At 46.2% G+C, this 71,557-nt stretch overlaps 5 protein-coding genes and 3 pseudogenes across 5 annotated transcripts; 4 read left to right on the forward strand and 4 right to left on the reverse strand.

Annotated features, from left to right (window-relative positions):
* Positions 1 to 6,379: 6,379 nt before the first annotated feature.
* Positions 6,380 to 7,630, reverse strand: LOC136547936 (uncharacterized). The gene has a single exon (XM_066539617.1). It carries the CDS (start codon positions 7,628 to 7,630, stop codon positions 6,557 to 6,559), a length of 1,074 nt encoding a protein of 357 aa, XP_066395714.1. The 3' UTR covers positions 6,380 to 6,556.
* A 2,516-nt stretch (positions 7,631 to 10,146) lies between these two features.
* On the forward strand, positions 10,147 to 10,800 carry LOC136547937 (uncharacterized). The gene has a single exon (XM_066539618.1). It carries the CDS (start codon positions 10,147 to 10,149, stop codon positions 10,798 to 10,800), a length of 654 nt encoding a protein of 217 aa, XP_066395715.1.
* Positions 10,801 to 21,510: 10,710 nt separating this feature from the next.
* On the reverse strand, positions 21,511 to 22,185 carry LOC136550829 (uncharacterized; annotated as a pseudogene).
* A 5,030-nt stretch (positions 22,186 to 27,215) lies between these two features.
* LOC136550830 (uncharacterized) lies at positions 27,216 to 31,102 on the forward strand. Its single transcript, XM_066542423.1, has 6 exons — positions 27,216 to 27,554; positions 28,171 to 28,406; positions 29,290 to 29,514; positions 29,598 to 29,688; positions 30,140 to 30,383; positions 30,499 to 31,102. Exons 1-6 carry the CDS (start codon positions 27,328 to 27,330, stop codon positions 30,862 to 30,864), a joined length of 1,389 nt encoding a protein of 462 aa, XP_066398520.1. The 5' UTR covers positions 27,216 to 27,327; the 3' UTR covers positions 30,865 to 31,102.
* Positions 31,103 to 32,151: 1,049 nt separating this feature from the next.
* On the reverse strand, positions 32,152 to 35,048 carry LOC136547938 (uncharacterized). The gene is made up of 4 exons (XM_066539619.1): positions 35,006 to 35,048; positions 33,952 to 34,158; positions 33,366 to 33,395; positions 32,152 to 33,251 (listed from the first exon to the last, which is right to left on the reverse strand). Exons 1-4 carry the CDS (start codon positions 35,046 to 35,048, stop codon positions 32,152 to 32,154), a joined length of 1,380 nt encoding a protein of 459 aa, XP_066395716.1.
* Positions 35,049 to 41,109: 6,061 nt separating this feature from the next.
* LOC136547939 (nuclear ribonuclease Z-like) lies at positions 41,110 to 44,054 on the forward strand (annotated as a pseudogene).
* A 2,478-nt stretch (positions 44,055 to 46,532) lies between these two features.
* Positions 46,533 to 46,979, reverse strand: LOC136547940 (uncharacterized). The gene has a single exon (XM_066539620.1). It carries the CDS (start codon positions 46,977 to 46,979, stop codon positions 46,533 to 46,535), a length of 447 nt encoding a protein of 148 aa, XP_066395717.1.
* A 22,057-nt stretch (positions 46,980 to 69,036) lies between these two features.
* The window catches only part of LOC136547941 (tRNase Z TRZ1-like), a 3,350-nt pseudogene continuing 829 nt past the window's right edge, over positions 69,037 to 71,557 (forward strand).

Below are 71,557 nucleotides of genomic sequence, written 5' to 3' on the forward strand. Positions count from 1 at the left end.
TATTTGCTTAATCACACGATCTGGGTTGTGATGTTAATTTACCGAGGTCCTGCATGACACTCGGCGGACTACCGGGTTTATATAAGTGAGAGTATGCGCGTGTCAACATGTTAAGCGGGGACAGCCGTATTTGATCTTGTATAAATTGGGCAGTTCTGTCACACTTTGAATTGACAGTTTTGTGTGAGGTGAGGTTCACTCAAGTCCTTTGCTGGTACTAGGTTGCAACAAGCATCCCACTGTTTGAAGCATATAAGTCACACTTCTATGCCTTTCATGAGTGTTTAGGGATAACCCAGGGCCCATAGACTGTGACCAGCAGTCTGACTCATATAGGTGTACTTCTCAAAAGATGTTATGTAGGACAACATCTCATCTTTATAAGACTCTCGAAATACATTAAGGTAAACACCATCCTGCCTTACAGAAAGAAAGATATGCATCAGAGATAGGTTCATAGGGAACTTTCCTCTCAATCTACTTATAGCTTGTTTCACCACTCTACTTCACGGGATCTCTGATCACATAGAGCAGGTTACCACTATAGTAGACTTTCACGTGGGTCTCATACCCATCTCTCTCGATGCACTTTCTATCACATTTCGTGATAGTCCCTTAGTGAATTGATCTGCCAGATTATTCGACGTGTGGACATAGTCCAACGTTATAACTCCAGAGGTTTTCAACTTTCTAACAGTCTTTAATCTTCTTTTAACATGCCTTGTGGACTTCATGTTATTCCTGGAACTGTTGACCTTTGTAATCACAATTTGGTTGTCACAGTTCATTGAAATAGCCGGTATTGGTTTTTTAACTACTGGTAAATCCAACAGGAAATCACGAAGCCACTCGGCCTCAGCTCCAGCAGTATCCAATGCAGTGAGTTCTGCTTCCATTGTAGACTTCGTTAAGATAGTCTGCTTGCAAGACTTCCAGGAAACAGCGCCACCTGCAAGCAGAAACACATGTCCGCTCATGGCATACAGCTCATCAGCATCAGAAATCCAGTTGGCATCACAATAGCCTTCCAGCACTTTTGGATGTCCAGTATAATGAATACCATAAGTCATAGTACCTTTCAGATAACACAGCACTCTCTCAAGAGCACGTCAGTGATCATCTCCCGGGTTTGACACAAACTGGCTCAGCTTGCTCACAGCATATGAGATGTCAGGCCTTGTCGCACTCGCAAGGTACATGAGTGAGCCAATGATCTGGGAGTATGTCAGTTGATCTCTTGCTATTCTTTGATTTTTCCTCAATAGCACGCTAGGATCATAAGGCGTGGGAGCAGGATCATAGTCACTAAAACCAAAGCGACTTAATACCTTTTCCACATAGTGGGACTGTAACAGAGTTACCCCACCATCACCTTCTCTAATAAGCTTGATGTTTAAAATAACATTAGCTTCTCCCAAATCTTTCATTTCAAAATTGCTCGACAGAAGTTTCTTTACTTCCATAATCACATTGAGATTTGATCCAAAGATCAGGATGTCATCAACATATAGGCACAGTATAATAGCTTCACCCCCACCATATCGATAATACACACACGTGTCAGCTTCATTCACAGAGAAACCATTAGATGTTAAAGTATTATCAAACCTTTCATGCCATTGCTTAGGTGCTTGTTTTAGGCCATATAATGATTTTAACAACCTGCACACCTTGTTCCCTTGACCATCCGCAATGAACCCTTCTGGCTGATCCATATAGATCTCCTCTTCTAACTCTCTATTCAGGAAAGCTGTCTTAACATCCATCTGATGAATGATAAGACCATAAGAGGCAGCCACGGCAATTAAGGTGCGAATTGTAGTCAATCGAGCAACTAGTGAATAGGTGTCAAAGAAATCTTCACCCTCTTTTTGAGTATATCCTTTGGCCACAAGCCTTGCCTTGTACCTCTCAATTGTACCATCAGGCCTAAGCTTTTTCTTGAAAATCCATTTGCAACCTATAGGTTGACAACCATAAGGACGGTCAACGACCTCCCAAGTTCCATTAGACATAATAGAATCCATCTCACTCCTTACTGCTTCCTTCCACAAGTCAGCATCAGGAGAAGAATATGCCTCTCTAATGGTGGTTGGTATGTCTTCCACAAGGTACACTAAATAGTCATCACCAAAGGATTTTGCAACCCTCTGTCTCTTGCTCTTTCGAGTGACTATAGTGTCATCTTCCTCAGGGATGTGCACATGAGAATCTTCAGCATGATCTGTTGGAATAGACAGTTCATGTTTATGGGGAATTATAGTCTCATGACTTGTTTCACTAGGTGTATTCTTTATTGGAAATTCATTCTCAAAGAATGTAGCGTCTCTAGATTCCATGATTGTATCAACATACATATCAGGAACTTCATATTTTATAATTAAGAACCTATAACCAATGCTGTGAAATGCATAACCAAGGAAAATACAATCAACAGTTTTAGGCCAAGTTTACGCTTTTTGTTGATTGGCACGTTTACTTTAGCCAAGCAACCCCAAGTGCGCAAATATGAGAGATTTAATCTTCTCTTTTCCCATTCCTCAAATGGTGTGATCTCTTTATTCTTTGTTGGAACTCTATTCAGGACATGACATGCTGTCAAAATTGCCTCACCCCACCATTCCTTGGATAATCCCGCTGTACTCAACATGGCATTCACTAACTCTGTTAGAGTGCGGTTTTTCCTTTCAGCAATCCTATTGGATTGTGGTGAGAATGGCGGTGTCCTCTCATGAACAATACCATGTTCCACACAAAACTCATTGAAGACATTAGAGAAATATTCTCCACCTCTATCGGACCTTAACCACTTTATTTTTCTCTCAAGTTGGTTCTCAACTTCAGCTTTATAGGTCTTAAAATAATTAAACGCTTCATCTTTTGTTTTTAAGAGATACACATAGCAAAACCTGGTGGAGTCATCTATAAACGTGATGAAGTATCTTTTATTGCCTTTAGTCAAAATTCCATTCATTTCGCACAAATCAGAATGGACAAGTTCTAGAGGTGCTAAATTCCTCGCCTCAGCAGCCTTGTGAGGCTTGCAGGGTTGTTTTGATTCAACACATACATGGCACTTAGACTTTTTGACCAAATTAAATTTAGGAATTAAATTTAGATTTGCTAACCGCATAAGACAGCCAAAACTTGCATGACAGAAACGTGAATGCCATAAATCCGACTCATCAGAAATATTAACACAATTCACCATTTTATTACACACATCATGCATTGATAAGCGGAACAAGCCTCCGCAATCATATCCTTTACCAACGAAGGAACCATGTTTTGACACAACACATTTATTCGACTCTAGAACAATTTTGTAGCTATCTCGACATAGCATAGACGCACTAACAAGATTCTTCTTGATGGAGGGCACATGCTGCACGCTCTTCAATGGCACTGTCTTTCCCAAAGTAAACTTCAGAATGACCGTACCAACACCAAGAACATGAGCACGCGACCCATTTCCCATCAACAAGGCGCCAGACCTCTCGACCTGGTAGGAAGAAAATAGAGAAACATCAGCACACACATGAATATTTGCACCACTATCCATCCACCACTCAGGTGAATTACATACTGAAAGAACAAATGGTAAAGAATTACCATACCCAGTTGCTCCTTCTCCAGTATCAGTAGTGACAACATTTGCTGATTTCTTTTCCTGCTTGAACTTGCGCTCAGGACACTCACTTGCCTAGTGCTGTTCACTGCCACAAACAAAGCAGCCTCCATCTCTCTTGTTGTTGTTCTTCTTTTTAAACTGTGCTGTTTGAACAGGCTTAGTTGTGTTCTCTTGCTTGTTCTGGTTTTTCTTCTTTTTATACTTGCGGAATCCAGAGTTTCTCTTCTGTACCACATTAGCAGTAGAGGTCTCAACACTCTTTCCATTGTCTTTTGCTCTCGCTCTCTCCTCAACATCAAAAGTACCAATGAGCTCTTCAACGTTGAACTCCTGTCTCTTATGTTAGAGTGAGGTAGCAAAGTCCTTCCAAGAAGGTGGTAACTTGGCGATTATACCGCCAGCCACAAACTTGTCAGGTAAGACACATGGAAAGAGCTCAAGTTCCTTAGCTAGTGCCTAGCTAGTGCCTGAATCTCATGAGCCTGTTCCACTACAGATCGGTTCTCAACCATCTTGTAGTCATACAGCTGCTCCATGAGATACAGCTCGCTACCAGCATCGGTAACTCCAAACTTTCCCACAAGTGCATCCCATAGCTCTTTTCCTGTAGGAAGGATGATATAGCTTTTCTGGAATTTTGGATCAAGTGCGCTAATCACTGCACCTCGAAAGAGGTTGTCATCAGCCTTAAACTTAGCCTCATCCTCAGGAGGCAAGTTAGCAAGTTTGCCATCAGAGATGTGATAACATGACATTGCAGTGAGCCACAATTCCATCTTAGCTTTCCAAACCAAGAAGTTTTTACCATCAAAAGGATCAGGCTTTAACACAACAGCAAAACCTCTGATAGAAAAATGCCTATAATTAGGTTTTTGGATTATTAGATTAATAGGCAATTTCCATGTCATTTTAATTCCATAATTTAACAGCATGATGATGACATGTAAAGAAATATTAATCATTGAAATCATGATATCGATTATCTCCATGGTGAAAATACATGCTAGATCATGTATCATGTGAAACATATAAAAAACAGAAACATGTGAACTTGATTCATAAATCATAACAGAGAGAAACTGGCATGATATACATCTCAGATTTTCAACAAGCATAAGGCTACATATGAAGCAACATGACTGTAATGATAAAGCACATATATGGAGCATATATTTGACAGAAGCAAACTGGTAAAACTGAACATAGGGAACAAACTGAGAGAGGATGAAACGATCATACCCTCCCGTCCGTGATTCCGAAGTCGACATGCTATAGGAGAAGAATCCTCGACGAAGAAGACGAAGACTCTTGGGCAGTCGCGTAGACGCTCCCCAAAAACCTAATTGTCGATCCCCCGTGCAAGGTCTCGAACGACAAGGGCTTCGGAGGCACCTGCCCTCTCGCTCCTCCGTGCGCGCAGAGTTACGAGATGAGGAAAGCTATCGAACAACTGAACTCGTTTCTGGAATGTGTTCTCTCTTTTTAACTGGAGTTGGAAGAATAGCAAGGGAAGCCGAGAAGCCTCGGAGGCATGGAGGCATGCGCCGGGAAGACCAAGAGACTCAGGGAGATCAAGCGTCAGGTCGTGTGGGTGCTAAAAATTAACACACCACACCACGCCCGCCTGCCTGCCTGCCTGCCTCGCCACGCCACGCGCACGCGCGTGTGGCACGCCCTTGTCCGTTTCTCAACCTCTCAAATTAGAAGGATCCATTCCAATCATTTAAGTTGAGTCAACGTCCTTTTAACTTCCAATCCGGTACAAATAATAATACACACAATTACAAGCCATAGAGTTATTGATTTATTAGATATATAAATGGGCCTAGCCCATAATAAATCCAACAACACCTAAATAAAGAAGGGCCTTTTACGCCAGTGTCATTAAAAAAGATGGCCTAATCGTCAATGCCCCTACAAAGTTGGGTCTATCACTGTCGTCTCTGGGTTTGGAAACTTCTTTCGCCCAAGCCATTCCGTCCATTGTAGCTACTAACGGTGGGTAACGGAGGTGGAAAAAGACTTGAATGCCACTGGGGAGTAAGAGGATGACTGAAAACTTGTGTGTTTCTTCTATGCCACTCCCAGGACCTAGCCTCTTGGTGCCATCGCCCGCGCCATGCTCAAGAACCCCGGCATCCTGCTGCACGAGGCCACCAGCGCGCTCGACTCGAGTCGGAGAAGCTCGTGCAGGAGGTGCTGGACCGCTTCATGATCGGGCGCACCACCCTGCTATCAGATCACATACACAAGCACTTTTCATCTATTTAATTCACAGGAAAACAGATCATGGGAATGCATTTCCAACATTCTGCACCAGGCGATTCCGTACTGAAATTGAATTAAGGTGAAGAACGTACGGTATTGTTGGTTTCTAAATAAGTTACTAAAATCCATCACTGCAAGTTGGCATGTTGCAAAAAAGGGATACAAGGTAGCTAAGTTCACTATTCAGCCTGCTCGGCTGCCTTTTTTGCGGTGCTGCTGCTGCAGCTGTTGCTGTAAAATTCTGTACAATAAACTAACAAAAGGTGATGCACCGGAATATCTGCAGCCACAGCCATAGGAAAAATTGCATATGTTAGAACGAGAATACGAGGTACTATGTCATGGCCGTTTGCTAACTCCACCCCTTCACCCCCAAAAGGAAAAAGGAAGAATCGTAAGATTCAATGGTAAAACCAAGCAGCTTGGAACCGTAACAGCAAATGTAAGCACATTGAACCATCATAACAAAAATATTGCCCATACAAGATACAAGCTAACAATATGCTCTTTTTTTACTATTGTTCTCATGCAATATCTCATAAGAAATTTGCAGCATAACTAGGCAAGTTCCATATCACTAATTACAACAGAGGGAAGGAAACACAAACAGGTAAAGCACACATGATATAGGTGATTAGTTGATCAAGAAATCATTACTCAACCATCCGTAGTAGCAAATGGATCATGCGAAGGTCCCACATCGTGGCCAATGGTTCTCTGCACCAAGCGCTGCAAGTCAGCCATAACCTTGTGCTCCCGCTTCGACTTCTCCTCGTAGTTAAACATGGCCAACGCCCTCTTATCCTCAGCACTGTAAACCTGGTTTTCCTTCCTTATACGGATAGCATTCATCCTTTGGTGCCTACTGCCACTCATCACATACCCCAAATCCTCGAACTTCTGAATCTCTTCTGCAGACAGACCAACTTCACCACGTCGTGGGATACGCTTCCCTTGCTGAACATACTGTGCAATAGCATCACCTTCTCCAGGCCTCAATGCACCACCATAACTAATATGCCCATCCGCACGTGGAAGTGGCATTGGACCAACAGGCATATCATTCTCTAAGGCAGCCTTCTTCTGGGCCTCAAGCATTTCCTTGAACTTGATTGCTTCTGGATCAATTTCTGGAACTTTAGTTTCTTCAACTTCTTTTACATCATCAGGGGTGGCATCAGAAGGGACTGATTCTTCGGAATCAGATCGCATGCTCCGCTTCCTCTTCGAGCTCTTACTCTTTTTCTTACTATCCTCCTCCACTTCCTCCTCAGAGCTTTGCTCGGAGGCTGTATCCTGGCTCCTCCTCTTCTTCCTCCTGGAGCTCCTGCCCCTCTTCTTAGATCTATTATGCCTACGCGACCTCTTTTTGCTCCTATCCCTAGAATCCTCCGAATCATAAGAGCCCACAGAATCATCGTCGCTCTCGCTTTCATCCTCAATCTCAGAATTGTATGAGCGGTGGCGGTGGCGCCGATGGCTGCGCTTGCTACTACGGCGACTGTTTTTCCTCCCTTTCTTCTTCCTCTTAGAAGCTTCAGATTCGCTGGACTCAGACAGGCTATCAGACTTACCGGATTCGGACTCCGACGCATCCTTGCTCTCCTCCTCGCTAGCCTCCGGCGAGCCCTCCGGAGATGCCTTCTCCTCTTCCACGTCGCTGTAGCAGTAGTTCTCGTACCCGACGGCATGGTGGAGCAGGGATCGCACTCGCACCTGCTCAAGCACCATCCCGACGGGTGCTACGCGCGGATGCTGCAGCGGCTGACAGGCGGTGCCGCGCCCGGGCCGTCGTCGTCAAGGTGCTGCAGCGGCTGACAGGCGGTGCAGCGGCTGCAGCGGCTGACAGGCTGACAGAGGAGGAATCTAGCGAGATGGGGAGAGTGAGAGTGGTCAATACCGGTCAACACGGAGACCTGTTTTGTCTCTATACCCATGGGCAACTGGGTCATTTCTCATGCCCGACCCCACATGTCAGGCCTCCCAAACGAGAAAAAACAAGCGGAGAGGCGACGGAATGGCTTGGGCGAAAGAAATTTCCAAACCCAGGGACAGCAGTGATAGACTCAATTTTGTAGAGGCCTTGACGATTAGGCCATCTTTTTTAATGTCACTGACGTAAAAGGCTCAATAAAGAATTCAGTGACGTCCCAATCTCCTAGTGGAAAAGGGGACAAGCATGCAAGTCAATAGTGGAGTCGGATAGTGCACTGTGCAGATCACAGTAAAATGAATTGACGGTCACAAACTTTTCTGATAGTGTCTTCCTTATCCTCAAACTTTGAAAATGTATTTTTAATTAAATCCCCATAAATATGCAGCATATGCCTCAAAAACATGGAAATATGGGCCACTAATCCATGGGCTCAACACATCCGGTGGTCCATCCTTATCTCTCCACCCATATATAACTACTTAACTAGCCAAACACCATTTAGAGTCAACCTATTTTCCGTACCACCGTCTATGAATTTTGGACCTTAGGGTTTTTTTTTTTTTGAGTGGAGAATTTTGGACCTTAGGTGCACGTGTGGACCTTTGGTGGTTTGGGCTGTTGGCCCGGCTCGTTTGGTGTTCTGGGCAAGAGAGACACAGCACGTTTGGTTCACGGAATGACCTAAAAGGATTGTTAGGTTTGGCGAAGGGAACCAACCCGTCCATCATGAGATTGCACCCTCCGCTAGTATATTCACGGCATCAACTCGTTCCTCTAGAAATCATCGGATGAACCCACGCCGGACGTGCTGATGCCGGACGGAACGTAGACAGGGTGGGTCATAAAGATGACGGAGGAAGACGACGTCCGTTGTCGATTGACCGCGCCGCCGTGACGCACAGCGGTTGATCGCCGAAGTTGCGCTTCGCACCATCGTTTTCAAATCCGAGATTCCGAGGGCATGGGAAGAGAAGGATGTACGTAAATGAAGCTAGGTTTGCATTGGGGTGGGGTGCTCACGGTCATGGGTTGCAGGTTGCTTACCTTCGTTGTTTGCAGCTCAGAGTCGGAGGTGGAGCAGATCGGCCGGGCGGCCGGACTTGAGTTCAAAGCAGAGAGAAGTGAACCGCCCGGAGTGATGAGAGGCGAGCAATGGATCGGAGCTGCGCGGTGTTGGCCGGAGAAGATGGTTCGTCGTCGTCAGTGTGTGTGTGTGTTATATGCCAGTGAGACTCTCGTGACGACGTTTTTATCATCGCGTCAGTCGGCAATGGCTGACCTCACATATTCTCCCCACCTCTTTCTTCTCCTCCGATCCCCTTTCTTTCCAGGAAACGTCTTGACGACACGAGCAGACAGGCACAGTCCCATCCGCGTCCATGGAAGTCAACTGTCCTGCATACACGAGACCAGATGCATGCGCGCAGATGACGCATCTTGCTCTGTTCTATATAGCCGACAGCGCTGCTATGCCCAGCACCGTGTTTGTGGGATCGTTGGTCGGCTACAGTACAGGGCGTGCAATAATTTGGACTTGCGGCCGGCGTTGCGCGCTGGCCACATGCAGCTAGCGTCCCTGGATAAAGTTAAATTTGACCCTACAGGCATGTACTCCAAAACGTTTAGAGTATTACTGGATATGTAGAGTAAAAAAATGATGTTACGTCTCTCTCCTCCTTGGCACACATCCGTATGTGTATCTAAAATAGATATGCATAGGGCACATGTCCTCTTTTTTTTTCCGAAAACATCAGGCACATGTCTTTTAGGTCAAATAAATAGTGTGCAACATCCTTGTTGCACGCCGACGATATTCATTTCGATGCAAATCTGGATCCATATCCAAACGGCTAGCATGTCCGCATCACGTGATAATCATTCATTCGGACAACTCGAGGATCGATTGGCTTAGCGCCGGTTTCAACAGATTGACCATGAAGAATCTAGAAATGCTTCTCGGTAAGGAGCACGTCTGGGAGGGAACACTTGGGGCTGTTCTAGATCGGTAAGGACACCTTAAATGCCCAAATGTCATCGAGAAACTTGCAGAATACACTACCGGACACAGGAGATCTGACCGGCGAAGTCCCAAAAACACACGGCAAAGGGTTTGTCGAGTGTTACACTTGGCAAACGACACTCGGCAAACTTGTTAACGGCAAACGCTAGTTTGCCAAGTGTTTTCTGTCGGGCACTCGGCAAAGAAGTTGCCGAGTGCAAAAAAAACACTCAGCAAACTTTTTTTTTCAAAAAAAATAAAAAAAGGCACGTTGACACCACTGCCGCACCACCAGCACCGCCACCACCATCCATGCCACCGCCACCACGCCGGGGAAGAAGGGAGGGCCCCACCACGCCGCACCACCACCATCCACGCCGCTGCCACCACGCCGGGGAAGAAGGGAGGGCCCCACCACGCCGCACCCCCGCCGCGCGGGATCCCCGCCGCCACGCTGCCGGGGAAGGAGGGGGTGCCGGATCCGCGCCGCCATGCCGCCGGGGAAGGAGGGTAAGGAGCATCCACGCCGAATCCACGCCGCCAGGGAAGGAGGGGGCGCCAGATCCGCGCCGCCACGCCGCCGGGGAAGGAGGAAAGGAGCATCCACGCCGGATCCGCGCCGCCACGCCGCCAGGGAAGGAGGGGGCGCCGGATCCGTGCCGCCACGCCCCCGAGGAAGGAGGGAAGGAGCTGGATCCGGCGAGGGGGCGCTGGGAGAGGGAGAGGGTAGGGCGCCGCCGCGTCGGGAGAGGGAGGGGGCAGGGCGCCGCCGCGTCGGAAGAGGGAGGGGAGAGGGCGGCGCCGCGCTCGGGAGAGGAGGACCACGGCGCGCTCAGGAGAGGACCACCGCCACCACGCACGGAGAGAGGGAGGCGGGGCGGATTTGGGGGGCGTGCGGCGGATTTGGAGAGAGGGCGCGCGGCGGATTTGAAGAGAGGAGGCGCGCGGCGCACGGCGGATTTATAGTAAAATTTGTTTGCCGAGTGTTCTGGATCCGCACACTCGGCAAAGTTTTTTTTCATTTTTTTTCTTCTCCTTTGTTTTTAGAAAAAAAATTATTTCTTTGCCGAGTGTTTTTTTTAACACTCGGCAAACACCCTCTTTGCCGAGTGTTTTTTTTACACTCGGCAAACCGCATATTTGCCGAGTGTTTTTTTTTTTCCGAGTGTTTTTAGCGTAGCACTCGGCAAAGAACTTGTTCGCCGAGTGCCCGAGGGAATACACTCGACAAACATAAAAACACTCGGCAAATTTGAGGATTCCGGTAGTGATTACTGTATGATTATGATTGCATGCCTAACAAAGCAATTTTTCAACTTCAATCCATTTTTGACGGAAACTGAGTTTGTGAATGGCAATGTTGTCCTTTCGCATCCCATAAAATAATAGATGCAATATGAAAATAAGAACCAACACATACATGGGGACATATATATTGTGCGCTCTCCATCTGCCAAACCTTCTTGTTCTTGTTATGCAACGTGCCAACTTGCAAGGATTCAAGTTGCTGTGTATGTGGTTGTCGGTCTCGTTGGTTTGTTATAGGTTTTGGTTACCTCACCGTGTAGGGGAGGTGCTGCCGAAATTTACAATTGACATTATTATATTCCTTTGTTGCAGGAGAGGCTATTGCAAAGATCATTCTCCACCGTCCTCGACTCCTCACTTTGCAGGACAGCAAGGTGAGGCATCCTACACCTCTCTTTCTGTATGTTTGCCGAGTGCCCAGGATTTGACACTCGGCAAAGATGGCATGCACTACTGGATTCAGGTTCTTTGCCGAGTCTCGGCAAAGGCCAGATTGCACTCGGCAAAGCCTTTGCCGAGTGCGACACTCGGCAAAGAACACACGGTAAAAAACTGATCGGCAAAGCCCTCTTTGCCGAGTGTCTTTTATCGGGCACTCGGCAAAGGCTTTGCCGAGTGCCCCAGGGACACTCGGCAAAGAAAAGCGACCGTCACGGCTCCAGTCCCGTTGACGGTCACTTTGCCGAGTGTCAACCCTGCAGGCACTCGGCAAAGATTTTTTATTTTTTTAAAAAAAAATCTTTGCCGAGTGCTGACCCTTCAGGCACTCGGCAAAGAGTTTTTTTTTTACAAAATTTCTTTGCCGAGTGCCAACCTTCAGGCACTCTGCAAAGATTTTTTTTAATTTCTTTGCCGAGTGCCCTCTGCTAGGCACTCGGCAAAGTTTGAATTTTTTTTAAAAAAAAATTCTTTGCCGAGTGCCCTCTGCCGGCACTCAGCAAAGTTTGAATTCTTTGCCGAGTGTCATCTGTCCGGCACTCGGCAAAGTTTGAATTTTTTTTAAATTTCTTTGCCGAGTGCCCTATATCCGGCAGTCGGCAAAGTTTGAATTTTTTTTTAAAAAAATTCTTTGCCGAGTGCCCTCTGTGCGGCACTCGGCAAAGTTTGATTTTTTTTAAAAAAATTTCTTTGCCAAATGCCATAGCACTCGGCAAAGCTGGAAAAATGGTTTTCTGGACACCCATTTTTCCAGCTTTGCCGAGTGTTGTGACCATTGCACTCGGCAAAGGGGTCCTTTGCTGAGTGCAACACTCGGCAAAGTGACCCAAAACTGCAATTTTTTTTACATTCCATCATGACAAATAAATTCATACAAACATATATCACATATATATCTCATCCATCACATATATATCTCATCCATCACATATATATCTCATCCATCCACACATCCATCCGCACATATCATATCCATCACAATGTATATCACATATATAATAATAAGTGCTCAAGTCCATCCAAATAAATCCACAAGTTCATCAAAGTCCACAAGTGCATCACAAGTATATCACAAAGTGAACAATAAATGAAAAAAATACAACGTGCACTCATCTCGGCCAAGGCGACTGTGGTGAAGGCCCAGCTCCATCATTCGAAGGTGCATGAAGTGGATTATTCGAACCACCGTCAGATGGAGACTACACGAAAGAGAAATGATTGCATGTGAGGCAAGATTATTTGGATAGCTAATCTAGGAAGGTAGAGGTCATACAAGCAAAGCACAAGCGAAAGTAAAAAAACTTTCATACTCACAGGAGTAGCTGTAGCTGCAGGACGCGGATGCGGAGGTGGAACCAACAGCCCAGGTGGCAGAGAGAAGCCCACACGTTGCCCAAGTCCTTGTAGGAACTCTGTAATGTCCGTTAGCCTCTGCGCCTGGGCCTACCACTCGGCCCGCTCGGCCTCCAGCTGGGCCGCCATCCTCTGGTGCCCGGCCTCCAGCTCCATACATTGCCTCATTTCTTGTTCCAGGCCACCATCCTCTGGTGCCCGGCCTCCAGCTCCAGACATTGCCTCATTTCTTGTTCCAGATGGGCCTGCAATATTTCACTCCAATGTTTTCAGTAATGCAAAGCTAATTAAGGTGTGTAAAGATCAATGTGTGATGAGTAAAAAAGAAATAACCTTGAGTGCATCGACCCGGTGCTGTGCAGCAGTCGGCCATGTGCAAATGGCCGGGCTCTCGCTCGTGCTCCGTGCTCAGATCTGGGAGAGAGAGAGAGAGAGTAGAGGCCGTGTCGATGACGCCATCGCCAAGCCAGAACCGCCCATGCTTCTTGCCTTGCCCCGCCCTCATGACGGTCTCTGCATCAAAGTCCTGGGTGCTCGGATCGTGGTCTGGCCCATGGAGCGACCTCGCCACCTTAGTGTACTCACTGATGCAGGAGTGGACACTCGGGTTCATGTATGCCTCGGGTGGGTCCTCCAGGTTGAAGGAGACGTCGGACGTCGCCTTGCCCTTGTGGGCCATACACCATGCCTGGAAGTCCGAGCAAGCCTGGCCACTATGTGACACCGACTGGGAGAAAGACAGCACGATGATTAGAAATCAGGCAGAACTCAGCGTCACAATAGATAAATGAATTCGCATACCCATGCTTGTTTGTATCCGGCGAGGCTGCGACTGCCTTGATGGTGTGCTGGACCTTGCATCTGCAAACGACGGTCCTGGGCATCCCTGTGCATCTTGAGGTACTCCTCCGTGAACCACCAATCCACCATCATCACCCAGCACTCAGGATTCGCTTGGCACCACCAGGGAATCATCTACACGTCATCAAGTATTGGACATATAAGAAGATCAAATTAAACCAACTTAATCTCAAAACGAATCAATATTGATGTTCTTCATTTACCTCAAGGTACTGCTCCCGGGTCAGTTGCATCTCACTTGTGTCTTTCTTGGTTTTCCTCTCTCTAAGCTTCGGCCCATAGTAGGTTACAATGGCCTAGATGCGCACCTCGTGATGCATGTCGGAGACTAGTTTTTTACTAGCTTTGGTAGTCACCTGCTCCGCCCTAGCCTCAAATCCCTCCTCGCGTCTGTAATAAGTCTGCATACAAAAGCGATGTATCCATTCATTATTTCAAGAAAAGTCCAATAAATGCGACGTATTGAGCAATGTTGTGTGACAGAGACTTACCCAAAGCTCTGCCTTCACTCGCGCCGCCTTGTTGGGGTACTCTGCATCGGTGGCAATGGTGTAGTGGTCAAACGAGTAGGCCGGCTCCATCTTCGATGCATACATGACAATGTCGGGGAAGTGTTGCCTGCACAGAAGACCCAGGATGCCGTTGACTAGCCATGCGTTACCACCCGACACAACCACCCAGTTTCTGCGCAAGTGATTAAGAAAAATTATTAGTTTTTTTCATCATATCATATGAAGTAGTGGTGATAACATATAAAGTTACTTACTTTTGCCCTTCAGGGCGAATCACTGGGCGTTGGTGAGGAAGCAGAACATGTGAAAGGCTCGCGGGACCTCGCAAGTAGACACTCGAAGAGGAGTTGGAGGAAGCGGAACCCGTGCCTGCCGCCTCCAACTCGTCGTCCTTGTGCGGCCCCTCCTCCTCGTCCATCTGCCGAACTAGCTCATCGTCCGACTCATCCATGGGCGCCACCGCCTCCTCTGGCTCCTCCTCATGCGGCGTGGTAGGAGACGGCCCCCTCCTGCGTCTGGCAGTCCTCCTCCTCCTCCTCCTGCTCGATCCCTCCGCCGCCCCCTCCGCCTCCTCCTGCAGCTGGCGTGGTCTTTGGTATATCGAGTTCACAAACCTATGACGGTCGCCCGCCATCTTTGTTCAATCACCTGCAACAAAAAAGAAAAATAAGACGTAATTAGAAATAGGTGAAAAAATGAACAAAACATAATTACAAAAAACATAGTAATACATGTATTAGAAATATTTGCAAAAATGAACAAAACATAATTACAAAAAACATAGTATTACATGTATTAGAAATAATCTTCATGATTGAGATTAGTTGGATCATAGGTCTCGTCATCACTATCAACATTGTCCAACTCATCAACACTATCCGAAGGAGGAATGTTGTCTTCACTGTCATTGTCTAAACGTAATCGCTCAAGCATTTGTATATCCTTCAGATTTCGCACCTCGTCTCCAGCGTCCTCGTCATCATCCCTTTCATTGTCTACTTCCATTCCTATCTCTTCGATTAAGTCTATGTCAAACCTTCCTTGTAGTCCCTCTTCTTGATAGAACTCTCCATCATATGTGTTTGGGTTGAAGTTGTAATCTTTATTGTTTGGGATAGGTAGTTTACAGTGTGACGATACCTTATGCACAATAGACCAACCCTTAAGATGCTCGGCGTCTTTGCACACATATGATGTATAATAAACCTGGACGGCCTGTCGAGCCACAATGTAGACATCTTTTCCTGGATAGACGGAATCCTGTCGAATCTCGACTAGCCCAAGCTTAGGGGTCCGTCTCGTTACTCCAGGATGAAACCAGTGGCATTTGAATATGGCAGGAGTAAGAGGTTTGGAACCATAGAATGATAGTTCATAGATTTCTTTAATTCTTCCATAATAGTCGAGTCTATCAGTGCCGGACGTAACAACTCCGTTGTTTGTGGTTTTTCGATTGGACCGACTCTGCTCGTAGCTTGCTGTGTGAAAACGATATCTATTCACGTCATAACCGGTAAATGACTTGACCCTAACGGCATAGCCGTTTGCAACCTGTCTCAGCTCGTCACTTATAGACGCATCAGTTTGGGCTTTCTATTTGAACCAACAAATGAAATCGGGGCTCCCTGGTCCCGCACCCCATGAAAAGAAGGGTATCATTTTCTTGCGGGGTAGGTTGCCTTGATCCATGCCAGGATTGACGAAGAAATTCTCTGTACCAACGAGAAACAAGGGGGTCGGACGAAGAAACAAGGACATACGGCGAAATGTAACAAGTTCATTCAGAACTTACCCAATGAACGGTTGCACCTCGACAAGGTTGGTCAACACATATAGCATGATACTGTGCCACTCTTCATTTTTCAATTGCTTAGTGGTCGATGCACTTGCGCTTCTGATTTGCCCTTGGAAAAGGCTGAGGTTCGATTCATTTTCACCAGCATTATAATGAGGGGGTGGATTATAAATGCTAGGAAGTTTCTCAGTGTAGTATTTCTCTGTGAAGTTCGACACCTCCTCTAGAATGTATGCCTCTGCAATGGAAGCCTCAATTTTGGCTTTATTTCTACATTTTTTGCGAAGAGTCTTCAGACATCTCTTGATTGGATAGCACCAATGGTTCTACACGGCCCCCCATCCATGCCTCATACGGGAGGTGCACAATCAAATGCTGCATCGGCAAGAAGAAGCCGGGTGGAAAGATCTTCTCCAACTTACAAAGCAACAAGGGTGCCACTTTTTCCAAGTCATCAATGACGGTCCGAGAGAGCTCCTTGGCACAAAGCTGGCAAAATAAGTAGCTCAACTCTGCCAGCGCTTGCCAGACATGCTCTAGGACATAGCCTCGAACCATCACCGGAAGAAGCCGCTCAATCCATATGTGGTAGTCATGACTCTTCATCCCGTTTACTTGCAGAGTGCCTAAGTTCACTCCCCTCTTTAGATTCGCTGCATACCCATCAGGGAACATTAGCATCTTGATCCATTCAAGTACTTCCCTCCTTTGGTCCTTTTTTCAAGATGAAATCGGCCTTAGGCCTTCTCCAGGTCTTACCACGACTAGGAGGCTACATCTCTTGATTTGGTCTATCGCACAATGTTGTCAGGTCCACTCTAGCCTTAGGGTTGTCCATAGACTTTTTAGTGTCCATGAGTGTTGCCCAAAGTGCCTCGGCGACATTCTTTTTAGTGTGCATTACATCAATGTTATGTGGCAGAAGAAGGTCATCGAAATAGGGGAGCCTCGTCATGCCCGAGATATGAGTCCACATATGTTGCTCACCATATCCCACAAAACCACCTTCATTAGGCATGAGAGCATCTATCTGAGCATGAACCTCGGCACCAGTCATCATCCGTGGTGCAGGGTTTGTCACTTTGACACCTTTCGTAAAGTTCTTGATGTCTTATCTGAATGGATGGTCAAGAGGTAGGAATTGACGATATCTGTCGAACGACAAATACTTGCCACCCTTCTGCAACCAAATGAACCTCACACCTTCCTTGCATATTGGGCATGGGAACTTCCCGTGAACACACCAGGCGCAGAATATCCCATACGCTAGGAAGTCATGCAGGGAGTAGTGGTACCAAACGTGCATTTTGAAGGTTGTCTTTGTAGCTCAATCGTATGTCCATACCCCTTCGTCCCAAGCACGGACCAATTCATCAACACACGGGCTCCATAAACATACCCATATTACTCCCTAGGTGTCCAGGAATTATCAACGATAAGAATACGTTATGTCGTTGAAAGGAGACACCGGGGGGAGATTAAGGGGGATAACGAAGATGGGCCAACATGTGTATGGGGCAGCCATCATTCCATAAGGATAGAACCCATCTGTTGCCAGCGCGACACATACATTACGAGCCTTATCTGCTTTGTCATGATGTTTGTCATTAAAGCAGATCCAAGCTTCACCATCGAATGGATGTACCATCTTGTCAGTATTGTACTGTTTGCCATTTTTGTGCCATGTCATCTGTTTCGCGGATTCCTCGATCATGTATAGCCGTTGGATCCTTGGTAGGAACGGAAGGTACCGTAGGATTTTCACAGGGATCGTAAGTTGCCTCTTCTGGCCATCATTAGAGTCTACCTCCAGGTACCTAGAGGATTTACACTTTGGACAGAACTTTGCATGCTTGTGTTCTTTCCTAAATAGGACGCACCCCTTCGGACAAGCATGTATCTGCTCATACGGCATCTTAAGTGCGCAAAGGAGTTTCTGTGACTCATACATGCTCTTTGGCAGAATGTGGCCCTCCGGAAGCAGGGTGCCAATCACGGCCAACATCTTATCGAAGCCAGGTCGACTCAAGTTTAACTCGGACTTCAACCCCATTAAGCGTCCAATGGCATCCAGTTGAGACACCATTGACCGATCATGAAGGGGTTTCTATGCCGAGTCCATCATGTCATAGAACGCCTGTGCGGCTGCCTCCATCTCCTCCTTCTCACGTCCCTCATTGAACTGTCCTTGGTGAAAGTCATCTAACATATCTAGTACCCCCGCATCAGCATCAAAAGCCTCCACCCGTGGTCTCACCACCTCCTCTCTCATACGATGGGCTTCACCATGGTGGACCCACCGGGTGTAGTCCGGCGTAAATCCATTCTTCACAAGATGTTTACCTATTTCCACCTTGTTTACCCTCCTCCTATTTCCACATTTGCTGTAGGGACACAAAACTAGGCAATGTCCTTTAGCAGCCTTGCCAAATGCACTGTTCAAGAAAGCATCGGTCTTGTTCATCCATTCCGTGGTGTAATCACTCTGACTTCTCCAGCCCGTGTACATCCACTGACGGTCATCCATCCTCTAACATATGTATCAGCGAGTAATGTAACCATCAATTGCATCTACATGGCGTTCCTACTATCTAATAGGTGAGGATAGGTCCTAATCCTACCCGCGGATACGTAGATGAGGTTAGTTTCCATGCTCTACTCCTATCCGAGATAGAATTTCGGCAGCACCTCCCCGCTGTTCTCTAGATACATGTCCTACCAAAGAAGAGTGCGTATCTGGAGAACAACAGGGAGGTGATACCGAAACTCTGTCTCGGACCAGAACAGACCATGGAAACTAACCCATCTACACATCCGTGGGTTGTCCAAAAAACGTGGAAAATCCGAAACAGATATGGTCATAGATATGCAAAGATCTGCATACCTCCAACCGTATCTCTTTCGAGCGGGAGACACCTAACTAGGTTACGCGATCTATGACCATGATACGGAAAAGAGGGGTTATACCTAGAGTGGCGGCGGAGTCAAGCTAGCGGGGCCATGGCGGGTCGGTGCAGTGGCGAGGCGGCGCGGTGCAGGCAGACCGGCACGACGATGGGAACTCCGACTCGGCTCCGATGGGCTCTTCTCTACAAAAATGGAACAAAATACTGTCATTTAAAAAAAATTTGGCAGAACCTCCTCTTCACGGTGAGGTTTCCAAAACCTACAAAAAACAACGACACGATGGCCGACAAGCACATATGTCTCAAGAGAAGCCATGTAATTTGGATATCAATCCATGTAGAAGAATATATCCAAGTAGTACCACTACTTCTACTACTACTTCCGCTATTGCTACTACTACTACCACTAGTTCTACTACTACTACCACCACTATTGCTACAACTACTACCACTAGTTCTACTACTACTACTACCACCACTACTTCTACTACTACTACCACTAATTCTACTACTACTACTACCACTAGTTGTACTACTACTACCACTACTTCTAATACTACCACTACCACTAGCACTACTAGTACAACTAATACTACTACAACTATCACTACCATGACAACAACAAGAGAGAAGGCATACCTGACGGGTGCCGGGGTCGGAGTCGGGGTCGTCGGAGTCGGGAACAGGGTCGGGCACGGGCACGGCCGGGGGGTAGGGCCGGCCTAGGGCGGCCGGGGGCAGGGCGTGGGCGCGTGGGCGGCGTGTGCGCGCAGGCGGTGGCGGCGTGGGCGGCGCGAGCGTGGGCGCGGGGGCTGGCTGGCTGTCTGTTTGACTTCCCGGCCGGCCGAATTTGCTTAAGTCCCAGAACCGCCCTTTGCCGAGTGCCGGATCAGGGAGGCACTCGGCAAAGATTTATTTATTTTTTTTAAAAAAATTCTTTGCCGAGTGTCCCGCACTCGGCAAAGATTTAAATTTTTTTAAAAAAATTTCTTTGCCGAGTGCCCCAGATCTGGCACTCGACAAATTTTTTTTTTGAAAAATACTTTGCCGAGTGCCCCTGGAATGGCACTCGGCAAAGAATTTTTTTAATGTCTTTTTTAAAAAAAATACTTTGTCGAGTGCCCCAGGCACGACACTCGGCAAAGATTTTTTTTTAAATGTCTTTGCCGAGTGCCCTGTGAAGGCACTCGGCAAAGAGAAAATTTTTTAAAAAAATCAAAACCCTCTTTGTCGAGTGCCTTATTCGTGGACATCTCTACATGTGCACGAATAAGGCACTCGGCAAAGAGGGTTTTGAATTTTTTTAAAAATTTCCTCTTTGTCGAGTGCCTTCGTAGGGCACTCGGCAAAGACATTTAAAAAAAATTAAATCTTTGTTGAGTGCCGTGACAGGGGCACTCGGCAAAGTATTTTTCAAAAAAAATGCCGAGTGCCAGATTTGGGACACTCGGCAAAGAAATTTTTTTAAAAAAATTAAATCTTTGCCGAGTGCCAGATCTGGGACACTCGGCAAAGATTTTTTTTAAAAAAAAATAAATCTTTGCCGAGTGCCTAACAGCAGGCACTCGGCAAAGAAGGACGTGGCCGAACACCGTTACGCGGGTCATCCTATGCCGAATGCCGCGCTTTTGTCGAGAGTCTGGCACTCGACAAATAAGTCATTTGCCGAGTGCAATTCTTTGCTGAGTGCAGTACTCGGCAAAGAAGGTCTTTGCCGAGTGCCGGATTTTTTACACTCGGCAAAGAATTTTACACTCGGCAAAGTCTCTATTTCCAGTAGTGATGTTTGCCGTGTGTTAGATATTAGACACTCGGCAAAGAATTCAGGTTTGCCCAGTGGCAGGTCCGGGACACTCGGCAAACACGCCATGATCGTCTCCGTGTCGTCGCGTTACTTTTTTTGCCGAGCATCGGTTTTAGCTCTCGGCAAAGTGTTTGTCGAGTGCCCGATAGAAAACACTCGACAAAGAGACGTTTGCCGACACTGTAGATATCGTGTGCTGTTTGCCGAGTGTTACACTCGGCAAAACTTTTGCCGAGTATTTTTTTTGTCTTTGTCAAGTGCCTATGGCACACGGCAAAGTCACTGTTTTCGGTAGTGGAGAAATTAACAGCTAGGCTAGCTTAGCCGTGTTAGGCCCCGTTTAGATGCGAAAATTTTTAGCTTTTGGCTACTGTAGCACTTTCGTTTGTATTTGGCAAAAATTGTCCAATTATGGACTATTTAGGCTTAAAAGATTCGTCTCGTCAATTACGGGCAAATTGTGCTATTAGTTATTTTTTTTACCTACATTTAATGCTCCATGCATGTACCGCAAGATTTGATATGATGAGGAATCTTGAAAAAATTTGGATTTTGGGTGGGATCTAAACAGGGCCTTAATCGGGAGGAGGACACGAACTTCCGTTGACTTTGATTGATGCGGCAAGCTAGCTGTACGAGCCTGGTGGACCAGGTCCCCAAGTTACCAAGGGCGGCGGTGGAACAAGCTGCAGTAGTAGGCTACTGGCGCCGGAAGACTTGCTCCTCGCCAGTGCGGTGGTTGACGTGGCGGATCCACCGCCCACGGCCTCCGGCGTGGTGCCTCCTGCTGTGGCCGTGCAGCTGCTGCGTGGTCGTCGGCAGGCTGGGCCCCTCGCCGACCCCGACGTGCAGCACCTCGACGCCGCCGGCGCTGATGGGGAGGTAGGCCGCGCGCACGACCCTGGTCCCGGCGGCCATCGTCCCCCACGGCGGCGCGACGCCGGACGTCGCCGTGGCGCACCACGACCATGCCCCTGGGCCCCGGCCTCGCCACCCTCAGCACGGCCGCCGCGTCCCGGCGCGGCACGTTCAGCACGAGGAGGTCCACGCCCTCCAGCCGCGCCATCGCGGACTCGGCCTCGATGTCGACGTCGAGGCGGGCGTAGCGGCCGCCGTGCGGCGCGCGGCGGCGGCGAGCGCGAGGCTGGTGGAGGGCGGGCGGCGGCGGCGAGGCGTCCGCGTCCAAGTACGGGGCGTCGACGATGAGCTGGGCGTTCCAGCCGCCGGCCATGGCGGCGAAGAGCCGTCGGCGGAATCGTTGGCGATCGCACGGACGCCGTCGATGTAGGCCTTGGAGGCCGTGTCGGGGCACCACACCAGCTTCATCGTCTACCGTCTCTGCTGTCCTCTCTGGATCCTGCAGCTCTTGGTGGACGGTCGATGGATTGGTTACTTGGCGGCGAAGGAAGGAAGGAATGGAAGGGAAGCGACAGCGAGGGGGGAGAAGAGAAGGAAGCAGACATAGAAAAGCGGACGTGTGATGGAGAGGAAGTGAGCGGTGGTGGTGCGTGGATAAGCGAGAGCGGATATATGCGATGCGCCCCGCCGATCTGTGGGCTGCGCTGCGGTGACGCCCCCGGCCGTTGACGAACGTGAACAAGGGAGCGAGCATGGCGGCAACAAAAAGGACGGCGGCCGCCACTACCGCTGCGACCGGCCGGGGTGAGCAACGGACGGACGAACTGGAGGCGGCCGCTCGTGAGGGACGGACGGGATCGGTGGACACTCACGTGCTCGCAAGCACACATGCCTAGTACACCGGCATCTTAGAGAGAGGGAGGATGGTTGAGTGAGGGCGGAGCTAAGATGAGCACCTATCGAAGATTAATGGTGAAATTATGTTTTTTCTACAGTAAATACAAAACAAAATCACTCTCATGGCACAAATCTTATATATCTGTCTTCTACTTTCATGAAACTAATATGAGAGATATGAGTGATGTAGATTTTATGAACAACGTTATTGTCGCTTTGTCAAATGAAGAAATGACAAAAATAAACTTTGTAGATCTTGAGAAGTTATACAACTTTGTAGTTGAAAGTTTTTCATTTGAATTCATTTAGGGCCTCAAAAATTGCTTCGAAAAACTGATTTGCCGAGGGCCAAAAAAAATGCACACGGCAAAAAGCCTCTTTGCCGAGTGCCAGAAAAAAACACTCGGCAAAGACATATTTTGCCGTGTGTTTTTGTTTGCCGAGTGTATTTTTCTGACACTCGGCAAACACGGTCTTTGCCGAGTGCCCGATAAAATACACTCGGCAAAGCCTCCGACACTCGGCAAATCGCCGGTTTCCGGTAGTGTGGGTACAAGTGGAACCTTCTTTCGAGATATTCAAGACTTACGTTCGCTTTGATTTTTTCTGCTTAATCCAATGATGTCGTGTGGACCTCTTCCTAACCCAGCAAGGTTACATTTAGGGTTCCAAGGCTAACCTGACGCGGACTCAAAGGGGTCGCGCGGTGGAAGGTTGGCCTGGTGATGTTGCGAGGGGGGGGGGGCAGTGGTGGCTGGGCGGACACTTGGGGAAGACGATTGAGCGTGGTAAGGACAAGGTATGACATTGATAGCCTTGCAATCTGCATCATGTTAGTGCGGTGGCAATCATAGGCAATGGCGGATCGGAGGCGGTGGAATTGGGCGAGAGACGATGGCGGTAGGGCGCTGTCAGAGTCAGATGTGGGAGTGGGGATGGGGGGGGGGGGCGCTGTTGAGGGGCTCAAGCGAAGATGAAGATGACGTCTAGGAGGAGGCACATCTGATGGATTTTAGGACAGAGCCATGGTGGACAGCGTCGGAGTCACCGGGGAGGCGGAGGTGAGGGGTCAAGCGGCACAGGAGGGAGGGGGGAGGGAAGTTGATTGAGTCGGTGAAGGCGATTAAAAGGCAAGAATTGATGATGATAAGATGAAAAGATTCTGGATGCTATATTATAGTAGATCTATAAGGGATAAAAAGATTGAGCGATGATGCTTGCTCTTGAAATAGTTTTCGTTGTTGTCTAGATAGAACTTACCAAATTGCACGAGAATTCCAAATAAACTAAAAACAGGAGTTGTACATCTGTTCTCGGAAGCATACACGACTTCTTCTTGTTACCACGGGCTTGCACCGCCGCGGGCGCATCATCCACAGTCAGAAACAAATGGAACTAAAATATCATATTCGTTCACCTCTGTAATCCCTTTTGCTTTGGAAGTCACGTTTTCGGCACCGTAATTGATGCCGGCTCGCAAATTTGTTGTCTCTGTAGATTTGGTGAACCCACCCAGATCTGATACTGACATGTACCATGTACGACGTGCGACGAAACTGTCGGTCACATCACAGACGCAGGGGGAGGCGATAAAATTGACAAGTCTGACACAGAGAGAACGATAAAATTGACAATAACGGAACGGATAAAAAACGCAGGTGCTGCTGGGTCGTGGGTCTGGCCGTCTGGGTGCACTTTATCTATCCGCAGCTGCTAGATCGAGATAGGTGAGCCGAGCCATCGAACGACGTGTGTGACAGGGATTTTGGTTATCAGCTTCACCCACAAAAGTCAACTCTGCATTTCGAGAGATGACCGATGCATGATGCCATACGGGTCAAGTGCAACTGGATGATGGTACAATATATATAACTAGTATGTGCCTTTGGCCTGGTTTAGATTGCAAGTTTTTTCACTCTCTCTCCATCACATTAAATCTTTGGACATATGCATGGAGTATTAAATGTAGATAAAAAATAACTAATTACACAGTTTGATTATAAATTACGAGACGAATCTTTTGAGCCTAGTTAAGCCATGATTGGACAATAATTGTTAAATACAAACGAAAGTGCTACAGTACCAAATACTGATTCCTAAACGAGGCCTTTGTATATATACTGCACGATTTTCCATGCTAGATGACCAAGTACGTACTGGTAATTAAGTGGTTTTATATATCGATCTAGTTGATTTTTTAGATATATGGGCTTTAGTGTGGCCTAATTGGCACTAGGTCCCTCAACTCATTTTGTATACTTACAACTTGGCTTGTTACGCAGCTTATTGAGGAGTTATATAGGTTGGATGGTTTTTACCATAAGCAACCTATTGACACGCGCGCTATACATAGCTAGTGACATGTTTTTTTTTTTTGTTCTTGTGAAACATACAAATAAAAATACTTTTTTTTTGGGTGAACGATGTTAGAACTTTTTTATTTAAAAACCATATATTTATTGCACGAAAACAATCTTGGAATGCAGAAAGGAGTGGGTACTACTACTACCGATGAAGAAACTACTATTTTTCCATACTGTACACCGATGCCTGCCCCAGTCAAAACAGCGACAAGACGCCACACACCTCCACTTTATGTACTGTATTGTTTATTTACAGTATTTTGCAACTTGATCCGGTATATTCGCGCCGCCGCCAATTTACAGATTGTTTATCGGATTGAAATGCCATGACTTATTAGCCAAACAAACAGAGCGCAACGTACGCTATAATAAGACAAGACACATGCCTAGATTATAATTATAAACACGCTGCTGCTTATTAGTACTGTATATGTTAATATAAGGAGTACTATATATATATGAATGGGATACGGACAGATATCACCGATATTACATTTGTTTTCATATTTCTGTCCGGATTCGGATTCGAATACGGATAGTGTCAACTATGTCGGATACGATACGATTGGATATCGACATCATAAATATGCGATTTAAGTATTTGGATACGGATACGGTATCGGATGTTGGATATCCGGACTCGGATACGGACAGATCTCAACCTCTCTAAACGGATTCGGTTTCGAATACGGTCGGAAAATATCCGTACTATTTTCATCCCTAGTGCAGAGCACGCGGTTGACGATTAGCACCTAGCTAGCTAAGTAGTTGTCCGGGTCCATTCAGATGCATGCATCAGATGTGACAATGCAAACAAGTCGTTCTGAACAAGTAATCCGGCTTGTTCGGCTTCTTTTTTCAGTCGCAACAATATTTTTCTCTCACAACAATTTAGCCGGAACAATATTTTTCTAGCTAATTTCAGCCAAGCGAATGGGGCCTATAGTATTAGTATTGGGCTTGCTAGCGCCCGGACGTCCGCGCCCACGGTTCTTTCCGCGCGCCATCCTGAACGTCACCCGCACCGAGAAGAGAGGGACAAGACGGCGAATGCCCAGCCGATGCCGTGAGGTGGAGGATCGGAGACACCGAGGCGAGGCAGCAGAAGGCGAGGAGAGAGATGCAGCACCTGATCTACTTTTGAAATATTCAGATACAACAGTTGCAACATACATTTGAAGGCAGATGAAACAATTGAAACATGCATCTGAAACACCTGCAAAAATAACTTAAAAAACACTTGAAACCATTGCAAAAAACATAGGCAACATCCAGATAAAAACATTTGTAAACATATGTGTGAAACATATAGACACACTTGCAATATACGTAAAAAAACATATGAAACATTGGGAACAAAAGCTTGCAACATATATATGTACGACCTTTGCAACATGCAACATCTCGATCTACTTTTGCAACATCCATATGAAACACTTTGCAACATACCTCCAAAACACCTGAAACAATTGAAACAGACGATTGCAACATGCGCTTTCAAGCACAACATCTACTTGTTGCTTGGACGAAAATGGAGGCTCGTCGACGTGAATCAGCTCGACGTCGACGTAGAGCTCGATGCATGAGTGGCGCGGAGGTCACCGGTGTGGAGCTCGTCGGCGGCACGGACCTCGGCAAGGGCCGTGGCAGGCGGATGGAGCGCGGCCACAATGGGGCGTGAGTCCGGGTGGGTGAACATGGCGCGGGTGCACGGCGTGAGCGGGGGCGGTGCAGGCGAGGGCGGGGTCCATCTCGCGAGCAGGGGTGCGCCGCGCGTAGAGCGTGGGCGATGGAGGCAGGGCAGCACGGGCGGGGTCCGTTCCGCGAGCGGGTGATACGGGCAGGGTCCATCTGGGCGGATGAATGCCGAGCATTACCGCATTAGTATGCGTTTTTACTTGCCTCCTGTTTGCGGATCATGGTACAGTGTTTTTGCAAAGCCTATGTCCAAACCTGACTATGACTTTTATAAAATCCATAGATGAACTACAATATAGACGAACAAATGTATGGACTAGTTGGTTAATTAACGCTAACCGCGAAATTTAGCTCGGTCCAGGACAGAAAGGCACACCAAAAAAAAAAAAAAACCCGAGGGAAATGGAAGAGGAGGAGGCTCGGGTCTAGCCAGCTGACCCACTGTTCTGCCACAGAGTGAAAAGCTGCATTAGGACCAAGACAAATAGCCCATCACAGCCCACACTCACCGCCGCAACAAGCCCATACGGGCCCAACCTGGAACCCCGTTGGCGGCAACCCCTGCATAACCCCGAGAGTTCGCGCTCCGTTACCCCAAAATTTCCCCATTTCCTCCCCCTAACCTTCCACCCGCCGCCCGCTCCCCGCGCCGAGAAGGGAACCCTAGCCGCCGCCACCGCCGCCGCGCAGCACGCCGCCCATGGACTCCTCGTCGGAGAACAAGGGCGCTCCGCCGGAAGAGGAGCAGCCCCAGGCCCCGCCGACGCCGAACCCGGAGCCTACCGAGGCGGCGGCTCCCGGCGAGGTGGAGGAGGAGCCGCAAACCCTAGAGCAGGCGCAGGAGCTCTTCGACAGGGGCGCCAAGGCCATCGAGGACGAGGACTTCGTCGAAGCCGTCGACTGCCTCAGCCAAGCGCTCGAGATCAGGTTAGGGTTTCCTTTCCCGCTCCCATTTCCCCTCCACATCTACAATATTTAGCTGTGAAGCGACACCGCGTGTGGGCGTATTTTTGGAGCCATTGGCGGTCGGTACGGTGCGTTTCTGTCGAGATCTGCTGGTTTTCGCATCAGCGCTTGTGTAGCTCGGGGATTCGGTCCACTAGGGTTTAAGGGGTTCTGCGGCAAACTGCTTAAAAGGGGTGTTTTCTTTTCGTTTCTGTCGGTGGGTGAGATGCAGAGAGTGAGAGTCTGTCGTTGTCAGGGATCTATTGGATTTGGCTCCGAGCCCTGTGGTGGTTTGTGGAGCAACACTTGGCCATGGTTTGTCATGGTGCGAAAACTGTGTTCACCATCAATTGAAGTGTACTGTAGTCTACAATTGTTAAGGAAAATGTGTTTTCTGTCTGAGATTATGCAAACATTTCGGAAGTTAATCAACAATGAACTAACTTAGGACCTTGTATCAGTACTTGGTTCATAAAATCTCTGTATCTATCAGTTTCAGTTGTGCTGCTATATCTCGTTTTACATTGCCTCTCATGGCCTGATGTAAGTGATGTTAATAACCGTACACTAACAATTTTTTGCATTCATTGCCCACTAGGACTTCACATTATGGAGAGCTCGCGCCGGAGTGTGCCAGCACATACTTCAAATATGGATGTGCCCTGCTATACAAAGCTCAGGAGGAAAGTGATTTTTTGGGAAATGTTCCCAAGAGTGTGCCAAATGAAGAATCAGTGAAGAGTACAGCTTCAAAAGATGATAGTGGAACCTCAAAGGTCTCTGGTACCAATGTGGAGGATGCCGTGTCTTCGGAGAAAGCTGATGCTGAAGAAGGTATATGCTTACCATGTACATCTAGCAAAGTTCACTGAATCACTCTTTAATTCTGTCTCTTTATGATCTATTACCAAACACTAAGTTTGATCTCTTTCCTTGCTCTTCTATACCTACAAAATATTCTATAGAATGCGGTCTTAAACTCCTAATCAGTAGCGTACTCCTGTGTGTTTGCAAAGAACTAATGTCTTCAATCACTATCAGCATTCCATAGGATTCCATTTCATTGAAGTGCTATTTTTTTAACATTATTTGTGCTATTATAGTATTTGAGTAGGAGATAGCATATATAAGTTTGTTTATATCATTATATGTTGATGATATTTCAAATTGGACCTGATTTAATCTATTTTCTTGTATACTTGTATATTGAGTGAATGAGTGCTAACTATGGAGTGTTACAACTCATGTTTTTCATTGCAATCAGCGTTCAGCTGGTTCATCAAAGTGGTTTGTTTTTCTTGAACAATTTTTGCGTTGCCTTTAGTAGGTGTGTTAGGTGATAACTGATAACTAGAAAATCCTTTGAATGCTCATGTATTTTAAATAGTTCTGATTTTAGATATTTTATTATAGATTTGTTATTAAATGTCTTCTGTACATGAAGAGATGCTAGGTTAATCAGATATGTATCTTTGGCGCACTTGTTGTCATTTGATTCTTAAGCAACTAGCTGTGTAATCATTTTTCTTGCATGGGCCAACTTTTACTAAGATTCCTGTCATATCTATTTGCTTTCTGTTCCTGATGTATTTGTTTCTTTTAACTAGCAGTCCAATGCTAACAATACCCAGGATGAATTAATATTGAGTAAATTGATGGTTATGTTCCATCTGTTTTCTTTCTTACTGTGATAAATATTGATATAGTTCATTATTAGGTCAAAACTCAAATGGTAAAGATCAGGAGAATGGGAATGGTGAAGTTGAGAAGGATGATGATGATGACGACGACGATGAGAAGATGGGAGATGAAGAGGATAATGATTTGGATCTTTCCTGGAAAATGTTGGACATTGCTAGGGCAATAGTTGAGAAGACCCCAGATAATACTATGGAGAAAGTAAAAATATATTCTGCTCTTGCTGAAGTCGCAACAGAAAGAGGTAGTCACAGTTACTTTGCGTCGCAGTCCTGCATTTTGAATTTTTGATTGGTGAGTGGTCTCATGGCTAACTTTTAATTTCAGAGGACATAGGCAACTCACTCACTGACTACATGAAAGCTTTATCCATGTTGGAGCATTTGGTTGAGCATGATCATCGTCGAGTTGTGGAATTGTATCCTCTTTGTCATAGTTACACTATTTTTTGTGCTGAAGAGAAATATTACTACCTACAGTCATAATTACATGACATTAGGATCATCAAATTGACTTGAATGTAATTGTTGCGTCATATAATAATGACTGGAGCCTGGAGGTAGTATTATTACATAAATAAGCATCTGCAACCTGGTTTTTGGGGCTCTTGCATCGCTCTATTGGTCATATCTTTACTTTAATGGTTGGTCATATCTTTACTTTAATGGTTTTTGTAGCTTGTTAAACTTAAGAATTTGGGTTGGTAAAGAGTGCCTGTTTAATAGTCAATAAATTAGTTCAGTTCTTTTGGTCGAATGCACATGTGTAACGTTATTTACTTGAATGCACATGTTACTTTAGATGGTATGATCGCATGCCAGCATCAGTTTGTTGTTGTTCCTTTGTTAATTGCCTTAATCCAGTCTTAGAAACTTCCGCATATGTTTGGTTTATGAGCTAGTTTCCAAGATTGGAGATGCGATTCCGTACTGTGCAAAAGCGATTTCGCTATGCAAGTCGCGCATACAGAGCCTGAAAAGTTCCAAGGATGCTTTGTTGGCTGGTAAAGATGGTGATGCATCTGCTGCTGAGGCTGAAGGAGGCTCAGAAAAATCTGACACTGAAAAAGAGCTAGAGCAGCTTACTAGCATATTGCCTGATCTTGAGAAGAAGGTAAACAGTTACAGATGCAATTTATTTTGCTTCATGGGCCTGGTACTGTATCAGTGATGAAGATGATTTATCTTGCTTCTAAGGACTAATGACCTCTAATTTGTTGTGCATTCAGCTTGAGGACCTGGAACAAGCAAACCCAAGCCCTGCCATGGATGAGATGTTGAAGACAATTGCATCCAGGGTAACTGACGCGATGCCAAGAGCTGCATCTTTTACTTCTTCCCAGATGGCAACCTCAAGCAATGGATTCGACTCCTCGGTTCTGTCTACGGCAGCGACAACGGGAAGCACTGGAAGCACTGTGACTGACCTTGGGGTTGTAGGCAGAGGCGTCAAACGAGCTAGCATCAAGCCGATCTCTGCTGAACCTGCTGCGAAGAAACCTGCACTTGATTCACCATCTGTCCAAGGTGATAGCAGCATCAACTCTGAGGTTGTCCCTGCAACACAGAATGGTGATGAGTCCGTATCTAAGTAGAATACAATTTCATTAGGCCTACTGTAATGTTAACTTGCTGGAACATATTAGCTTCCTATGTGGTACTGTTTCGCATAATGTGCCTCGCTGCTGGGCATTCTAGCTAAGCTATGTAAACGTTTGAGAATGGACTGCTGGAGCCATAGACTCATCCTGAGCTTCTTGCCTTGTAAGATTAAATTGCTGAGATCACCATGGCGGTAAGTCATGTCTGCTATACCAAGTATGTTTAGTGAAATGTGCTTTAGTTTCAGCCTATTCCTGTCAACGCAACTTCAGCATCTGCGAGCTTCCTAGTTCCATGGAAATATGATACTCTGTTATGGTTGCAGTGATTGTTTCATTTCTTCACGTTGTGAATAGGGTTATTGTGAACCTGTTTAGGATTCTGACCTTGCCTGTGTCAGTCACATCTTGCTAACATGATGCTCCGATCCAACCCACTGCCAGCCCCGACGCTGCCCTGCAGGATGATGAGCTGCAGATCTCCGAGACTGATGACCACATCTAGAGCGAGGTAGAGCACGGTCTGCACGGCCACAAGCCAGGGCGATGACGGGCACTCACGGTCGGTTACTTGTTCCATGTGCAGCATGCTTCTCCATGGCAGTGGTGAATCTAGGATTTTGTCTCAGGGTATGTAGCCAAAAAAAATTCATATACAATTCGGTAAATTCATTTCAGCAATTCGGTAATAATTGTAAAATTGACAACATGATTCGATATATATGCACTAAATAACACAATAAGGCTTAAATTCATGGATTAAGTTCAAACCATCCATAAAGTATAGTATAAATAGTTCAAAAGCCATATCAATATTTGAAATAAGGCATAAAAGATAACCAGAGACTTATAATGCTATATTTGTGACTATTTTATTCGACGCTTTCGAAGAGACATAAATATATTGATTATATCATCTTCATCAACTTCAAAGAAAATATCCCGCTCAATGAAAGGGACTAGACAATCATCCAGAAGACTATCTCCCATCTTATTTCTTAACTTTGTTTTCACAAAAATCATTACAGAAAATACCCTTTCAACACTTGCTGTTGCCACAGGTAGAAGCAATACCAATTTGAGGAGCTCATAAACCATATCGTACACTTTGTGCCTCTTTGTTTCAACAAGCTTAACTGAGAGATCAACAATATTGTCTAGACCTTTGAAGCTATCATCATGTCTCATGTCATCAATATAATTATCTAGCTGCAACTCAAGTTTGAGCAAATTATTATTTGAGAACTCCTTTGGGTAGAACTCAGCTAGTCTACGTAGCTTCTATGCATCAAAAGAAGCAAATGCCTTGGAAGGACTAAAGGCCGACATACAAGACAACAACTCCATATTAATCTCATCAAACCGATTATCAAATTCTTGACTTATTTGATCAATGACACCAATATATACTTCTCCTCTAAAGTGGTCATCATTGGTTTGCTTTTGGGCAATAGCTTTCCTTGCTGATTTTCCATAAGGAACATAATCACCATCCATAGCAGGAACTTCAACACCATGTTTATCGCAAAATGAAGTGACCTTCTCAAGAAAATTATCCCAACCATCAGACCTCAATTTTTGCATTCTTTTCTTTGCCACATTAACATGTGATATTGCATTAAGAATATCTTGGTCCCTTCTTTGCAAACACTCAGATAACTCATTTGTATATCCAAGAATAATATATATTAAGTGTGCAAAGAAAACAAACTCAAAGTTCTCAAAAGCTCCAGTCACAAAATGTATTTTGGTCCAATCATCCTTATATGCAGGATCATCCCCAAGATCAACCAGTACATCATGGATTGCTTCATACATAGTAATGATGCTGCATACAGTTTTGTAATGAGATCCCCATCGAGTATCTCCAGGCCTAGGCAAACCCATCTCTTGATGTAATCCAGTTCCAGATTCAATTTCACCACAGTCAAGTGCTTTCTTGACATTCTCAAGCCTAGCATTTCTAAGCATGTCATGACGCTTACGGGAAACTCCAACAATATTCAACAAGATATATATTTGATCAAAAAAAGTCTTGCAATCAGTATTTCCCTTGGCAACAACAACAAGAACCAATTGGAGTTGATGAGCAAAACAATGAATATAATAAGCAGAAGGTGATTCTTGCATGATCAATGTTTTCAACCCTTTAATATCTCCTTTCATGTTGCTAGCCCCATCATATCCTTGACCACGGATTTGAGTCATAATCAAGCCATGACTAACAAGTAAAGCTTCAATTGCATCCTTAAGTGATAAAGAGGTAGTATCATCTATATGAACAACTTCAATAAAATGCTCACATGGCCTTCCCAATTTATCAATATAACGCAAGCAAAGAGCTAGTTGTTCTTTATGTGATATATCACTAGACTCATCAGCTAAAATTGCATAGGGCTCATCACTAAGTTCTTCAATTATTTTCTTTCTAGTTTCTAGGGCACAACAATGAATAATTTGTTTTTGTATGTCTGGGCTAGTTAAGGTACAGTTACCTGGAGCATTGTCCAAAACATACTTCTTCACTATTTCCGGCAAGAAATTTCAAAAGTTCAATGAAGTTCCCTCTGTTGCTAGATTCTTCACTTTCATCATGTCCAAGAAACGCCAGCCCTTGATGCAAAAGAAACTTGATACACCTAAGTGAATAAGTCAACCTTTTCTTATAAAGATGAAGATCCTCATCACTCCACTTGTCAATATTATAATCAATTGCTACCTTGGGATTTGTAAAGCCAATGTATCTCTCTTGAGCTGTAATATGTGCCTTAGAACCCATATGTTTGCGAAGTGCTTTCTCTCCTATATTCTAATTCTTCCAGCCATCAACAGTAAATGTGTCTGACACAGTACCCTTCTTGAACAAATAGCATATGAAGCAAAACACAACATCCTTCTTAATACTATACTCAAGCCAATCATTATTATACACCCAACAATAGTTGAATCCCCGATCCCTGTCTGAAATCTTTCTTTTTGGAAAATCATGTGCAAAAGGTTTGAATGGACCTTTAATAATATACGCTCTTCGAATTGCATCTTGATCATTAACAGGATATTTTAGAATAGGATGTCTTTCACCTGGATCATGTGGAAGGCGATTGGTGTCCGAAGACGGTTGTGGCGGTGGCATAGGATTTATAATTTCCTCAACTACTCTCTCATGAATCTGCTCTTCCACCACAGGTTCAATCGGATCAGGATTAGAAGTAGCAGCAGCTGCCGCAACCTTCTTCTTTGCTGCATGCTTCTGAAAAAGAGATGCAATGTCCCCGTTTCTCTTCATAACTGCATAAATATTACAAAGAACACAATACCAAATAATTAAATAAATTGTGCTTGCATGATTGAACTCTCAGATGCGATTATGGATCACTCACATGATATGAGTACTGAACAAAAGATCAATCAAGATCCACTCTGATGTTGAGAAAAATCCTCCACCTCGCCGCGTGATAGATGATTTTATAATTTTAGCGCTAAGCAATTAACAAATAAAGTACACATGAATTTTTTTAAAAAGCCAAAGAACAAAGATTGAATCTCACCAGAATAATTGTGATCACAAATTCGCCTAGACGCCGCCTTATCACGGTGTAGACTATTAGATCGAGTAGGAGAGCAAAGGAGAAGCAGCAACAGGATCGTCTGTCCTACGTACGACGACCGAGGATGGAGATGAGCCGTGCAGGACAATAGGGAATGTACGCACGTAGAGATGGATCTCAGTGTTCTGAATGTTCATCATCCGCCGCCTCCTGCTCCAGGACTGCAGGACACGCGGCGCAGCCGCCCGGCGGGGAATAAGCAGGCTGGGCGAGGGGAACAAGCAGCCGACTGGATCCGCAGCCTGTGCGCCACCGCCAAGGACCGAAGGACGTGTTCAAGCGGCACAGCGGTAGCCCACCCTGGTGGACCTAGATGACATACGCCTTCTTTGCTGTGACATGCGCCTTCATGCGTGGGCCGCGTGGGGTGCCTGTGCCTCAAGTGGGCCTTTCGTGGAATCGTGGTGGCGTGATGCATTCAGGTAAGTTTTTTTTTCTTTTTTCTTTTACATAAATACAAATACAAATACCGTATACAATATATAATAGTATATTTATCCGTTGCCGCAGGGTATGCCAGTGCATACCTGGCATACCCTGTGCCTCCGCCACTGCTCCATGGTGTTCCATGTTGCAGGTTGACGGAGACTACGCTACTAGCATCTTGTTGACACCACGACCGTCACAAATTCTCAGTAGGACAATAGCTTAGTCGTTAGTACTAAAGAGGCACTGTACAAAACACTAGTAGGGTGTTTGGTTTGAGGAGTTAGTGAGTTAGTCCATCACCTAATTATTTCTCAGTTTGTTTGCTTGTTTTTTGGAATAAAATATGTTGATGTATCATCAACTCATTTCCTCACAAGCTAATAATTAATACTAGCATAAGGAATGGAGTTATCCCACCAAATTTGAGGAATGTACTCATGATGCATTGCTTCGTCTAGGATGGAGTGACTCCTCAATCCAAAGACACTATAGATGTACGAGTGGACCAAGATCACCTGTTCAGGCATGTATAAAACCTGACAGAATGAGCATCCGAAGTATACCACAAGGACAAAAGAAGCACAACCCAATAACTAAGCTAAAGGTCTTGACAATACACAATTAGCAGGAAAAGCCTCAGGACTGCCAATGTCTGGGGTTGCAATATAGGGTAGATGCAGACAAGTTCATAGGTTAAATTAACCGGGGGGGGGGGGGGGTTTCGCTCTCCTACCACTCGCGCACCATACCTACTGTTTGAATGTAAAGAGAACACAAGAACAAAAGAATGAAGGAACTGTGTTTTCGATTGATTGATCTTGAGTTTTTATATATTGTGAACAGATGCCTCAAACGGACACGTCCATTCGGGGATTAGATGAGACCTTAGATTTAACAAACAATTAGATTTAATGTCTAGTCACTAATCCATGTCTTGCTTAATCCATGGAATGAGATTACTCCAATATGATTGGTTCTTAACACGCACTACTAGGCATCAGCCATCGATTTCCATCATATCCATAATGGCAGTCAAAGACTCCACATTCGCTGCCTCATGACCTGAATCTTGCTGAGGGGTGCCAACAGCTTCTTTAAAGGCCACATGTACCACTTCCTCTTTGATGGAAGTAGCAGTATCATTTTGTTGGGATCTCAGGGCCTGAACAACATTCTTGCACATGTTTAAGTATCCTATGCTAGACCCTGATCTGTACATTGATGAGGTTGACCACCTCTGCAAAGTCGACCCAGTGTTGGTAGCTGACCTGGATAAGATAGCTGACCTAGAGTTGGCAGCTTACCAAGGTCGGGGAGGCCTGGCCAATCCGACACCCATAGGTTGGGGAGAACCGATTGGCAATATGATACCCATGGGTTGGTGTCAACCAGTTGCCAATCTCACACCCATTGTATGGGGAGAACCGACCAATCTGACACCTGATGCTGCTTTGGGCCTCCTTCTTGGTTATGACACCCTTGCTAATCTCCTCGGCCTCTATCTCCAAGCCTTAGCAGTCATGTTCCCGTTCCCGTTCCTGTTCCTGGAACGAGAACTTAGGGTATCATTTTATAACGTGGGAACGGGAACGTTCCCGTTTCCGGAACGTAGACGTTCCCGGAACGTGGAACATGGGAACAGGAATGTGGGCCAAGTTCCTGTTCCCAGGCTACTAAGCTCCACGCATGGTCGTATGAATGGAGGTCATGTCCTCATCATAATCCTTGCCACTTTATAAATCGCTTCATATTGTTTGATCCAGGCTCTGAAGAACTAGAGTATTTTTTGAGGGAACAAGAACTAGAATCTTCATGAGGGGCTTCCTGTATTTCAATATCAAGAATCTTTCTCCATCTCTGTCAATGGACTTACCTGAAAGTGACAAACAAGGTGAATTGTTATACCAACAGTATATGAAGCTTATATCAAGCATAAGTTGAAAGAGAGGTGTATGATGTTGCAAAGACATACACATTCTGTGAAGCATAAGCTTATATTAATCTTATCCATTTCCCCACATCATTGGAAAGCTTCTTCTTTCTGCACATGTAAAATAGTGATGAACCAACAATGTAGAGATCGAAAATGAATGAACTAGAGAGATGAACTAGAGGGGATCAGGAAATCAGAATAGTCTATCATGGACATTTAAATTACGGATAAGTCAAGATTTAGTAGCATGCCAGCATCTCATAGCTGAACTCAACCCCAACAAAAACAGTGAGAGAGAGCACATATACTAGGAATCGCCCCAAAACATAGAGAAGCATGGCAAGCCCCCCATCAGGCATGACACCACATCCTTGTGCTCGATCCGCTCGGCAGACGCGTCGTTCTGTCGACGCTTCTTCCCCTTTGTGGCCCTACCCCATGGTGGGAGGTCGTCATCCACATTACTACAGTAGCAGTTTTGGAAGGCGGGCAAAAACATTTTTCGGAGGCGGGCAACAAGTCCGCCCCTGCCAAATCATCTAGGTAAACAAGGATTAACAGATGCGAACGAATGCTGGCCTACGTTAATGAATTAAAGAAAATTAAAAAATAGCAAGTCCGTCGATTGGCCCACCGAGCCCATCCGCAAGGCCCGCCGAGCCCATTGGCGTGCTTGCGGCCGCTCGCTGGATCCGCCATGGCGCCGTTGGATCTACGCGTCCGCCGCCGTCAAAGAGGCCTGCGCTTGCACTGTCGCCTGAGAGGCCCACGCTTGCTGGATTCGCCACCAGTGCCGCCGCGGGCATGCGCCATCGCCGGATCTGGGTGGCCGCGAGCCCCGTTCGACAAGGCTGCTCGTCATCGCCCAAGGGTTTTCAAGGGTATTCATTGAATAGCCATTATTTTTACCGATCAATGGTATTTAAAGGCACAATCAATCATACATGTTAAAAAATAAGGCTGAATCAATCCTTTTGTTTACCTTTTGAAATTTTGAATACATGTTCTTCCAATCTTGGGCCCGCCTCTAGTCGCGCTAAGCTCTGGGATCTTCGAAACCTGGCAGTGAGCGAGCCAGCAACACCACTTAGATACCTAGATGCCTCCTCCAAGCTCTCGTTCCACCTCTAGCGCCGCCGCCGCCTGATCCTTGAGGGCTAGGGTTTTGTGGTGGGTTTGGGGATCGGTGGCGAGGCACCATTTATACTACCAGCCCGGTTGGTGTGAGGTGCCATATGGGGGGAAGTGTGGGCAGATTTGGAAGGCGGTGATGAGATGATGGTCAGTGTGACCTGTGGGGGCGATCGGTGTGACAAGGCGGGAGGGATGCAAGGGAACTGGTAACGTCCACCGCCGTACTAGAAGAGCAAGGACGACAGGAAGGTCTTGGAATTTGAACCTTCTGCTATGTGCAAATTGAGTCACTGTGCAAAAACCAAGTAGTTGTGGACTTGTTTCGAAAAAAAATTTGTTGTAAAATATGTTTTCTTCAGGTATCCACCTGATTATAAGAGTGGAATATATATTATGCCACTAGGTGTGATATGTAATCCTTTTTGTGAATTTTTTGAGTGTATTGAATTATTGCTAAAGATGCATGTTAAATGTTTCCCAAGATTTGTATATCTCAGTACAAGAAAAACATTTATTGTCTAGAGAGACCAGATCTGGTTTTGTCAAATGCAGATCTTTGTCCATGGCGTCCGGCCGCCCCTTTTCTGTCACTTGAGCGTCAACACCATTGTTTTCAATATCGGCCGAAATCTCTTGATATTTTCGATATATCCTCTTTATCCGTAGGTGCCGATAAGGAAATATCTATCTTTTTCGTATAAATTTTGTTTAAATTTATTTAAATTTACTTAAATTCAAATTAGCTTTTATTTGAATGTGGTCCGATATTTCCGATATATCCTGTTTATCCTCTTTATCTGTGGCCCCCGATAAATTTTAATTTTCGAAAATGAAAACCTTGGTCAACACAACCATTTGCAATCTGCATCGCACTTGCCGCATGGATATGACTTTGTTCCACTAAGGAGGCACCCAACATCCTCGGCACATCACTTATTTTCTACCAACTGCCCGACCCACTCTATGTAGATCTACATCTGCCTCGTTAGATGTTTGAACGAAAGGACAAACACGGTACATATTTGAATGCAGCTGTTATAGAAACATGTATGCAGTTTCTAACATATCTAAATCCTAGTATATGGAACCAACGATGAGAGGGAAAATAGAAAAAACTTAATTTATGGGATGGCGCAAAGATACTGGATGAAGGAAAACCAAGGGGAAAGCTACGATATAATGGCAAAAAAGCAAATTTCCCATGTCGTGGAGCTCCCTACAAAGAGAAGTTAGAGATGAGACCTCAATAGATCCCACAACAAGCAAAAAGTGCAGCCGAGTTTGGCCAAGGATGAAAAGACACTACTATTTATAGAGACGTGTGGTGTTTGGTAGCGAGTTATGGAGACGTGAAGTAGTGTCGAGCGTGGACATTTTCTGGTAATTGTGGCCCTAGGAGTCAGGAGCACGGTGTGTTGATAAAGATAGTAGTAGCAACCGGACATTTTCTGTTCTATAGTGGCTAGAGGAGTCATGAGGACGATGAGTTGATATAGAAAGGATTAGCAAGCAAACATCTTTTGTTTTGCTGTGGCTAAGGGAGTCACGAGGGCGATGAATTGATATATAAAGTAGTAGCAAGTGGACATCTTCTGTTTCACTGTGGCCTGAGGAGCCGTGATTGCGGTGAGCTATGTGTGTGTGTGTGTGAGAGAGAGATAGAGATAGAGATAGAGATAGATAGAGATAGAGATAGAGATAGAGATAGAGATAGAGAGAGAGAGAGCATTAGTATGCAGACATTTATTTAATTTTACTATTGCCAAGAGAGCCACAAGGGTAGCAAGTGAAAATTGTGATTTACTATGTCCAAAGGAATCACAGTAATGGCTATCAATATATAATGTAGTAGATTGTAGACATTTCTGTTATATATATGGCACGAAGAATGGCAAGGACACAACAAGTTAATATAGAAAGTACTAGCTAGCAAACTTTTTTTTGCTTTACCATATCTAGCGGAGGCACGATGAGTTTGAGGTGATACATAAAGTATTATCAAGTAGAGAAGTTTTGTTATATTGAGGCTAGGGAGTCACAAGGGTAGCAATGGTGAAAGACCCTAGTTTGGTTTTGGTAATTGAGTGACAACTAGTGAACTTACACTTTCGTTGATATTGATTAAGCTAGAGTCCACAAGAGGGTGTTGAGCAAGGCTTAGAGCATGGTGGAGGTGATGATAATTACAAGGACCATGAAGGTGAAGTGCTTAACATGGAGAAGAAGATGGTGGATATGGATGAAATGGAATGGAGACAATCCCGAAGGCAAAGGTATAACCTATAGGTGTTTGTTTCACCGGCTGAGGTGTGTAGAGAAGTGCATGGCCAGAGTTAGGATAGGTAGACGTACTATTAAGAGGCGAAATTATAAGCTGGTATGGATGTCTAGTGCCATTTGTGAGGACTAACAATTCATATGCCTTACAAAACTCGACCTGGGGGGGGGGGGGGGGGTTGGGTGGGTCGTTAAAGGCAGTCCCTGGGCAATGCATTAAGAAGAAGACCTTGTCACACAAACCGAGAACCCCCCGAACCCTTGCCCACAATACACAACTGCATCATAGTCTATGTGAGAATGGCCACGAGCAGTCCGGACCTTAGACCTATGCTTTGGCGTGGGACAAACGAGGGGATTTTTTTAACCATAGCCTGAAAATTTTCTCCCATGAGAAGTCGAACCTAGGACTTGAGGAGTGCACTCAAGCCACCTAACCAACTCAGCTAGAGGCCCTTTCGCAATAATGCTTATGGTTTATAGACCTAGTGATGTGGAAAGGAAGCAAGAGAAAACCTTTGTAAAATATTTTGAAAATGCTAACTCACAGCATTTGAAAAAGGATTTATAGAGGAGCTGGGTAGGTTGCTTCTGCACCCACTAGAAAACTTCGATGCCTACAAAGGCCCAAAATTTTTTAGCTTCGTTCTAGGTCCAAAAATACTCAGGACCGGCCCTTTCAAGCGGGGTGGGCGACCTGAGGAGGCGGCCGAGCGAGCTGCAGCAGAGAGCAGGCGAGCGGCGAGGCTTGGGTTGCAGCAGCAGCTGCACGGACAAGCAGCAGCCAGCAGGGTAGCCGTCGAGCGGTGACAGGCGGGGTCCGTGCGATTCGTGGTCGCGGTACTGTGCAGCGGCGTAATGGCGTGCGACCTCCCGGCGGAGGCTGTGCCCGCCGCCACCCCTCCTTCCACGCCGGCTTCGAAGCACCACCGGTTGGAGATCGAGGGGTACCCCATAGAGGGCGTCTCGATTGGGGGCAAGGAGACGTACGTCGTCTTCTCGACGCTGAGCTTCGCCTTGGACATCGGCCTCGGCCCGCAGCGCGCCTTCGTGCAGGAGTTCCTCTTCGTCTCCCATGGACACCTCGACCACATCGGGGGCCTCCCTGTCTATGTCGCCGCGCGGGAGTTCCTGAGGCTGCGCCCACCTAACGTCTTCGTCCCGGCGTGCCTCCAGGACCTGGTCGAGCGGCTGTTCGAGGTGTACCACAGCATGAGCAGGACAGACCGGCCTCAAGCTTAATCTGGCCCCCCTCGAGATCGGCAAGGAGTACCAGTTCAGGAGGGACCTCAAGGTCAGGGCTTTCAAGACATACCATGTCATACACTCATACCTAAGGATGAAAACGGAACGGAAATATCCCGAACCGAACCGCATCGTTTTTTTATATTTAATCCGATCGAATCCGCATTTTCTTGTCCGACTTTACCGTTTTCGCTTTCGCATTTCAGATGTTTCGTATTTCAAATGTAAAAGTAGAAAACGGTTTAGACATTTTCCGTCCGTTTTCTACTTTTCTACTTTTAATTTGAAATATTCCGAATTGAAAATTCGGTTTAAACCGAATTTGGCCAACTGCACAGGTCATACAGCCCAATTACAGGTTGTTCACCACGCAGCTGTGTTCTTTCTACTGGTGGCCAGCTGCCCTCTCTTATAGACGGCACTCAGCCTCGTCTCTCTTCACCTCATGAGATGGTGCTAAATGTCAGGAAACCGGCAGCATCTACACGAAAGCCCACCTAGGCCATAGCCCATCAAGCTCATCGGTTTAACCCCCACCTGCAAAGTCAATCATTTGATAGTTTTTGCATCAGCCGAATAAATCTTTGTTACTCAAAAGAAAAATCTGAATAAATCTTTAAAATAAAATACTACATCTATTCTAAAAAGATTAATAAAATTATTCTGACTCAGTTCGAGTTCATGTTTCTATAATATGCACTTGTTAATTATTATATGCACTTGAACTTGATCATGTATGCACTTAGTTATGCACTTGGTCTATGGGTCGGTATTCCGTATTGAGTTTTCGTATACCGACCGTGTTCGATATAATTCCGCTCGAATTGTTTCGTTTTCGAAATTCTCGATATTCCGTAAGTTCGTGTTCGTTTTCGTGTTCGGTTTGTCCGCTTTCGTTTTCGTTTTCGTATTCAAATGTAAAAGTAGAAAACGGTTGAGGAGTTCTCCGTTCGATTCCGTCCGTTTTCATCCTTACTCATACCCAGCCAGGTGATCGATCGAGCTGAATTTTATTTTTTCATTGGGATTAGGGTTGTAATGTGTTGATGGAATTAATGAGGACATAAATCATCTGAAGATGTTCTATATGTAATGCAGGGGTATGTCATATACACCATGAAGCAGAAGCTCAAACAGGAGTTCATTGGCCTACCGGGATCCGAGATCAAGCGGTTAAGGTTACCAGGTGTGGAGGTCTGTCTATGTCTTTTCTTCGTGGTTGTATAATTGAAATTATACCACAGTCTGTAGTATACCAATTTGTAAATTAATTTGCAGGTCACGAATACGGTTTCCACCCCTGAGATTGCTTTCACAGGTGATACAACATCTGATTTCATTCTCGATCCGCATAATTCAGACGTTTTGGCAGCAAAAATTCTTGTTGCGGAGGTATTCAGGAGTAATTTGTTATCACTTGTCACTCTGCATCTAATTTCTAAGTTTGCATTGCAACATGTGACCAATTATATTATGATGGCATTAACAGCAAGTAGAAACTCTAACACATACCATATTGTCGACAGTAAAACAAACATCTTGTACTGCCGTACACTGGTCTATCTATTAGGTTGTCTGTATGCTATTTAATTATTCATGCATCGATTTATAAATTATGGGGATCAAGCATGAATTTGATCTGATCTTTAGATGATGTTTTGTGGCTTGTTTAACATAAAGCCTATAGTACGTATACAGTTCACAATATTCCAGTGTGCCAATTAAAGCAAATAACCTAACGATACATATGCCCTTAGAAACATGTTACATTTCCACTGCTGAATGTTTTATTTTCTATAGTCGTTCTCCTTTATGATATTTACAGTGAAATGTGCTCTATGAATTTCAGACTACTTTTCTAGATGACTCCTTTTCGGTTGAGCATGCAAGAGAATATGGCCACACACACTTATCTGAGGTATTATTTTATTATGATATTATTTGAGATACTCCAAATTTGTTTATTCAACGTCGAAAATATATGTTAATACTAGTATTTACTGTGAAGTTTGTTTTTTGCAACGCAGTTGGCAAGCCAGTCTGAGAAGCTTGGAAACAAGGCTATTCTACTCATTCATTTTTCTGCACGTTATACTTCAGAGGTTGGGCGCTGGGCTGATATCTAACCATTGTTTCAGTTCTATCTATTTAAATGCTATGGCCAGCTTTATTTTTTATTATTAATCCCATTTGGCTACTTCAATTGGTCTGTTCTATCCTAATTTCACTCATATTTAAGATGCTCTGTCACCTCCAAGTTTTTGTTCTAATCAGTGGGACAAAGATGCACACCTCTTTTCTACTCGAAAATCAGTACTTATGTTTAATATATGCTATTTTCTTTCTATGTTTTCATTTCCTCTTGGAAATTGGCATATTTGTTTTGCATTCGTTGGCTCTAAACCATTTCATTCTCTTGCTCTTCTATGAGGACTTACTTCGATAGAACTAAATCTCCTGAGATCTGATTCCTCTTTTTGTAGGAAATTGATGCAGCAATAAACGGATTGCCACAGTCACTCCGAAGCAGGGTTTATGCATTGTAGGAAGGCTTCTAAAGAAACATAAACTCAGAAATAAAGAATGAAGTATTTTGGATCAGATGAGGAAGGACATTTTCGAAATCGGATTCCCCAATATTTGCAACACATACTTTATTTTATCAGAATATCTATAGTACCAATCATGAGCTAAACCATGGGTCAGCCATGTCGCCTCTCAACATGTCAACCGTTGGATCGAGTGAAAACTCTATTGTCAACCTGATAGCTCCGTGATTCTCATTGAAAACTCTATTTTCCCCATTCAAATTAAAGGGCTTGTCATTGATTTCTCTGTGCTCATTTCTTTGTTTTCTGATTCCTGCAAAAATTATAACTGTGCATTTTTATCTGTTTGGTGTTTCTGAAACAACAGTTTTCAGAAACAGCAGCAACAACTTGAAACAACAGTTTCCGAAACAACAACTTTCTTGTCTCTTCTTGCGCTAGTTAAGTTTAGTTCTTGCTGGTTGCAGAGGAAGTAATAGCTAAATGATGTTGCACAATGTTTACCTCACTGCTGTGTTCTCCATTTTTACTTTGATCTGTTTGAGAAAAGTATTGAGCATTTATATAATGAAACACAGGCATATTGATTTTTTTTTGAGAAAAGTAACAAAGCTTTACGATTTTGGTGTGTATCTGAATCAGTTTTTAAACATAAGTCCGGAACAATAGAACCTATTGGTCAGTGCTTGTTGTGCTTAAAATGAATGAGCTCATACTCGAATTAGATATTATTTTAACTTTAGTTGTCAGCTTAGCATGTGCACAGGAAATCCTGACAATTCCATGGCAGTGGATCAACGGTGTGCTGATATGTGCATGTAGTATTCTGCCTTAGAGGCTGGAGCTAGTAGTTTGGTAGGAAAATCTAAACCTAACACACCACAAATTGTCAGTTGAGTGAATTTTCAAATCATATGTTACTGGGCTTTCATGTTATGATCCCAACCTGCAACAGAAGCATAAGGCTATTCCTCCAATAACAACAGCTTTGATTGTACTTGTACTAGTTCATATGCCATGTAGGTTGCTCTGATTAATCTACAGCTTCTGAAAAAAAAATCATATTCCTACAAAATTTCACATGCAATAGGCATCTTTTTCCCTGTCCGTGTAGTTAAGAATGTGATGCAGATGCTACTTTGGTTATGTCAAATGTAGTTATGAATGAGTGGCATGAACAGCTCTCTCACCATCTATATTCAAGGAAATGCAGTAATGTTAATATGGTTGCACTAATTAATTATAAATATCACATTTCATCGATAAATAGTGATTTCTCTGTTCATCTATTGCAGGGCTAATTCTGTATGTTCTGGTGCTGTTGAGTCATGCTGCTGATGCTAGTTGCAAGGGTGGACTATAGTGGATTTATGCTTGGGCAGTTGCTAGTTCTCATTGGTTTGTAGTCAGCTTATTAGTGTAATATGTAGTTTTGCTGCAAACCTCAGACTCTCATATGTTTTCTTCAGTTCCATAATAGAGTCATGAAGCCAATGTTGATGACTTGCTTTCTCCTTGATCAAAGTTCATTACCCCAGGAGCTAAAGAGTCTTTTGTACTTCCAATTAGTAATTGATCTTGACCCACTGCATGTATTTATCATTCAAAGATTATTCATGGTAGTGATTTTGCACACTACAGTAGAATTTATGAAGTCTTTGTTTTTTCTCAATGTTTTTTTTGTTGGCCAGGATTTGTATCCCTGTGTTGCCCAAAGGGATCAAACCCACATGCCTTTTCCACCTGTCAGAGCCCTGTTGGGTAGGGGCCCTAGGGGGTGGCGGCTAGGGTTGGAAGGGAGTTGTGGGCAGCGGCATAGGGAGATGTCTGGATTTTAGGCATCGGACGTCGCAACTTGCTCGAAACCCACTCAATTTTTTTTATCACAGCCTATACATGCGATGAAATGACACCTCGACAAGTTTCGTGAATTTCGGACTTCGTTTCCATTTTATATAATTTGAAAATACTTTACACGCAAGTTCCTCGCCGTGTTCCGTGAAAACGATGTGCCAAATTTGGCATCTGTCACTGGATACGCTCTCACACCACATGCAATACCATGAATATGATTTTTTGAATCACTCAATTCCAATATTCGATGCACCTGCAGTTCAAATTTGAATTACCGGGGAGAATTCAAGTAAATGAAATAAACTTATTAAATATAGCTAATAAAATAAAAAAACTCCAAATTTTAAATATGTCTTTTAAATATTATTGTTAGCCACCAGAAAAAAATTGGGAAAAAAACAAATTTTTTTTGTATTTACCGAGAGCCTCAAAGGGCTCTCGGCAAAGGGTTTTTAAAAAAAATAAAAAAAACTTTGCCGAGAGCCCGGATCTGGGCCCTCGGCAAAGGCCCAGTCCACATAGACCACTCACGGCCCACTCAGCCTTTCCTCTCGCCCGCGCGCCCCGCATCCCCTTCCTCTCGCCGCCACCGGTCCCCCGCGCCGCCGCAGCCTCTCCCCCGCCCCTGCCCCGTCATCGCGCCACCGTAGCCCGCCCCCGCCCCATCCCCGCGCCGCCGGAGCAGCAGCCTAGCCCGCCGAGCGCCGTCGTCGTCGGGGCCGCGTCGTCCCCCGCCTCGCCCGGTGGTCGGGCACCGCCACCGCCCCCCGGCCACGCCCGCCGGTGGCCCACCCCCGTGGCCAGCGCGTCTCCGGTCGGCCCCGCGCGCCCCTGGCCACGCCCACCGGTGGCCCACCCCCACGGCCAGCGCGTCCCCGGCCGGCCCCGCGCGCCCCCGGCCACGCCGCTGGTGGCCCACCCCCGCGGCCAGCGTGTCCCCGGCCGGCCCCGAGCGCCCCCGGCCGGCCCCGTGCGCCCCTGCCGGCCGTTGCAGAGAGCATTTGGAGGAGGAAGGGAGAAGAGGAAGGGAGAAGAGAGGAGGGGAGAAGGAGGGGAGAAGGAGAGGCCGACGACCGTCATGCCCCCGCGTCATCGTGTCACGCCGGGCGGTCGTCGCCGTTTTCCCCGCGTCTAACCGAAGACGAGGGTGATCCTGACTCTGCGTCGCCCGACTACACTGCCACCCAAGGTAAAGCCCCCTCCCGCCTGTTGCTGGCCTTCGTGCCATTTCTGGATTAGTGGGCCTTCGTGCCTTTTGTGGATGTGTTGGCCATCGTGCCATATGTCGCTGTGTCGGCCATCGTGCCGAAATTGTGGATGTCGGCCATCGTGCCGTCTTTTTCCTTGCAGGTTTTGGAAGCCTCCCCGTACAGGGGAGGTTCTGCCGAAATTTTGAACTTATAAATTGTGTTTCTTGTTTTGCAGAGAAGAGCCCGACAGAGGGGACCTGGATTACCCCGAGCGTCTTCCTTCGGGTCTGCCTGCACCGCGTCACCTCTCCACTCACCGCCACCCTAGGTATAAGCCCTTTGTTCGTAACCCTAGCTAGATCGCGTAAACCAGTTAGGCGTCTCCCGTCCGAAAGAGATACGGTCATAGGTATGCGGATCTCTGCATATCTGCGACCGTATCTGTTTTGGATTGTCCATGTTATTTGGACAGCCCACGGATGCATAGATGATTTAGTTTGTATGCTCCGGTCCGGTCTGAGATGGGGTTTCGGCAGCACCTCCCTGTTGTTCTCCAGATACACACTCTCCCTTCTAGGACGTGTATCGGGAGAACAACGGGGATGTGCTGCCGAAATTCTATCTCGGATTGGAGCGGAGCATGGAAACTAACCTCATCTACGCATCCGCGGGTGGGATTAGGATCTATCCCTACCTATTAGATAGTAGGCAAGCGGTGCATATGCTATTGATGGTTATATTACTCTATTATATATATGGTAGATGATGGATAACCGTGATTGGATGTACACAGGCCGCCGTAGTCAAAATCAGGTCACTCGTGAATGGATACAGAAGACTAAGGATTTCTTGGACAAAGCATTTGGTGTGGGTGCTCAAGGAGCGACAGAGGTGTGGTGTCCCTGCAGCGAATGTGCAAACAGGAATAGGAAAACCAAGAAGGTCATTGAGGAACATCTTTGCAAGTTTGGGTTTATGCTAGACTATACCCGGTGGGTGTGCCATGGTGAAGGCCATCGTATTAGAGATGAGGCATTGAGGCCACGCTTGGAGGAGTTTGATAGTGATGGCGGGGTACCAGACATGATGGATGACTTCCACCAAGCACACTTCGGTGAACGATGTACGGACGAAACCGAGGAGCAGGAGCCAGAGGAAACCGCAAGGGCATTCTATCGCATGATGGAGTCGGCTAAGAGGCCCCTTCATGACAAGACAAATGTTTCTCAACTCGATGCCATTGGACGCTTAATGGGGTTAAAGTCCATGCATAACATGAGTTGAGACTGCTTCGATAGTATGCTGGCAGTTTTTGGGACCCTGCTTCTGGCAGATCACATGCTGCCGAAGACCTTGTACGAGTCAGTGAAGCTCCTCAAAGCTCTTAAGATGCCGTATGAGCAGATACACACTTGTGAGAACGGGTGCGTCCTCTTTAGGAAAGAACACGCGGAAGCAAAGTACTATCCAAAGTGTAAGTCCTCTAGGTATGTGGAGGTAGAATCTAGTGATGGGTAGAAGAAGCAGCTTGGAATCCCCATGAAAGTCCTACGGTACCTTCCGTTCATACCGAGACTCCAACGGCTATTCATGAGCGAGCAGTCCACAAAATAGATGGCATGGCACAAAAATGGCATCCGATACAATCCTGACAAGATGGTACATCCATCAGATGGTGAAGCATGGCAAACATTTGATGGCATTTATGCTAATAAAGCTCTAGAGGCTCATAATGTGCGTGTTGCGTTTGCAACAGATGGGTTCAATCCTTTTGGAATGATGGTGGCCCCATACACTTGTTGGCCAATCTTCGTTATCCCCCTCAATCTCCCCCCCGGCGTCCTTCTTCAACGTCAGAACATATTCTTGTCGCTGATAATTCTTGGTCACCCGGGGAAACATATGGGTGTGTTCATGGAGCCTTTGATTGATGAGTTGATCAGTGCATGGGATCACGGGGTACTGACATACGACCGTGCTACAAAGAGGAACTTCACAATGCATGTTTGGTACCACTACTCGATGCATGACTTTCTGGCGTATGGTCTATTCAGCATCTGGTGTGTCCACGGGAAGTTCCCATGCCCGGTATGCAAGGCAGCTCTGTAGTTCATTAGGTTGAAGAGTGGTGGCAAGTTTTCCTCATTCGACAAACATCGACAATTCCTCCCTCTTGACCATGCATTCAGACGAGACATTAAGAACTTTATGAAAGGTGTCGTAGTGACAGACCCTGAACCACAGAAGATGACTGGCGCCAAGGTTCTTGCTCAGATAGACGGTCTTGTCACCAAGGAAGACGGAGTTGGTTTTGTGGGGTATGGTGTTCAACATATGTGGACTCATAAGTCGGGCTTGGAGAGGCTTCCCTATTTTAAGCACCTGGCCCTGCCACATAACATTGATGTAATGCACACTGAGAAGAATGTCACCGAAGCTCTCTGGGCAACACTCATGGACACTGACAAGTCTAAGGACAACCCTAAGGCTAGAGCGGACCTAGCAAGGCTATGAGATAGACAACACCTATAGATGCGACCACCAAGAGCCGGCAAGACATGGAGAAGGCCTAGGGGCGATTACGTCTTGGAAAAGAAGCACAGGATAGTTGTAGTCCAATGGATCAAGGACTTAATGTTTCCTGATGGGTTTGCAGTGAATCTTAAGAGGGGGGCCAACCCATCTACTGGCCGAGTCTTAGGGATGAAGAGTCATGACTTCCACATATGGATTGAGCGCCTTCTTTCATCGATGGTTCGAGGCTTCGTCCCTAAGCATGTCTGGGTCATGCTGGCAGAGTTGAGCTATTTCTTTCGCCAGCTTTGTGCCAAGGAATTATCTCGAAACGTGGTGGCTGACTTGGAAAAAAGAGCCCCTGAGTTGATCTATAAGTTGGAGAAGATATTTCCACCCAGCTTCTTCCTGTCGATGCAGCATTTGATTGTGCACCTCCCGTATGAGGCATGAATGGGGGGGCCCATGCAGAACCGCTGGTGCTATCCAATCGAGAGATGTCTAAAGACTATTCGCAAGAAATGTGGAAATAAAGCCAAAATTGAGGCTTCCATGGCAGAGGCGTTCATTAATGAGGAGGTGTCAAACTTCACAACAACATACTATAAGGGCAACCTTCCTAGTGTGCATAATCGACCGGCTCGTTACAATGAGGACGAAAATAAATCTACCCTCAGCCTTTTGAAAGGGTCACTCGGAAGAGCAAGTGCATTGAGCCCAAAGACCTTGAGCAATGAAGAGTGGCGCAGTATCATGCTATATTTGTTGGCCAACCTAGATGAAGTGGCGCCGTATATCGAGTAAGTTCTCAACGAACTTGTTACTTACACCGTCACTATTCTGCATCCAACCCCGTCATGTTTCTTGTCTACATAGGGAATTTGTTAATCTATTATGGCATCAATCAAGGCGACCTCGCCCTCATGAAGTTGATACCATTCTTAAGGAGCGGGATTTCATTTCTTGGTTCCAAAAGAAGGTACCGTCCAACTTCCCCCTTGTTTCTTGATTTCAAGTTGGTCGTTTGTGTGAATAACAAAATGCTCTAGCCTGACTTTGCAGTGCTATAGGGATGCGTCTATAAGTGCCGAATTACGGCAGGTTGCCGATGGCTTCAACTTTAGGGTCATGTCATGTAACGTTTATGACGTCAATGGGTATCGCTTTCACACAACAAGCTACGAGCAGAGTCGGCCGAATCGAAGGACCACAAATACTAGAGTTATGATGCCCGGAACTGATGGCAAGGACTATTATGGGATACTTGAAGAAATATACGAACTCCAGTTTCATGGAGCCAAACCTTTTAGTCCTGTCATATTCAAATGCCGGTGGTTTGATCCTGAGGTATCGAGACAGTACCCTCATCTTGGGCTAGTCTAGACTCAACAGGATTCTGTCTATGAAGGTGATGATGTATGGATTGTGGCCACACAAGCCAAGCAAGTCTATTATAGTCCATATGCTTGCCAAACTGAGGAAAACCTTAAGGGTTGGTATGTTGTTCACTCAGTATTGCCGCACGGTAGACTACCTCTCCCAAACAATGAAGATTACAACTTGAACCCAGAAACACATGACGGAGAGTTCTATCAACACGAAGAGGGGCTACAAGGGAGCTTTGAGATAGACTTAACCAGGCTAGTCAAAATGGAGACAGACATCGAAAGGGTTGTGGACGAGGACTCTGGAGATGAGGTGGAAAATCTAAAGGACATAGTGTTCCTTGACCGATTACACTTAGGTGTTGATAGTGATGATGAGGAGGCTGATGAAGATTTGGACATGGTTGATAGCGATGACGATATGTACAATCCAGCTAATCCCAATCGTGGAGATCGTTTCTAATACATGTAATATTATCTGTTTTTGTAATTATATTCATTTTGCATGTAATTATCTTCATTTTTCATCTCTTTCTAATTATGTATCGTTTATATATGCTAATTGTTTTGTTCTTTTTTAATGCAGGAGATGCCACCCAGGAGGTCTGTCTAGTCTCTTTACGCCAGCCAGGAGGAGCCAGAGGCGTCGGTTCAGCCTCTGGAGCTGGTGCTGAGGCGGAGGAGCCACAGGCGTCCGAGCAGGACGTAGCCGACTACCCCTTTGGCCGTGGAGGAGCCTGCGGCCGTGGAGGAGCCTACCGCCGCGATGGAGCATGCGGATGCGGGGGGGTCCTCCTCCACCTTAGGGGATGAGGCGACTGCAGGGAACGAGGCGACTGTAGGGGGATCCACTTCCTCTGGTGTGTTGACGGTGTACTTGTGTGGTCCCGCGAAGCTCCCGCATCGACCAATACCTAAAGTGGCCCGCTCGCTGATCACACCCTATGGGGATAGGTAAGTAACTTAAGATGTGCTCGAAACTTCTTCATTTGAAATGTTGAAAATCAAAATACAAACTAATACTTTTTGTAATCACTTGTGCAGGAACTAGAAACTTGTGGAGACTGGAGCCAAGGCACGCAAAGTGAATGGCATCCTAGGAGGTCTGTGCAGGGAGCACTACCCTAGCCTAGTGGGGGTGAGCCTGGACATGTTCGATCCAGCCACTCAGTTCGACCACTACGAATTGGCCGCCGATGCCATGGATCATAGTGGCCACAAATATAGGAACAAGGCAGAGCGGGTCGTCAGGGACCTATCGGTAAGTCTTTCAGGTACACATTGTATTCTTTTAGCCACAGATACATCGTATTCATTGGGCATTCTTCTAATAAGTAATTGATAGCTCGTGCCTTTATGCAGGATTTCTTTAGAATCAAGGAGGTCAAGGAGCACAGGGCGTACCAGGTGGCGGTCGCTTCTTGTAAGAAGCGCGTCACGAACATGATTCATGACGCGCGTCATCAGGCGCACATTTGGCACTACGCGAAGGTCAAAGGGCGTAGCATAAAAAGGACGAGGCAAGACAAGTGGTGCTGACCAAGGAGGAGTACCATGCGGTAAATACGAAACATTACTATTGATTTCTTCTGAGATTAAGTTTCCTTAATTTGATCTTCTGATATATCGTTTGCTTGATGGCCTATAGGCGATTCCAAACTGGTGCAATCAGCATCTAGATGCCTGGGAGAGGATTGTGGACATGTGGCTCAGCCAGGACTGGAAGAAGGAGCATGATGAAGCACGCGAGCGCTGTTTGCTGATGCAAGGAGTACCACACCATCAAGGCAGCCGCAACCTCTCTGAATTCTCAGAAGCTTGGGTAAGGCGAAACCATTTCTCTAACCTAACACTCAATTATGCAACAACTCTAACAATGTTATTGTCTTTCTCACAGTCAGCGTCACATGGTGGCCGCCCTTGTGGTCACCTCAAGGCATATGCCTTGTCCCACTTGGGCAAGGCGACGTCCGCCACCAACTGGACCCCAGAAGTCCCTGTCGAGTCATTCACCAATGCCAGCATTGCCCCTCGCATCTCTGCGTACACAGAGATGGCAAGGTCAGGCCACGGGCCAGACTACGACCCGACCACTGAGGAGTGGCTTGATCCAGAGCTCGTGATGAGGGTGGGGCAAGGCAAGAAGCACGAGCGGTTCTGGCTTGGCGACGGTGTCCTTGACACGACCTCTGTTCCTCCGCTGCACTAGATCCGAGCAGCGAGCTCGAGCTCAATGCCAGCCATACGCCAGCGCCCGACCGTGGTGTCGACACTCCAGGTAAGTGTTCTCTTCCATTCCTAGTTCTTTGACTTTTACATACCTTAGCTCCGCAATTTTGAAACATTGGCGTCAAATGTTGCAGGCACAACTGTAGGCGATGGAGGTCGAGCGGGACCAGCAGCGGCAGAGGCTAGCAGCTTTGGAGGCCAAGCGGGAGCTCGAGCAGCAGAGGCTGGCAGCTTTAGAGGCCAAGCAGGAGCAGGATCAGCGGCAGATGGCAGAGGTGCTCTCCTACATGCGGGGTCTTGCAATGACCCAAGGTGGAACAGTCCCACAGTTCCTGCTCGGTCAGCTGCAGGCTGCACCTCCACCTCAGCTTGATTCTACTCCGGTGAGTATGACAAATGTTTTAGTTTCTCTAAATGTCAAACCTAGTGAAACCTAGTAAAACCTAGTGAAACCTAGTGCTAGTGGTGGGTGGTGGTGGTGGCGTGGTTGGTGGAGGTGGTGGCATGGTGGTGTGGTTGTTGTTGGTGGTAGTAGTGGTGTGGCTGTTATTGGTGGTAGTAGTGGTGTGGTTGTGGTGGTGGCGTGGTGGTGGTGGTGGTGGTGGTGGTGGCGTGGTGGTGTGCTTGTTGGTGGTGGTAGTAGTAGTGTGGTGGTGGTGTGGTGGTGGTGGTGGTGTGGTCGTGGTGGTGGTGTCGCGTGGTTGGTGGTGGTGGTGGTGGTGGTGTGGTCGTGGTGGTAAAAAGTACATGTAGTGCTTGGTTATCTATTTATGTTGTCTAACACATTCTGCATCTTCTTTGTATGTGTAGCGTCAGTCGGCGGCGTCGAATGACCCTAACCTTCTCCTCGTCAACTGTAACACCCTAAAATTTGCAATCTATTAAAATAGTAAATTTGATTTATTTATGTTATTATGTGAGCATTTAAAATATAGGAAAGAAATAATTTTTATGAAATTAAAAAAAATCAAATATAAGGAATAGAAACATCTTGATGCATACATGCTGCTGCATATTCATTTTTGGGATGATTGGTTTTGACCAAATTTGAAAAAGGAATTCAAATCCATTTGAAAATACTTTTGAAAAACTCTAAAAATAAAAAGAAAAGGAAATTTCCTTCCATTCCTTCCCTTCCCCAGTTTCGGCCCGCAGGCCTTTCTTTCCGCCAGCCCAGCTTGGCCTACCGCTGGCGCACCGTGCCGGCCCAGCTTCACGCGGCCCAGCAACAGCCGCCTCGCCAGCCCAGCAGCCCCGCCAGCCCAACTCACGAGCAACCGCCGCCGCCTCCCTTCCCTCTCAGCCGCTGATGACCCGGCCCCACCCATCAGCGCTGCCCCTCACCTCCAGCCGTCCCGCGCCTGCGCTCGGCCAAGCAGCAACCGCCGCGCCCACGTTTTCGCGCATCGTGGGAGCGCCCCCCTTGCGCCCGGCCGCTACAAATGGAAGCCATGACCCCCCGCGCACCCCTGCTGCCTCTCCCTGCTCCCTCTCGCGTCGCCCGTGCCTTAGGAAACCGCTGCACCGCAGCGCTGGGATCCGCCATCGCCGAGCTCGGAACCTCCGCGTGAACAGTCGTCTCCGAGCTGCCTCCGTCTCCATTTCTCCCATGGTGAGCTTCGCCTTGTTCCCCTATCTCTCTCGGTGCCTTCAATTTGATGAACCGTGGCTTCTAGGGCTCGTTTCGCATGCGCCCGGGAAGCTTTCACCGCTGGCCATGGCGACCTCTGCCTCAGCCGCACCCTCCGGCCACTCTCTCGGCGTAGGCGAGTTCGCCGCACCCCCCTCTCTTCCCCGGTGCCGTCGGTTGGGCACACCGTGGCTCGTAGGCCGAATTCCACACGCGTCAGCCTATTCTCGCCGCCGGCAATGGTGCGCCGCCGTGGCTGTAACTGTGCCCGGCCGGACTCCCTCTCTCTCCCTCCCTGATCTTATCCGTGCCGCCCGATCTTGATCCTACGGCTCTCGGTGGCCGATACCCCTTCGCGAGTAGATTTGCTAAAGAGCCCTCCTAGTTTCACCAAATTGAACCCGCCGTCCCTAGCGCAATTTCCAGAGTACGCTTTCTTGTTTTGAAAACGTAAAGTGCACTGTTTTTGTTCAAAATACGTTTTCAGTATTTACAGAAATGCCATTCGATTTGTTTTGCTCCTAAAAACTTCGTTTTAGCTCCGAATTGATCCGTTCAAATTGCGTTAGCTTCGTAATTTCATCATCTACATGTTAGTACCACTGTTAATCAAGTTTGCCACTTTTAAATTTCATGGTTAGATTTAATTAAATATATTGCTATAGGAAATCCCGTTTAAATCATAACTTTCGCATTTTAGCTCCGTTTTTCGTGAACTTCGCGTTGACGTGATCGTAGCGAGACATAGATTATTTTCACAAACATTTTACCTTGTTTCTATACTGTTGGTGTACTATTCTAATGATAGGAATGTTTGCTTTGCATGAATGCTTTTGGAATGTTGTATGTTGCCGTGTTGGTCGCGTTCAGACGGTGAGGAAAACGTTGGAGACCAAGAACTCTTCGATGACCAGTAGGACTAGCATGAGTTTGTGAACCAAGGCAAGTATAACATGGGCCTTCCTTGATGTCCTATTTCACTTTAATCAATTACTCATTTGCATGTGTCTAATTTTGATACCCGTAAGGACATCCTAGTGATTATTATCCTGTTCTTTGTCTCCTATGGGTTAAATGCATATGGGTAGATTGCTAGTGCTCTAACTGAACTTAATATACATGTTGATGAATAATACTATGGAACAAAGTGAGTAACATGATTTATAACAACTGTTCCATAGGGCGAAAGTGCAAATAACCTTTGTTCATGTTGCTCCCGACCCTCCATAAGGACTTATCTGTCGGCAAAAGCTGGGACTGACAGTGCAACCGGGAGAGTCATATGGCTCTGACTTTAGCTCAGTAATAGGATCTTTCCTAGCTGGTTAGAGGTTACCTTTTTGGCATAAATGGGGCTTGCCACTTTGGGTATAGGGCTGCCTCTGTTCCTATGAGTATAGCCACGATGGATTTGTGCCATAGGAAAGGGGGGTTCCTACATCTGCCTGCCAAGGAAACCTAGCGGCCCTAACTTGTTAGGGAAACCTATGAAATGGCTTCATAGTGTACCCTGCCCACTCACCTTGGTAGTGACATGGGAGTAATTAACCCGAGCATATGGGGATCACGACTCGCGATGAATGTGCACCACCTCTGCAGAGGGTAACAAACTGTTATAACAGCCGTGCTCGCGGTTACGAGCGGCCCAGAAAACTCAGAATAACCGGTTAATTGTTGATGATCATTTAAAGTTGTTCAGTGATGACATATGGCACACCTGACCCCGATATTGTTCTTATGGGAATTAAATGGGAGCTTAAGCATAACTTGATAATAATTGAGAATAAAAGCTTGACCTATTAAAAATGCTAACTGCAGTAAACCAGAGTCTATCCTTTTTAAGTTTCATAACCCCATGTTAGCTTGCTAAGTACGGAATGTACTTACACTTGTTTATTTTCTTTACTTGGATAAAAATCCCAGATGGGTAACAGATGGCAATGGGTATGAGGATTTTCCGGAGGATTATTAGGCTTGTGGTCAACCATTTGACCTTCCCTGTGATGATGGTCATGAGAGTTTTATTATCTTTTTATTATTCCGCTGTGATGTAAAAGACTAAGTTTTATTATAACTCTGATGTATGAGACACCGTGATGATACTATATATAATTTGTCAGCTTGTGTGTGTGATTGATTCCTGGGCACACACGAGTTTTGTGCATTCAATTTTATCCTTAAAATTGGGTGTGACAAATTGGTATCAGAGCCGTATTGACTGTAGGACGCAAGCCTAGTTAGAAATTGACCATCTTAAGGATTTGAAATTGCTATAGAATCCTTGTTCTATAGACTTTGATATTTTCTTCTCTACTATATCTCTATCTTTCCTAGTCGTCTCTACCTTGGTGCTTATTTTAAAGACTTTGTTCTCATCTTCACTTCTTGGTTTGTTATACTTTTAGAACTATCCCTCATCACCTTCTTGCGTAATCTGAAGAAGAGTCTTAGGATTGTTACCCCTAACACAATAAAAACGATAGCATCGCAAGTTGAGTTAATGATTGAATTGTGCATCTTTATTGTTTGTTGAGTTGTCATTATGCTTATGGTTGTTTTGAATCTTTGTAATGATTGCAATGATCTTGTTGGGTGTTCCCACAGTTTCATTTAGTCATAGGTCTAAGGCATAAGGATTAATGAAATAAATAGTCGGATTTTGGTTTTCTTCTGTTTTCCCTATCCTGTCTTTTCAGAGCAGTCTGCATTCCTTGACTTATGTCTCTGAATTTGGATGACCAAAAATCATGAGAAAATTTTGGACAATAGCACACTTCAATATCTTTCTCTGAGCGCAAGAATCAGCTTGATAGCTATTTTGGTTATGGAGATACGAAAATCACAAGGAGATGCATCTGTGCTGTTTGGAATCTGGAGTAGTTTCTGTTGTGTACAGTTTTAGACCAAGTTAACTGCAGAATTTGGAAAAGTGTTCTATAAGGAAGTTGTGGAGAATTTTAAAAGCTTTCCAACAGTATAAGCTACAACTTCATTGGATTAACATAATAGGAGTTACAGCCGTTTTACGATGCTGCTGTTTTTCTGCTCGCGAAGAATTCTAGATTTCTTGTTCTTGCCTATATACAAGAGTATCAATGGGATGACAGAACGTCTTGATATTAGTTAGCTCATCTAAAAGGAGATGCAAGCTATACTTTGGTGTCCCCTGATTCATCTTTTCTTAAGGGGGGTAGCCAAGTTGAACAATCTGTAAGGTGAAGTAGCGTACGTTCTAGTTTGCGCAGCGAAAGCGTGGTGATACCCAAAGAAGTGACTTATTCATTAAGTCAACTAAGGAAGCGTGAGTTGAACTACCTAACAAGTTATCTGAAGTTACCCATTGTGGAGCATGAAAGTACTATCTCCTTGGAAGTACAAGTGACATCTAGGAGGATCACAAGAATCTACAGGACATCTTCACCAAGTTGGTCTTGAGCTTGTGATATATTTGTTGGGATGAAAATTGAATATGACTTGGAAAAGTGCTATCGCCTGGAGAAGCAAAAGTCGTTGTTGATGTCCTTAGCAAGAGAGAGTTATGCTAGGAAAATTCGAACAATACCAAGGACTAAGAATTGTATTCCAAGTTCGAGCAACTTAACCGGAATCATTCATGTTTTGAAGATTAGTGGAAGAATTTCCTTCTGACCAAGAGATTCGTCAAGACTTCGTCGGAAGGTGGATATTTTGAAGAGAATTGGTATTATAGGAAAGGTGGTTTAGTGATTGGAGTTACCTAAGGGTTGTTCAAGGTACCTATCAGAATCTTGAAATCAATTGGGCAAGTTACTTGGAGTAAGATCAACATGTATGCAAAGTAAAGTGGGATCCCTATCAAGACGATGGAACTACATGATGAAGTAAAGAAGAATCCAAATGCGGAGAATCTGCATCTCTTTTGTCGACGTCTTCCGAATCTCGAGGATGAGATTCATCTTAAGGGGGGTAGAATTATAACACCCTAAAATTTGTAATCTTTTAAAATAGTAAATTTGATTTATTTATGTTATTATGTGAGCATTTAAAATATAGGAAAGAAATAATTTTTATGAAATTAAAAAAAAAAATCAAATATAAGGAATAGAAACATCTTGATGCATACATGCTGCTGCATATTCATTTTTGGGATGATTGGTTTTGACCAAATTTGAAAAAGGAATTCAAATCCATTTGAAAATACTTTTGAAAAACTCTAAAAATAAAAAGAAAAGGAAATTTCCTTCCATTCCCTCCCTTCCTCAGTTTTGGCCCGCAGGCCTTTCTTTCCGCCAGCCCAGCTCGGCCTACCGCTGGCGCACCGTGCCGGCCCAGCTTCGCGCGGCCCAGCAACAGCCGCCTCGCCAACCCAGCAGCCCCGCCAGCCCAACTCGCGAGCAACCGCCGCCGCCTCCCTTCCCTCTCAGCCGTTGACGACCCGGCCCCACCCGTCAGCGCTGCCCCTCACCTCCAGCCGTCCCGCGCCTGCGCTCGGCCAAGCAGCAACCGCCGCGCCCACGTTTTCGCGCATCGTGGGAGCGCCCCCTAGTGCCCGGTCGCTACAAATGGAAGCCGTGACCCCCCGCGCACCCCTGCTGCCTCTCCCTGCTCCCTCTCACGTCGCCCGTGCCTTAGGAAACTGCCGCACCGCAGCGCCGGGATCCGCCATCGCCGAGCTCGGAACCTCCATGCGAACAGTCGTCTCTGAGCTGCCTCCGTCTCCATTTCTCCCATGGTGAGCTTCGCCTTGTTCCCCTATCTCTCTCGGTGCCTTCAATTTGATGAACCGTGGCTTCTAGGGCTCGTTTCGCGTGCGCCCGGGATGCTTTCACCGCCGGCCATGGCGACCACTGCCTCAGCCGCACCCTCTGGCCACTCTCTCGGCCCAGGCGAGTTCACCGCACCCCCCTCTCTTCCCCGGTGCCGTCGGTTGGGCACACCATGGCCCGTAGGCCGAATCCCGCATGCGCCAGCCTGTTCTCGCTGCCGGCAATGGTGCGCCGCTGTGGCTGCTACTGTGCCCGGCCGGACTCCCTCTCTCTCCCTCCCTGATCTTATCCGTGCCGCCCGATCTTGATCCTATGGCTCTCGGTGGCCGATACCCCTTCGTGGGTAGATTTGCTAAAGAGCCCTCCTAGTTTCACCAAATTGAACCCGCCGTCCCTAGCGCAATTTCCAGAGTACGCTTTCTCGTTTTGAAAACGTAAAGTGCACTGTTTTTGTTCAAAATACGTTTTCAGTATTTACAGAAATGCCATTCGATTTGTTTTGCTCCTAAAAACTTCGTTTTAGCTCCGAATTGATCTGTTCAAATTGCGTTAGCTTCGTAATTTCATCATCTACATGTTAGTACCACTGTTAATCAAGTTTGACACTTTTAAATTTCATGGTTAGATTTAATTAAATATATTGCTATAGGAAATCCCGTTTAAATCATAACTTTCGCATTTTAGCTCCGTTTTTCGTGAACTTCGTGTTGACGTGATCGTAGCGAGACATAGATTATTTTCACAAACATTTTACCTTGTTTCTATACTGTTGGTGTACTGTTCTAATGATAGGAATGTTTGCTTTGCATGAATGCTTTTGGAATGTTGTATGTTGCCGTGTTGGTCGCGTTCAGACGGTGAGGAAAACGTTGGAGACCAAGAACTCTTCGACGACCAGTAGGACCAGCAGGAGTTTGTGAACCAAGGCAAGTATAACATGGGCCTTCCTTGATGTCCTATTTCACTTTAATCAATTACTCATTTGCATGTGTCTAATTTTGATACCCGTAAGGACATCTAGTGATTATTATCCTGTTCTTTGTCTCCTATGGGTTAAATGCATATGGGTAGATTGCTAGTGCTCTAACTGAACTTAATATATATGTTGATGAATAATACTATGGAACAAAGTGAGTAACATGATTTATAACAACTGTTCCATAGGGCGAAAGTGCAAATGACCTTTGTTCATGTTGCTCCCGACCCTCCATAAGGACTTATCTGTCGGCAAAAGCTGGGACTGACAGTGCAACCGGGAGAGTCATATGGCTCTGACTTTAGCTCAGTAATAGGATCTTTCCTAGCTGGTTAGAGGTTACCTTTTTGGCGCAAATGGGGCTTGCCACTTTGGGTATAGGGCTGCCTCTGTTCCTATGAGTATAGCCGCGATGGATTTGTGCCATAGGAAAGGGGGGGTCCCTACATCTGCCTGCCAAGGAAACCTAGCGGCCCTAACTTGTTAGGGAAACCTATGAAATGGCTTCATAGTGTACCCTGCCCGCTCACCTTGGTAGTGACATGGGAGTAATTAACCCGGGCATATAGGGATCACGACTCGCGGTGAATGTGCACCACCTCTACAGAGGGTAACAAACTGTTATAACAGCCGTGCTCGCGGTTACGAGCGGCCCAGAAAACTCACAGAATAACCGGTTAATTGTTGATGATCATTTAAAGTTGTTCAGTGATGACATATGGCACACCTGACCCCGATATTGTTCTTATGGGAATTAAATGGGAGCTTAAGCATAACTTGATAATAATTGAGAATAAAAGCTTGACCTGTTAAAAATGCTAACTGCAGTAAACCAGAGTCTATCCTTTTTGAGTTTCATAACCCCATGTTAGCTTGCTAAGTACGGAATGTACTTACACTTGTTTATTTTCTTTACTTGGATAAAAATCCCGGATGGGTAACAGATGGCAACGGGTATGAGGATTTCCTGGAGGATTATTAGGCTTGTGGTCAACCAGTTGACCTTCCCTGTGATGACGGCCACAAGAGTTTTATTATCTTTTTATTATTCCGCTATGATGTAAAAGACTAAGTTTTATTATAACTCTGATGTATGAGACACCGTGATGATACTATATATAATTTGTCAGCTTGTGTGTGTGATTGATTCCTGGGCACACACGAGTTTTGTGCATTCAATTTTATCCTTAAAATTGGGTGTGACATCAACTCCCCAGGATCGCACGTGACGCCTTCTCAGCCCGGACCGTCGCCATGACCAGTTTGGCGCCTCCTATGCCTCTTGTTTATGTTGCTTGTCGAACTTTACACTTGTGGTTGTCTATGTGTCGAGATTTGTTTGTGACTTCGAACTTCGAGACTTCTATGTGATGTGGATGTGAATTATGTGATGTGGATGTGGTTATTGATATGTGGATGTACTTATTGTGATGTGGATGTCATATATATGTTTATTTGTTGACTGGAAATGCAAAAAAAAAAAAATTAAAACTGGTTGTGGCTTTGCCGAGGGCTATGGTCATCACTACTGCAGACGCCCTCTTTGCCGAGTGCTGGGGGCACTCGGCAAAGCCAGCCAAGCACTCGGCAAAGGCTTTGCCGAGTGCCGCACTCGGCAAAGGTCTCTCACCAAAGATTTTATCAGCAAAAATTTCTTTGCCGAGTGCCAAAAATCGACACTCGGCAAAGTCTTTGCCGAGTGCCAAGCCCGCACTCGGCAAAAAAATAACTGCCGTCAACATTTGACGCTAGCTTTGCCGAGTGCCTAGGGACTGACACTCGGCAAAATTTGAATTTTTGCCGAGAGCTAGGGCTCAGCACTCGGTAAAGAAACCATTTTTTTTAAAAAAAAATCTTTTTAAAAATAGTCTTTGCCGAGTGGTACCATCTGGCACTCGACAAAATTGACCTCTTTGCCGAGTGCCAGGCTGTGGCACTCAGCAAAACTATGGAAGTGGCTATTTTTGCAGCATTTTTTTCTAGCTTTGTCGAGTGCCACACCCCTGGCACTCGGCAAAGACTTCTTTGCCCAGTGTTGGCACTTGGCAAAGCTGGTAAATTTGCTATTTTTTTGTTTGTTGCTTTCCTTCGAAAGCAAACACGCAAAACTTATATATAATACATGAGACAGCACACAGGCATTTATCATCACACAAAACGCATACATAATCCATCACATACATCCATAATACATCACAAGCACATCCAACATCCATCACAAGCACATCCTCCTGCATAATCCATCACACGCACATCCAATGTGCAAATCCATGACAACATCTAAGAAGTCTTCATCCAACACAAGTCCTAGATCAAGAAAAGTCAATGAAACATGAAGGGGCACCACCTACTGCCACTGATCCCAATGGGAGCCTGAAGGGGCACCTCCGTGCGGTGGTGGACCTGTCCAGCCGGGGTGTGTGTGCTGAGGCGAAGGAGTCGAGTTCGAACCCGACGACTATTGCACAAAGGAGAATTGAATTCATTAGTATCTACACAAGCTAAAGGACTTGATCAACCATATATATATACTCACTGGAGTGCCTAGAGCCAGAGGAGTAGGAGGCACAACTGGAGCGAGCAGCGACTGAGGCACCACCACACCTAGGAGAGTGGTGCCGAGGCTCGACATGAATGAGAACATGTCCTGCATCCTCTGTGCCTCGGTCGCCCTCTGGGCCCTCAGGACCTCCCACTCGGCCCTCTCGGCCTCCCTCTAGGCCCTCTCCCTCTCCCTCTCGACCCTCTCGTCCTCCCTCTCGGCCTCCATCCTCTCCACAGTGGCCTGCAATATTCAATCACCAACATTTAAACAATGCAAATGCAAGGTACATGTGTAAAAGTAATGAACGGCGAGTGAAATAGAACTAACCTGGAGTGCCGCCATCTGCTGCAGTGTGCTCGCCTGCCGAGGTCGAATGGTGACGGAGGAGCTCGTGCTCTATGCTCGGATCTGGGCGAGGTTGGGCACAGAGGTCGAGTCGACCATGTTGGAGGCCATCCAGTACTGGCCGTGCTGTTTCCCTCCTCCAAGCCTCATCACGAGGTCGGTATCAAGGGGCTAGGTGGCGAGGTCGAAGTCCTCCCCATGCCACTCGTGGGCCGATGAGGCATAGTCAGTGAGCTTGCTGTGGATGCTCGTGTTGCTGTACGCCTCGGGCCCATCCTCCGGGTTGTAGACGGTGTCCGGGGCTGTCGCCTTGCCCTTGTGTGCCATGGCATATGCCATGAACTCGTTGCATTCCTGGCCATCATGCGACTGGGACTGCGAGGAAAACACAAAGACGATTAGAAGTAATGAGAATTGAGCGTTAGAACAAATAAATAAATAAGTACGTAGCGTGTACCCAGGCCTAGGGGTACGAACTAAGGGGCCAGTTGCCTTGGTGGTGCGTCGGCCCACCCATCTGTAGGCGGCACTCCCGACGGAGGGCGTGCCTCTCCCTCCACTCATCGGAGACCCACTTGTCCACGATGGCCGCCCAACAGTCTCTGTGGGTGGCGCACCAAGAAGGACACATCTGCATGCCATCAAGTATTGTATTAGAAATGTTAGAATATAAAATGAAGGCTACCTATTCTTCATGGAATGAGTCAGTAACAATGTTTTATAACTTACTGCGAGGTACTGCTCCCTGGTGAGTGTCATGGTCCTAGCCTCGCTCTTCCCCGGGTACCGACCAAGGACGTCGCACGAGTGGTTGATGTCGCACTGCAGCCTCGCCTCGTAGTACAGGTCCGTGACTCGGCCCCTGCATGCCCTGTCCTGCACCTTCGTCACCCAGGCGGGGTCATGCCCCTCCTCCAACGTGAAGAAGTCCTGCATACAGACATCATGTGTCCTTTCATTATTTCAAGAATGTCTAATGAATTCATAGTATTGAGCAATGTAGTGTGATGTAGACTCACCCAGAACTCACGCCTGATCCGCTCCTATACGGTACCGTACACGGCGTCCACGGTGGAGTTGAAGTGGTCCCACGTCTAGGGAGGCGACTCAACCTGGGCGTGGATGACCAAACCAGGGTAGTGCAGGCGGATCAGGCCACCGAGGATCCCATTGCACTGCCGATGATCGCCCCCGGACACAAGTTCCCAGTTCCTACAGGAGTCAGTAAGAAGAATTGTTAGTCCGCAGTTTGGTTTTCAGCATATGAACAAGAAGAGATGCAAAATGAACGGATACTTACTTGTCGCCCTTGGGATGAATCACCGGCCTCCTCTGAAACGGGATCGACCGCGTCGAGAGCTGCGAGGACCCGTGCAAGTATGGTGCCGATGAGGTGCTCGAAGTGGAACCCCCCGCCACCCCCTAGAGGAAGTGTCACCCCCCACCCCCCAGAGGAAGTGTCACCCCCTCCTATCTGGGGGGCCAGCTGCTGGTCCTCGTCATCAGTGGTCGTCGTCTGGTCCTCCTCGGGCGGGGGGACGGCAGACGACTGCACCGCCCTCCTCGGACGGCCGCGGGGGTGGCGGGCCGGACGGCTCCTCGCCGACGCCTCCGCCTCCGCCTCCGCCTCCTGAGTCATCCTCGCATAGAGCGAGTTGCAGGTCTAGGTCCGCCTTCCACCCGGCATTTTGTCGAGTGCCTGCAAATACAAAGAGTAAACCAGTTAGCACAATATAGACAAATATAGAGATGCAAAATGAACGAAACATAACTAGAAAATAATAATAATATAGTATTACATGAATTAGAAATAATCTTCAGGATCGGCAGTGGCCGGATCATAAGTGTCATCATCACTATCAATATTGTCTAACATTTCCGCCTCATCTCCATCGTTGTCATCAATGGCAACGCCAAACCGTAATCGCTCAAGCAGTGCTAAGTCTTTGGCATTTTGCACCTCTTCTCCATCGTCCTTATCTCCATCGTCCTCATCAATGTCATTGTCTACTTCCATGCCCATCAGCGAAAACATGTCTATGTGAAACATGCCATCTAGCCCCTTGGGTTGATAGAACTCCCCTGTATATGTGTTTGGGTCAAAGTTGTAATCCTCATCGTTTGGGACAGGCACTTTGCCATGCAGTGATACCAACTGCGCAAGGTACCAACCTTCAAGAGTAGGATCTTTTTGGCATGCCCATGGAAGATAATAAACTTGCGTGGCCTGTTGAGCCACAATATAGACATCGTCTCCTTGATAGAGGGAATCTTGTCGAATTTCAACTTGTCCAATCTCAGGGGCTCTTCTCGTGACATTGGGATCGAACCAATGGCATTTGAATACGACTGGCTTATGACCTCCGTGAAGCTCAAAGTTGAGCTCATATATTTCTTCGACTATGCCGTAGTAGTCGCGGTCATCGGTGCCGGGCATACGAACTCCAGTATTCGTGGTTTTTCGATTGGGCCGACTGAGCTCGTGGCTTCTTGTGTGGAAGCGATAGCCATTCACATCATATACGGTGAATGACTTGACCCTATAGGGGAAGCCTTTGACAACCTATTTCAACTCTTCATCCATTTCCGCATCCGTGCGTGCCTGTAAGGTGAGGGCGGATAGATCATTACTTGCTCGTAGGAGCAAAGTGGGATGTCACAGATGGAACGATGTAAATTGGATGGTACCTTCTTTTTGAACCATGAAATGAAATTAGGCACACCATCTTTGAGAAGACTATCTTGTTCTTGAGGGGAAGGATCCCTATTTCCTATCCAGTATGTATTCAAAAATTCCTTGAAAAAGCAAGAGACAAGGGGGTTGGATAGATAGACGATAGTGATGGCGTATGTAACAAGCTCATTGAGAACTTACTGCACATAAGGGTTCACTTCGTCAAGGTTCAACAACACATACAACATGATAGTGCGCCACTCATCATTCCGCAAGGTCTTGGTGCTTGAAGCGCTTGCCCTACCAAGTTGACCTTTGAAAAGGCTGAGATTTGATGACCTTTCGTCGGTGTTGCAACGACGGATTGGATTGTGCACGCTGGGAAGGCTATCCTTATAGTATGATGTTGTGAAGTTTGACACCTCCTCAAGAATGAATGCCTCTGCCATGGATGCCTCAATTCTGGCTTTATTTCTACACTTTTTCCGAAGAACCTTTAGACATCTCTTGATTGGATAGCACTAACGGGCTTGCACGGCCCCCCCCATTCGTGCCTCATGAGGCAGGTGCAAAATCAGATGCTGCATTGAGAGAAAGAAGCTGGGTGGGAAGATCTTCTCCATCTTACAGAGCAACATAGGTGCCACTTTCTCTAAGTCATCAATCACGGCCCGAGATAGCTCCTTGGCACAAAGCTGGCGGAAGAAATAGCTCAACTCTGCCAGGACACGCCACACATGCTCGGGGACAAAACCTCTGGTCATCGCTGGAAGGTGCCGCTCAATCCATATGTGGAAGTCATGACTCTTCATCCCTAACACTCGGCAAGTGGACACGTTCACTCCCCTCCTTAGATTCGCCGCATACCCATCAGGGAACTTTAACGACTGAACCCACTTACATACTTCCCTCCTTTGGTCCTTCTTCAAAACAAAATCGACCGAAGTCCTTTTCCATTTCTTGCCAGGTGCGGGAGTCTTCATCACTTGCTTTGGTCTATCGCACAGTGCTGCCAGGTCCACTCTTGCCTTAACATTGTCCTTTGACTTTTCTGCGTCCATGAGTGTTCCCCAAAGCACCTCGGCGATATTCTTCTCTATGTGCATTAAATCAATGTTGTGTGGAAGAAGAAGACAATTGAAATAGGGAAGCCTAGTCAAGCCCGATTTATGAGTCCACATGTGGTACTGACCATATCCATCAAAACGACCTTTCTCTTTATCAACTTTGAGAGCCTCTATCTCAGCACGGATCTCGGCAGCGGTCATCATCTGAGGTGCAGGATCGGTGACTTCAACACCTTTCGTGAAGTTCTTGATGTCTCGTCTGAATGGATGGTCAAGGGGGAGGAACTGACGATGTTGGTCGAACAAAGAAAACTTGCCACCACTCTTCAGCCAAGTGAACCTCACACCTGCCTTGCATATTGGGCATGGGAACTTCCTGTGAACACACCACCCGCAGAATAGGCCATACGCCAGGAAGTCATGCAGGGAGTAGTGGTACCACACATGCATTGTGAAGTTTCTCTTTGTAGCTCGGTCGTATGTCAGTACCCCCTTTTCCCAAGCATCGATCAAATCATCGAACACAGGCTCCATGAACACACCCATATTGTTCTCTGGATGTCTAGGAATTATCAGGGACAAAAATACGTTCTCGGATTGAAAGATGACACCGGGGGGGGGGGGGGGGAGATTCAGGGGTATCACGAACACGGGCCAACAAGTGTATGGGGCCACGGACAATCCATACGGGTTGAACCCATCTGTTGCCAACGCTACATATGTTATCTATCCTCTGGCACATGCATATGTAAGCGAGTAATAAAAACTACAGGTAAATCCACAAGACATTCCTACTATACATCTAATAGGTGAAGGATAGGTCCTAATCCCACCCGAGGATGCGTAGATGAGGTTGGCTTCCATGGTCCGCTCCTATCCAAGACAGAATTTTGGCAGCACCTCCCTGCTGTTCTCCTGATACATGTCCTGGCAGGGAGATTGTGTATCAGGAGAACAACAAGGAGGTGGTGCCGAAACTTTGTCTCGGACAGGAGCGGGCCACGGAAACCAACCCATCTACGCATCCGTGGGCTGTCCAAAAAACGTGGACAATCCAAAACAGGTATGGAATTTGGTATGCAAAGATCTGCATACCAACGACCGTATCTCTTTTGGACGGGAGACGCCTAACTGGGGTTACACGAGATACAAGTATGGAAGATGGGTTATACCTAGGGTGTCGGTGAGGTCAGGCTAGTGGGGCGGTGGCGAGTCGCTGCAGTGGCGAGGCGACGCGGTGCAGGCAGAACCGCAACACCGACGAAGATGATCAGGGTCGCCGAGTGCCTCCCAACGGTCCTCGTCCTGCAAAGAAAAGGCAAATGGTTAGACTCCATTGAAAATTTCGGCAGCACCTCCCCTGCACGGAGAGGTTCCCAAAACCTGCAGAAAACATTGGCACGAAGGCCAACAACCACATGTATACCAAACATAGGCACGAAGGCCATCAACCACATACATACAACAATAACTACTACTAACACTAAAACTATGAACAACAACTACAACTACTACTGTCACTACGACTTACTAACTAATACTAACACTACTAATTAACTACTACTACTAACACTACTACTTACTAACTAATACTAACATTAGGGCATACCTTGCCAGCGAGAATGCAAAGACCGAGGGCCGACGACGACAACGGGGACGACCGCTACGGCGTGAGGGTCGACAAACCGAGGCGGCACCTTTCTTCTCCTCTCTTCTCCTCTTCTCCTCTTCTCCCCTTCTCCTTCTCTCCTCCCTTCTCTGTCTTCTTCTTCCTCCTCCCCTTCTTCTCCTTCCTCCTTTCCTTCCTCCTCTTCCTCCTACCTCCTCCTCCTTCCTAATGCGGGCGCGCGGGCCGGGGAGCCGGCGGGGCGAGCACGCGGGGAGCCGGTGGCGGCGGCGCGGCGGCTCCGGCGGCTACGGCGCGGCGGTGGGGCGGCTACAGCGCGCGTGTGTGTGCGTGTGTGGTGTGTGCGTGGTGTGTGTGCGTGTGTCCGCTTTTTTATATTTCAAACCTCTTTGCCGAGTGCCAGATCCGGGGCACTCGACAAAGAAAGTATTTTGCCGAGTGCCCCTGATCTGGCACTCGGCGAAATAAAAAATTAAAAAAAAATCCTGTCCTGGCTTTGCCGAGTGCCTAGGGCTAGCACTCGGCAAAATATTCACTTTGCCGAGTGCCAAACCTTGGCACTCGGCAAAATAATTTTTTTTTTGTTTTTTGCCACCAACTTTTTTTTAGATTTGTATTTGTACCATGAACAACATGTTCAAATTTGGCACAATTTCATTGTTGTTTGCTATTTTTCTTCACTTTATTTCGTTTTCTTGCAATTTTCCGGAAAATGTAGGTTTGAACTGCAGGTGCATCAAATAATAGTTTTGATCCATTCCAAAAATGTTATTCTTGTTTGTTAGTGTCACTTTATGCTAAATCTAGGAACTGTCTCCAAATTTCGATCAACGTGCTCACGGGGCAACGTCGCGAACTTGCGTGCGAGTGGTTATTTAATTCTATAAAATTCAAAAGAATCCCGAAAATCATGAAACTTGGCGAGATGTTGTGATATCACATGCATATGCGGTGGTAAAAATCTGAAAAATGTTTGTAGTGCATGCCCTCGGCAAAGCTGGGAATTCTGGAACACACAGAATCCCAGCTTTGTCGAGCGCATGACCATAGCGCTCGGCAAAGAGGAAGCCTTTGCCGAGAGCTGAGCCATAGCTCTCAGCAAAAAAATGTCTAAAAAAATTGTCAATATTCTTTCCCGAGAGCTCTTCTGACAGACGCTCGGCAAAGTTTTTTGAAAAAAAAATTCAAAAATTCTTTGCCGAGAGCTTGCTAAGGCTCTCGGCAAAGATCAACTTTACCGTGACCTCTCGCCATCACGGCGAAATTTTTTGCCGATGGCCGGCTAACCCTCGGCAAATCCTTTGCCGAGAGCCCGAGATGCGGCTCTTGGCAAAGTAGCCTTTGCCGTGAGGTACTGTGCCGACCGGCCTTTGCCGAGAGCAACTCTCGGCAAAGCCTTCTTTGCCGAGCGTATCCGGCCCTCGGCAAAGAACCTCGTTCCAGTTGTGTGGTCGAGCGGCTGTTCGAGGTGTACCACAGCATGAGCAGGACAGACCTCAAGCTTAATCTGGCCCCCCTCGAGATCGGCGAGGAGTACCAGTTCAGGAGGGACCTCAAGGTCAGGGCTTTCAAGACATACCATGTCATACACTCATACCCAGCCAGGTGATCGATCGAGCTGAATTTTATTTTTTCATTGGGATTAGGGTTGTAATGTGTTGATGGAATTAATGAGGACATAAATCATCTAAAGATGTTCTATATGTAATGCAGGGGTATGTCATATACACCATGAAGCAGAAGCTCAAACAGGAGTTCATTGGTCTACCGGGATCCGAGATCAAGCGGTTAAGGTTACCAGGTGTGGAGGTCTGTCTATGTCTTTTCTTCGTGGTTGTATAATTGAAATTATACCACAGTCTGTAGTATACCAATTTGTAAATTAATTTGCAGGTCACGAATACGGTTTCCACCCCTGAGATTGCTTTCACAGGTGATACAACATCTGATTTCATTCTCGATCCGCATAATTCAGACGTTTTGGCGGCAAAAATTCTTGTTGCGGAGGTATTCAGTAGTAATTTGTTATCACTTGTCACTCTGCATCTAATTTCTAAGTTTGCATTGCAACATGTGACCAATTATATTATGATGGCATTAACAGCAAGTAGAAACTCTAACACATACCATATTGTCGACAGTAAAACAAACATCTTGTACTGCCGTACACTGGTCTATCTATTAGGTTGTCTGTATGCTATTTAATTATTCATGCATCGATTTATAAATCATGGGGATCAAGCATGAATTTGATCTGATCTTTAGATGATGTTTTGTGGCTTGTTTAACATAAAGCCTATAGTACGTATACAGTTCACAATATTCCAGTGTGCCAATTAAAGCAAATAACCTAACGATACATATGCCCTTAGAAACATGTTACATTTCCACTGCTGAATGTTTTATTTTCTATAGTCGTTCTCCTTTATGATATTTATAGTGAAATGTGCTCTATGAATTTCAGACTACTTTTCTAGATGACTCCTTTTCGGTTGAGCATGCAAGAGAATATGGCCACACACACTTACAACAACAACAACAACAAAGCCTTTAAGTCCCAAACAAGTTGGGGTAGGCTAGAGTTGAAACCCAACAGAAGCAATCAAGGTTCAGGCACGTGAATAGCTGTCTTCCAAGCACTCCTATCTAAGGCTAAGTCTTTGGGTATATTCCATCATTTCAAGTCTCCTTTTATTGCCTCTACCCAAGTCAACTTCGGTCTTCCTCTGCC

This window comes from Miscanthus floridulus, chromosome 4 (assembly GCF_019320115.1).
Source record: "Miscanthus floridulus cultivar M001 chromosome 4, ASM1932011v1, whole genome shotgun sequence".
NCBI lineage: Eukaryota > Viridiplantae > Streptophyta > Magnoliopsida > Poales > Poaceae > Miscanthus > Miscanthus floridulus.

Coding starts and splice junctions, on each gene's coding strand:
- LOC136547936 (XM_066539617.1), bottom strand. CDS start 7,630: ATGGTGCTTGAGCAGGTGCGAGTGCGATCCCTGCTCCACCATGCCGTC.
- LOC136547937 (XM_066539618.1), top strand. CDS start 10,147: ATGCCACCGCCACCACGCCGGGGAAGAAGGGAGGGCCCCACCACGCCG.
- LOC136550830 (XM_066542423.1), top strand. CDS start 27,328: ATGGACTCCTCGTCGGAGAACAAGGGCGCTCCGCCGGAAGAGGAGCAG. Junction 28,407..29,289: donor GAAAGCTGATGCTGAAGAAG/GTATATGCTTAC, acceptor GTTCATTATTAG/GTCAAAACTCAAATGGTAAA. Junction 29,515..29,597: donor TGAAGTCGCAACAGAAAGAG/GTAGTCACAGTT, acceptor TTTTAATTTCAG/AGGACATAGGCAACTCACTC.
- LOC136547938 (XM_066539619.1), bottom strand. CDS start 35,048: ATGGAACACCATGGAGCAGTGGCGGAGGCACAGGGTATGCCAG. Junction 33,396..33,951: donor TCGCCTTCCACATGATCCAG/GTGAAAGACATC, acceptor TGCCGGAAATAG/TGAAGAAGTATGTTTTGGAC. Junction 33,252..33,365: donor TGTTTTGGACAATGCTCCAG/GTAACTGTACCT, acceptor ATGCAATTTTAG/CTGATGAGTCTAGTGATATA.
- LOC136547940 (XM_066539620.1), bottom strand. CDS start 46,979: ATGACGGTCGTCGGCCTCTCCTTCTCCCCTCCTTCTCCCCTCCTCTCT.